The sequence below is a fragment of the Hordeum vulgare genome, chromosome 6H (genome assembly GCF_904849725.1).
Source record: "Hordeum vulgare subsp. vulgare chromosome 6H, MorexV3_pseudomolecules_assembly, whole genome shotgun sequence".
Classification (NCBI taxonomy): Eukaryota; Viridiplantae; Streptophyta; class Magnoliopsida; order Poales; family Poaceae; genus Hordeum; species Hordeum vulgare.
The window spans coordinates 410066306-410138394 of NC_058523.1; the positions used below are offsets into that span (position 1 = coordinate 410066306).

Consider the following 72089-nt stretch of genomic DNA (forward strand, 5'->3'; position numbering starts at 1 on the left):
GGAAGATCTCATACAACCCATGGAGTATGACGTCAAGATGTGATCATCATCAATGGTTGATCAAGATCTCAGACAAAGAGTAAATCAAGATGATCAACACACAAAGCGTACAAGATGTACCGAGAGGGATCAAGTGATCCCATGGTATGGTAAGCATTGTCCATTACGTGTTTGTGTACTAACCCATGGTCCTCGTGAGAGTTCTATGTGGGGGTTAGGTGTGTTTCCATGGGCTTGCGTCAAAGGGAAGATCTCATACAACCCATGGAGTATGACGTCAAGTTGTGATCGTCATCAAGATTGCGGTGTGCAAGTTCAAGTGGATCAGCATGAAGATAGCATGCTTGAAGCTTGCCGTCCATTATGGTGGCAATGGACTTGTGAAGATATGCTGAAGAGTGGCTCACCCATAGTGAGTATGGGGGAGCAATCAACTAGGCTTCATCAAGCCAACACAATCAAGAAAGGTGGTCCATCTTGAGGAAGCCAAGATCATCATCATCTAGCTCAAAATGATGAGGTGCAAGGTATAGGTTTGCCCTTGATAGGTTTTCTGGTTAGGATAGATTGTCGTTCTATCAAGGGGGGCTCTCAAGTGAGTAGCTTGATCGTATCGTTCGTTGAGAGCTCAAACCATTTGCATCCTTGCATCATACTTCTTGGTTCTTAGTTGGTGTTTCTCTTTGTGAGTTTTAGAGCTTATGGTCATCTTCATGACAAGCTCGAGTTCATCGAAAACGGAGTCCATATGCATCTACTATGATGTTTTCGATGTTGGAGTTTTTGCCGGTTCTTCATTCATAGAGATCTCACATCTCTATCTCTTTGGCATATTCATAACCGCATGGTCTTGAGATTTCCAACAAGCTTGGGTTTGCTCGATTCGGAGCTCGTATGCGAAAGTTATGGCTGTTTCAGTGGCGAGTGGTAGTACCGCTGGACCTAGCGGTAGTACCGCTAGAGTTGGCGGTAGTACCGCTGGCCCTAGCGGTAGTACCGCTGGCTCGCGGTAGTACCGCCACTAGTCAGCGGTAGTACCGCTCCAGGAGCTTAGTACCGCCTGCCTAGCGGTTGTTCGTGGACGGACCTTTTTGCGAAGACTTTCTTGGCGGTGGTAGTGCCTTTGCACTACCAGGGGCCAGCGGTAGTACCGCTGCAGCCAGCGGTAGTACCGCTAGCTGGCGGTAGTACCGCTGGAGTGCCAGCGGTAGTATCGCTGGAGTGCCAGCGGTAGTACCGCTGCAGCCAGCGGTAGTACCGCTGGAGCTCGGGCAGAGAGTGGGGGTAACGGTCTGATTCCTTCCCCCACTATATAAAGGGGGTCTTCTTCCCCCTTGGTCTAATCCATCCGTTGAGCTCTTGTTCTACCTCCATTGTTGACATTCTTAGAGCTTGATTACTCTCAATCCCTCCAATGATTCTTGCTTGTTCTTGAGGGAAAAGAGAGAGGAGATCTAGATCCACATCTCCACCAATCAATTTCTCCTCTATGTGAGGGGAACCCCTTGGATCTTGATCTTGGAGTTCTTTGTGAGCTCCTTGTTCTTCCTCTCATATTTCTCCATAGCTTTTGTTGTTGTGGAGGGATTTGAGTGTGAGGGACTTGACCACTTCGTGTGTTCTTGCCATTGCATTAGTTGCATCGGTTTGAGTTCTCCACGGTGATACGTGGAAGTGAGAAGTTGAGAAGCTTACTACCTTTGGTACTTAGTACCCTTGATATTGTTCTTCGTGGATGCTTTGGCGTCCTAGAAGCTTGGTGGTGTCTTGGAGCTCAATCAGTGTGGTGTGAAGCTCCGGGAAGCGTCGGGGTCTCCAATTAGGTTGTGGAGATTGCCCCGAGCAATTTGTACGGGTACCGGTAACCGCCCCCAAGGGTTGCCACGTGTACGGGTTCGGTGACCGCCCCCAAGGGTTGCCATTTGTACGGGTTCGGTGACCGCCCTCAAGGGTCCCTTAGTGGAATCACGGCATCTTGCATTGTGCGAGGGCATGAGGAGATTACGGTGGCCTTAGTGGCATCTTGGGGAGCATTGTGCCTCCACACCGCTCTAACGGAGATTAGCATCCGCAAGGGTGTGAACTTCGGGATACATCATCGTCTCCCCGTGCCTCGGTTATCTCTTACCCGAACCCTTTACTTATGCACTTTACTTTGTGATAGACATATTGTTTATTGTAATATATCTTGCTATCACTTAGTTGTTTATCTTGCTTAGCATAAGTTGTTGGTGCACATAGGTGAGCCTACTTGTTGTAGGTTTTGTGCTTGACATATTAAACGATTAGTTTTATTCCGCATTTGTTCAAGCCTAAACCTTAACTATTTTAAAGCGCCTATTCACCCCCCCCCCCTCTAGGCGACATCCACGTCCTTTTCACTCCCGACGCCACTAAGCCCCGACCCCGGACACCTCTTCTGCCTTCTTTTGAACGAGAAGGTGCTTTTCGGCCTTCCAGAGGCCCACGAGGTCATAGTTTTGTAAATTATGAGTTAGGCCACATATTTTCCGATTATGTTAATTATAAAAAACATCATATTTGTGTTTATCATGTGAATTTCAATGTGCAGTTGTTCGACGACCTCCACGTGCGTTGGACGAGCTCCGCCTCTGCACTTGTTGGTGAGCACAAATGACTTCTCCTCCTACCCCCTTAATTTTCTCTGTCCCGGTCTTCGTGCCGATGAAACTTGCTAGCTATAGGTTTCTTCAATCATGAGTATGCGTGACTAGTATGTGTCTCCCGTTTGAAAGGGAAACATCTATAAATATGCATTTCTTTGCATATATATAACCGCCATCCTTTCGAATTGTCCAACATTATCCATGGACAGCCCGAGTATGTGTAGATTGGGTTTGTTTTCCCGTATGTTATGCTCCGGATCCGATGCGGAATTTCGTCAGTGCCTCCCCTGTTGTTCTCCGGGTACACATCCTCTCTGCTTATTGCCGAGACGTGTATCAGGAGAACAGTGGGGAGGTGCTGCCGAAATTCTGCATCGCATCTGGAGCAGAGCATGGGAAAACGAACCCAATCTACACATACTCGGGTGGGATTAGGACCTATCTTTACCTATTAGCGTGTAGGTTGCATGGACGTAATAAAACTGACAAACTTGATTAGCGTATGAATATAGATGATGAATTATATATTTATTTCTTATGCCCCCATAGGTAGCTAGGCAACATGAGTGATCGTGCTTGGATGTACACTGGTCACCCTAGTCAGAAAGACATGACCCATGAATGGTTAACAAAAACCAGGGGGTTTGTGAGAGCCGCATTTGCAAATGGCCAGCAAAAAACATGGTGCCCCTGTCCCAACTGCGACAAGTAGAAAAAGCAGGCAGAGTTTGAAATGGGTAAACACCTGCAGAAGTGGGGTTTTACCCCTAATTATACGGTGTGGACTTTTCATGGTGAGTCTAACCAACGTGCCAGAGCTGAGGTGATTCTTCGTCGCACCGACGAGCATGGTACCGGGATTGAAGACATGGTGCAAGACTTTGATGATGCTCGGGATTCGGACGATGAGATGCAGGAATCTGCAAAGGCCTTCTATGAAATGTTGGAGTCTTCAAAACGTCCTCTCCACGAGCAGACTAAGCTTTGTCAGTTGGATGTCATCGCGCAAGTAATGGCTCTGAAGGCTCAATTCAACCTAGGCAGAGAATGCTACGACGTGATGATGACGATATTTGGACGGTTTCTACCCAAAGGCCATGTACTGCCTGCAAACCTGTACCAGTCAGACAAAATCCTCCGTGTACTTAAGATACCCTATGAGAAGATACATGCCTGTGAGAATGGATGTGCCTTATTTAGGCTTGAGTATGCGTCCTTGAACTATTGCCCCATTTGCAATTCTTCCACGTATATTGTGGTAGTCAACGGCATGGGTGAGAAGAATCAGACCAAAATCCCCATTAGTGTTCTTCGGTATCTGCCAATCGTACTAAGACTTCAACGTCTTTTCATGGTCTAAGAGACGGCCAGGCAGATGACATGGCACAAATTGGGCAAAAGAACCTAACTAGATGCGGATGGGAACAAGATGCTGGTACACACTTCAGATGGTTTTGCGTGGAGGCACTTTGATGCATTACATAAGGATAAATCGGAAGATCCAAGGCAACCTAGAGTTGCCATTAGCATGGATGGGTTCAATGTGTATGGTATGACGGCAGCACAATACAGTTGTTGGCCTGTATTTGTCATTCCACTAAATTTACCACCCAGAGAGATTATGAAAAGAAAGAACATTTTCCTCACGTTGATAATTCCAGGGCCGAACTATCCGGGGAAGAATATGAATGTGTACATGCAGCCGCTTAAGGATGAGTTGCAAGAAGCCTAGGATAATGGGATCAAGACCTACGACGCGGCTACCTAAACAAATATCAAAATGCATGTGTGGTACATGTACTCGACGCATGATTATCCGGCGTTTGCGCTATTCGCTGGCTAGTGTGTGCATGGAAGGTTCCCGTGCACCACATGCAAGGCAGCTCTTCAGTTCCGTTGGCTGCAGGCTGGTCGCAAGTATTCTTGCTTCGACATGCATAGACAATTCCTGGATCCTGACCATAAGTTCAGAAAAGACAAGAAGAATTTCATCAAAGGTAGAGTTGTCAAAACACTGCACCAGCTGCATTGAAAGGCCAACAGACCCTTGATCAGTTAAACGCTCTCGAGCCTAATCCTTTGCATCCAGGATACTTCAAAGGGTATAATACGGAAAACGCCTGGACTCACAAGTCATGCTTATGGGATCTGCCTTACTTCAAAGACCTCCTTTGCCCACACAACATTGACGTGATGCACACTGAAAAGAATATTGCGGAGGCCATTTTTGGTACATTGTTCAGCATAGAGGGGAAGTCAAAAGATAATCCTAAGGCTAGAATCGACCTGGAGGCTCTATGTGATAGACCGTTGCAAAACTTGCGACAACGGAAAGGAAAGCAAAGCATAGCGAAGCCAAAGGCATGATTCAATCTTGAAAGGCCAGCTATGAGGGAAATGCTATTGTGGGTGAAAATGTGGTTGATGTTCCCCGATGGGTATGCTGCGAATCTAAAGAGGGGAGCGAGTCTTGAGAAATTGAAAATATTTGGGCTCAAGAGTCATGATTGGCACATATGGATTGAGCGGGTAATGCCGGTGATGTTGCGTGGCTTTATCCCTGAGGATGACTGGCTAGTACTGGCAAAGCTGAGCTATTTCTTCCGTTCTCTTTGTGCGAAAGAACTATCGCCTGGCGTGCTAGATGAAATGGAAGAGTTGGCGCCGGAGTTGATCTGCAAATTAGAAAAGATCTTTCCATCGGGCTTCTTTAATCCAATGCAACATTTGATTTTGCATCTCCCGACCGAGGCAAGAATGGGGGGGGCATTCAAAATTGATGGTGCTACTCAACTGAGAGGATGCAGAAGACGCTTCGAGCTAAGTGTAAAAATAAACGTAGAATTGAAGCATCGATGGCCGAGGCATTCATTACTGAGGAGGCGGCAAACTTCGTGACAGCACACTACGAAGCCAAAAATCATCATTTGCATAACCTGAAGCCTCGGTACAATGATGGCGATCGAAAAAAAGTTCGATCCAACCTTAGCCTATTCAAAGGTAAGCTCGCACCATCCGATGCTTCGAAAGGGAAATCGTTGGATGTCGAAGAATGGCGGACCATTTCATTGTATATCTTCACCAACCTAACAGAAGTGCGGCCATACATCGAGTAAGTTCTCGGTAATTTATTGTTCCGCAACTTCTAATTGCTTTGAACTACTCTTATTCCCGGATATTTGATATAGTCGATACATCGCCGAATACTCGGATGGAGCGGTCATCGAAAAGGATTCCGTTGAAGAGTATGAGCTTCTCGCAAAGCATGGAGGCGACTGTCCCGGTTTCATCTCTTGGTTCAAACAAAGGGTAATTAATTACCATTAAGGGCCCATTTGATTTCTTGGTCTAATTTGCGGCTAATGCATCCATTCTTTCGTATTAAAATTTTAGGCTGATGCAGAGTCTATGGACGCCGAGTTGAGACAAGTCACTAATGGTTTTGACTATAAGGTTCGTTCATTTGACAAATACAACATCAACGGGTATCACTTTCATACCTTTGGCAAAGAGCTATCTATGCCCGACCTAAAGTCTAGAAATTGTTCTGTCTCTGCTATCGGCGAAGGAGACACCGAGTATTATGGAAGAGTTGAACCAATTTATGAACTTCTATTCTATGGTGAAAACCCACCGACCGTCGTGGTCTTCCTATGTTATTGGTTTGAGCCGAGGGAGACTAGAAGGACTCATGAACATATAGGACTAGTCGAAATCAACCAAAACACCCACTTAGATGTTCCCGATGTCTATATTACGGCTCAATAGGCGACACAAGTTTTCTATCTACCGTGGGCCTGCCAAACTGATCCAAATCTCAAAGGTTGGGATGTCGTTTATGAAGTGCCACCACATTTTAGACCACCTACCCTCAATGAAAAGGATTACGAACCTCACATTAACCTAGACACATATGAAGGAGAATTCTTCCAAGAAACACGTATGTCCAAGAAACATTTCAAGAACCGCTTTACTTCACCCCAGAACATTGAAGTAGACAGCGATAGTGAATCCGTCTTAACCCGTGAGCCCGAACAGGAAGAGCTGGAAGAAGAAGAGGTTACTGCTGCGGATGACCTGTCACTTCTTGACCGATTACATAATGGTGGCCTTCCACATGTTCTTCATGATAGTGATGATGATGATGCATTTATTGATGATAGTGATGATCATGATGCATTTATTGACCCCGAAGCATATATAGACGAGCACGATTGTTATTAGTTCATGTCAGGTATTCAACTATTATACTATATATAAATTTTGAGTTCATGTTAGTTATTCAATTTTTATTAGTCATGTTGGTATTTATGACGATGATACACTTAAATTATATACATTTTATTATTCATGTTGGTATTTATGTTGTACTAATTTCATTTACTCTTTGTCATGACAGGTGTTGAAAGATGGTGGGAAAGGGTCGAAAGCACTCCGCGGCTCCTTCTTCGTCGGCGGGTGATGGGATGGGTACTTCCATTCCTGTCTCGCCTCTTCGGAGAGTGTTGCTCTCTACTATGCAAGGAGCGCCCCCCCCCCCCCCCCCCGTGAGAGGAGGTCGACCCCCCGCGAAGCCAAGAGGCACTAAAGGTACACGTTGTATTCATGTTGGTATTTATGTTGTACTCATGTTGTATGCATATTGGTATTTATATAAATTTTATTACTCATGTTGGTATTTATGTTGTACTAAAGGTACACGTGGCCGCGGGAGAGGTAGGGCGGTGGCTGCCACGCCTTCTGAGGTGGCGGCTACACGGTCTCCACCACCACTCCAAGCTGATTCACCTGAGCACAGGACTTCTAGGGTGGATTCGTCTGAGGTGGAGGCTACACAGTCTCCGGTTCACGAGCCTCGGGTCGACGAGCCTCAGGTCGAGGAGCCTTCGACCCACGAGACCCGTGTCCCAGAGGCTTCCTTCCAGACGACTCCGGGGCAAAGCAGGGATGAATGTTCGTCCCAAGAGACCCAGTGGGATACCTGGGCTGAGCCAAGTGGCCATGCTGGTAGCGACGAGGAGCTGGGTGAGGGGGCTACCGTCTACCAGCGTGGTAGTTCGGGGCTCCCGCTCGTGCCAGCGACCCCCGAGCAGAGGTGGTCGATTAGGCCAAATGGGGACAAGTAAGTTAATTTACTCTTATTTAACCTTTTTCCTTCACGTTTTCTCAAATATCTAATGTTTTGGCTTTAATTTGTCATACTGTAGGGGTTGGATTGTTGCCAAGGGTGTCCGCAAGCCCAATAGCGTCCTTGGTGTTCTTTGCCGTAAAAACTTCCCAGGGTTTGTTACGTTGCCCGGTCGAGAGCGAGAGGTAGGAATGACCTGGGAGCACTACTTGGGTGCCCCGGCCCGGCCAGAGGTGGAGATCGACGGTGTTTTGTGCGACACGAGGGAGGACATGGTGATCGGAAAGTTCTGGGTAATTTCTCCTTCACACAATTATAAATCAACCATAGCTATTTATTGTACTAATCGGTGTTGTCTCGTTTGCAGACCTACTACAGGTGTGAGGAGGGATACGAGGAGGACGCGGCAAAGGTTATCGAAACCGAATGTCACCGCCTACTTCAAAACTTTCGGCACGAGGCTCGGGTGCAGGCTGTTCGAGACTACTATGCCACGCGGCGTATTAGGCTTGACAAGGCTAAGTGTTGTGATGCTAAGATGGAGAAGGAGCATTACGTGAAGGTAATTACATATTATTAAGGCTTTGTAGTTAGTTTCCTTGATTTGGTTCTTACCCGCTCAAATTTCTCTTTATTAACTTAGGTGCCCCCGAGATGGTGTGTGGATAAGATGGATTGTTGGGAGGCCTTGGTGGATCAGTGGTGCTCCGAAACGTGGGAGGCCAGCCACAACAACGCCAAGGAGAGGCGTGGCAAAATGGTTGGCGTGCCACACCATCAAGGGAGCGTCAACTTAATCCAATTTGGCGAGAACTGGGTATGTGGTTTGCTTCATGCCTCATGCAATTCATTCTTAATGCTATCTTGAGACCTTTACTAATACAATTTTCCTCTCTCTCTCTCTTTTAGGCGCGTCACAATAAGACGGAGGTGCCACAGATGTACGGCCTGTATGCGATGGCCCATACTGCCTTGTACAAGAAGGTCAAGGCATTCTCTGAGTCTGACCTCGAGCATCCAGAAAACTTCACCAACATCTCCTCCCACCACAAGCTCGTGAAGTACAGAGATCACGGGAAGGCGAGGAAAGGGGAGGACTTTAACCCGAGCGAGGGGCCTATTGATCCAGAGCTGGTGATGATAGCTGGCAATGGGAGGCCCCATGGCTCGATCGCCATTGGAGACGGCCTTATACGTTGTCCTAGCACTCTCCGGCAGATAAAGGCAGGCCAAACGAGCTCTTGTCCGGAGATAACACGTCGTCCACGGCCAGTCAAGCTCGCCATAGAGGTTAGTTTAATGGACTCAACTATCTTTCCGCATTATGTTGTGCGTTGGAACCAATATGATTACATTGCTAACAATGAGTTGTGTTGCAGGCTGCTATTTAGAATGAGAGAGAGGCAATGCAGGCGGCTATGGCGGAGAAGGATAAGGAAACTAGGGAGCTGGAGGAGAGGACGACTGCATTGGTGGAGGCGGAGAGGGCACGGAATGATGCGTCTAACAGGGCCATATACGAGCTCTTCGTGGTAAGTTTCTTCTTCATGTTATTTCAAATCTTGCATTTGAATGTCCGTTTCATTAATAAATAAAAAGTTTGACTTGTCGAAACCAAATGTACAGTCTATGTGCGAGAACGGCCAAGTCCCTCCGCCGATGCCAGTCATTAACGTGGCGGGGATGGTGAGTTTCATTTCAGTGCAGTGATCTTAAGAGTGTCCTCATGCTAACTACACATTGCAAACGATGTTTGGTGCAGAATATCTCCCGAAACGCATCGCACGACCCTTCTACAGTCGAGCCTTCTCCAGGGCAGCCTTCTCCAAGTGAAACAAGCCAGAGCCACCGTGCTACACCGCTGTGATGACGATAATGGTATGTTATCTCTAGTGTTTTAATAAAAAATAGCTAGACTCTAAATGACATAATTAGCTTAGTTAGCTCCAAGAAAGGCTAAATTGGCTAATTATCCTACAAAATGACATAATTAGCTTAGTTAGCTCCAAAATGACCTATTTAATAAAAAAATGACCTAGCTAAGTTCTCTCCTAAATGACATAATAAGGCTTACGTAGCTCCAAGATGACCTATTCCCCCTAACTTAGGCATTAAATGGCCTATAATTAGCCTAGCTAGATCCAAAATGGCTTAATAAGCATAGTTTGCTCCGGAATGACCTATTTTACCCAAGTTAGCTCCGAAACGACCTATAGTTAGCTAGGGTTCCACCTATATGACATAATTAGCTTAGTTAGCTCCTAAATTGTCTATTTAATAAAACATGACCTATACTTAGCTAATTATCCTCGAAATGACATAATTAGCTCCAAAAAGGCATTCTACGCCAATTTAGCCCGAAGAAGGGGACAAGAGGAGAAGAAAGAGGAAAAATGAAAGGAAGGAAGAAGAAGAAGAGGAAAAGAAGAAGAAGGAGAGGGTGGAGGATAAGAAGAAGGAGAAGAAGGAGGAGAAGAAGGAGAAGGAGCTCCTCCTTCTCCTTCTTCTTCCTCCTTCTTCCTCCTTCTCCTTCTCCTTCTTCTTTTCTTCTTCTTCTCCTCTTCCTTCTCCTTCTCCTCCTCCTCCTCCTCCTTCTTTTACTTCTTATTCTCTTTCTCTTCTTCTACGTAGCTTAGACTCATCCAAGAAAGGCTAAATTGGCTAATTATCCTACGAAATGACATAATTAGCTTAGTTAGCTCCAAAATGACCTATTTAATAAAAAATGACCTACAGTTAGCTAAGTTCTCTCCTAAATGACATAATAAGGCTTACGTAGCTGCAAGATGACCTATTCCCCCTAACTTAGGTATTAAATGGCCTATAATTAGCCTAGCTAGATCCAAAATGGCTTAATAAGCATAGTTTGCTCCGGAATGACCTATTTCACCCAAGTTAGCTCCGAAACGACGTATAGTTAGCTAGGGTTCCACCTAGATGACATAATTAGCTTAGTTAGCTCCTAAATGGTCTATTTAATAAAACATGACCTATACTTAGCTAATTATCCTCGAAATGACATAATTAGCTCCAAAAAGGCATTCTAAGCCAATTTAACCCGAAGAAGGGGACAAGAGGAGAAGAAAGAGGAAAAATAAAAGGAAGGAAGAAGAAGAAGAGGAGAAGAAGAAGGAGAGGGAGGAGGATAAGAAGAAGGACAAGAAGGATGAGAAGAAGGAGAAGGAGCTCCTCCTTCTCCTTCTTCTTCCTCCTTCTTCCTCCTTCTCCTTCTCCTTCTTCTTCTCCTCTTCCTTCTCCTTCTCCTCCTCCTCCTCCTTCTTTTACTTCTTCTTCTCTTTCTCTTCTTCTACGTAGCTTAGACTCATCCAAGAAAGGCTAAATTGGCTAATTATCCTGAGAAATGACATAATTAGCTTAGTTAGCTCCAAAATGGCCTATTTAATAAAAAATGACCTACGGTTAGCTAAGTTCTCTCCTAAATGACATAATAAGGCTTACGTAGCTGCAAGATGACCTATTCTCCCTAACTTAGGTATTAAATGGCCTATAATTAGCCTAGCTAGATCCAAAATGGCTTAATAAGCATAGTTTGCTCCAGAATGATCTATTTTACCCAAGTTAGCTCCGAAACGACGTATAGTTAGCTAGGGTTCCACCTAGATGACATAATTAGCTTAGTTAGCTCCTAAATGGTCTATTTAATAAAACATGACCTATACTTAGCTAATTATCCTCGAAATGACATAATTAGCTCCAAAAAGGCATTTTAAGCCAATTTAGCCCGAAGAAGGGGACAAGAGGAGAAGAAAGAGGAAAAATGAAAGGAAGGAAGAAGAACAAGAGGAGAAGAAGAAGAAGGAGAGGGAGGAGGATAAGAAGAAGGAGAAGAAGGAGGAGAAGAAGGAGAAGGAGCTCCTCCTTCTCCTTCTTCTTCCTCCTTCTTCCTCCTTCTCCTTCTCCTTCTTCTTTTCTTCTTCTTCTCCTCTTCCTTCTCCTTCTCCTCGTCCTCGTCCTTCTTATACTTCTTCTTCTCTTTCTCTTCTTCTACGTAGCTTAGACTCATCCAAGAAAGGCTAAATTGGCTAATTATCCTGAGAAATGACATAATTAGCTTAGTTAGCTCCAAAATGGCCTATTTAATAAAAAAAATGACCTACGGTTAGCTAAGTTCTCTCCTAAATGACATAATAAGGCTTACGTAGCTGCAAGATGACCTATTCTCCCTAACTTAGGTATTAAATGGCCTATAATTAGCCTAGCTAGATCCAAAATGGCTTAATAAGCATAGTTTGCTCCAGAATGATCTATTTTACCCAAGTTAGCTCCGAAACGACGTATAGTTAGCTAGGGTTCCACCTAGATGAGATAATTAGCTTAGTTAGCTCCTAAATGGTCTATTTAATAAAACATGACCTATACTTAGCTAAGTATCCTCGAAATGACATAATTAGCTCCAAAAAGGCATTCTTAGCCAATTTAGCCCGAAGAAGGGGGCAAGAGGAGAAGAAAGTGGAAAAATGAAAGGAAGGAAGAAGAATAAGAAGAGAAGAAGAATAAGGAGAAGGAGGAGGATAAGGAGAAGGAGAAGAAGGAGGAGAAGAAGGAGAAGGAGCTCCTCCTTCTTCTTCCTCCTTCTTCCTCCTTCTCCTTCTCCTTCTTCTTTTCTTCTTCTTCTCCTCTTCCTTCTCCTTCTCCTCCTCCTCCTCCTTCTTTTACTTCTTCTTCTCTTTCTCTTCTTCTACGTAGCTTAGACTCATCCAAGAAAGGCTAAATTGGCTAATTATCCTACGAAATGACATAATTAGCTTAGTTAGCTCCAAAATGACCTATTTAATAAAAAAATGACCTACAATTAGCTAAGTTCTCTCCTAAATGACATAATATGGCTTACGTAGCTGGAAGATGACCTATTCCCCCTAACTTAGGTATTAAATGGCCTATAATTAGCCTAGCTAGATCCAAAATGGCTTAATAAGCATAGTTTGCTCCGGAATGACCTATTTTACCCAAGTTAGCTCCGAAATGACCTATATTTAGCTAGGGTTCCACCTAGATGACATAATTAGCTTAGTTAGCTCCTAAATGGTCTATTTAATAAAACATGACCTATACTTAGCTAACTATCCTCGAAATGACATAATTAGCTCCAAAAAGGCATTCTTAGCCAATTTAGCCCGTAGAAGGGGACAAGAGGAGAAGAAAGAGGAAAAATGAAAGGAAGGAAGAAGAAGAAGAAGAGAAGAAGAAGAAGGAGAAGGAGGAGGAGAAGGAGAAGGAGAAGAAGGAGGAGAAGAAGGAGAAGGAGCTTCTCATTCTCCTTCTTCTTCCTCCTTCTTCCTCCTTCTCCTTCTCCTTCTTCTTTTCTTCTTCTTCTCCTCTTCCTTCTCCTTCTCCTCCTCCTCCTCCTTCTTTTACTTCTTCTTCTCTTTCTCTTCTTCTACGTAGCTTAGACTCATCCAAGAAAGACTAAATTGGCTAATTATCGTACGAAATGACATAATTAGCTTAGTTAGCTCCAAAATGACCTATTTAATAAAAAATGACCTACAGTTAGCTAAGTTCTCTCCTAAATGACATAATAAGGCTTACGTAGCTGCAAGATGACCTATTCCCCCTAACTTAGGTATTAAATGGCCTATAATTAGCCTAGCTAGATCCAAAATGGCTTAATAAGCATAGTTTGCTCCGGAATGACCTATTTTACCCAAGTTAGCTCCGAAACAACGTATAGTTAGCTAGGGTTCCACCTAGATGACATAATTAGCTTAGTTAGCTCCTAAATGGTCTATTTAATAAAACATGACCTATACTTAGCTAATTATCCTCGAAATGACATAATTAGCTCCAAAAAGGCATTCTTAGCCAATTTAGCCCGAAGAAGGGGACAAGAGGAGAAGAAAGAGGAAAAATGAAAGGAAGGAAGTGTTGGAAATATGCCCTAGAGGCAATAATAAATTAGTTATTATTATATTTCTTAGTTCATGATAATCGTTTATTATCCATGCTATAATTGTATTGATTGGAAACACAATACTTGTGTGGATACATAGACAAAACATTGTCCCTAGTAAGCCTCTAGTTGACTAGCTCGTTGATCAAAGATGGTCAAGGTTTCCTGGCCATAGGCAAGTGTTGTTACTTGATAACGGGATCACATCATTAGGAGAATCATGTGATGGACTAGACCCAAACTAATAGACGTAGCATGTTGATCGTGTCATTTTGTTGCTACTGTTTTCTGCATGTCAAGTATTTGTTCCTATGACCATGAGATCATATAACTCACTGACACCGGAGGAATGCTTTGTGTGTATCAAACGTCACAACGTAACTGGGTGACTATAAAGATGCTCTACAGGTATCTCCGAAGGTGTTAGTTGAGTTAGTATGGATCGAGACTGGGATTTGTCACTCCGTGTGACGGAGAGGTATCTCGGGGCGCACTCGGTAATACAACATCACACACAAGCCTTGCAAGCAATGTAACTTAATGTAAGTTGCGGGATCTTGTATTACGGAACGAGTAAAGAGACTTGCCGGTAAACGAGATTGAAATAGGTATGCGGATACTAACGATCGAATCTCGGGCAAGTAACATACCGAAGGACAAAGGGAATGACATACGGGATTATATGAATCCTTGGCACTGAGGTTCAAACGATAAGATCTTCGTAGAATATGTAGGATCCAATATGGGCATCCAGGTCCCGCTATTGGATATTGACCGAGGAGTCTCTCGGGTCATGTCTACATAGTTCTCGAACCCGCAGGGTCTGCACACTTAAGGTTCGACGTTGTTTTATGCGTATTTGAGTTATATGGTTGGTTACCGAATGTTGTTCGGAGTCCCGGATGAGATCACGGACGTCACGAGGATTTCCGGAATGGTCCGGAAACGAAGATTGATATATATGATGACCTCATTTGATTACCGGAAGGTTTTCGGAGTTACCGGGAATGTACCGGGAATGACGAATGGGTTCCGGGAGTTCACCGGGGGGGCAACCCACCCCGGGGAAGCCCATAGGCTTTGGGGAGACACACCAGCCCTTAGTGGGCTGGTGGGACAGCCCCAAGGGGGCCTATGCGCCAAGAAAAAGAAATCAAAGGAAAAGGAAAAAAAGAGGGAGGAAGTGGGAAGGGAGGGGGACTCCTCCCACCAAACCAAGTCCAACTCGGTTTGGGGGGGAGTCCTCCCCCCCTTGGCTCGGCCGACCCCTTGAGGGTCCCTTGGACCCCAAGGCAAGGTCCCCCTCCCTCCTCCTATATATATGGAGCAATTAGGGCTGATTTGAGACGACTTTCTCACGGCTGCCCGACCACATATCTCCATAGTTTTTCCTCTAGATCGCGTTTTCTGCGGAGCTCAGGCGGAGCCCTGCTGAGACAAGATCATCACCAACCTCCGGAGCGCCGTCACGCTGCCGGAGAACTCTTCTACCTCTCCATCTCTCTTGTTGGATCAAGAAGGCCGAGATCATCGTCGAGCTGTACGTGTGCTGAACGCGGAGGTGTCGTCCGTTCGGTACTAGATCGTGGGACTGATCGCGGGATTGTTCGCGGGGCGGATCGAGGGACGTGAGGACGTTCCACTACATCAACCGCGTTCTCTAACGCTTCTGCTGTACGATCTACAAGGGTACGTAGATCACTCATCCCCTCTCGTAGATGGACATCACCATGATAGGTCTTCGTGCGCGTAGGAAATTTTTTGTTTCCCATGCGACGTTCTCCAACAGTGGCATCATGAGCTAGGTTCATGCGTAGATGTCTTCTCGAGTAGAACACAAAAGGTTTTGTGGGCGGTGATGTGCGTTTTGCTGCCCTCCTTAGTCTTTTCTTGATTCCGCAGTATTGTTGGATTGAAGCGGCTTGGACCGACATTACTCGTACGCTTACGAGAGACTGGTTTCATCGTTACGAGTAACCCCCTTTGCTCAAAGATGACTGGCAAGTGACGGTTTCTCCAACTTTAGTTGAATCGGATTTGACCGAGGAGGTCCTTGGATGAGGTTAAATAGCAACTCATATATCTCCGTTGTGGTGTTTGCGTAAGTAAGATGCGATCCTACTAGATACCGATGGTCACCACGTAAAACATGCAACAACAAAATTAGAGGACGTCTAACTTGTTTTTGCAGGGTATGCTTGTGATGTCATATGGCCAACGATGTGATGTGATATATTGGATGTATGAGATGATCATGTTGTAATAGATAATATCGACTTGCACGTCGATGGTACGGCAACCGGCAGGAGCCATAGGGTTGTCTTTATAACTAATGTTTGTGCTTGCAGATGCGTTTACTATTTTGCTAGGACGTAGCTTTAGTAGTAATAGCATGAGTAGCACGACAACCCCGATGGCGACACGTTGATGGAGATCATGGTGTGACGCCGGTGACAAGAAGATCGTGCCGGTGCTTTGGTGATGGAGATCAAGAAGCACGTGATGATGGCCATATCATGTCACTTATAAATTGCATGTGATGTTAATCCTTTTATGCACCTTATTTTGCTTAGAACGACGGTAGCATTATGAGGTGATCTCTCACTAAAATTTCAAGACGAAATTGTGTTCTCCCCGACTGTGCACCGTTGCTACAGTTCGTCGTTTCGAGACACCACGTGATGATCGGGTGTGATAGACTCAACGTTCACATACAACGGGTGCAAAACAGTTGCGCATGTGGAACACTCGGGTTAAGCTTGACGAGCCTAGCATGTGCAGACATGGCCTCGGAACACATGAGACCGAAAGGTCGAGCATGAATCGTATAGTTGATATGATTAGCATAGAGATGCTTACCACTAAAACTATTCTCGACTCACGTGATGATCGGACTTGAGATAGTGGATTTGGATCATGTACCACTCAAATGACTAGAGAGATGTACTTTTTGAGTGGGAGTTCTTAAGTAATATGATTAATTGAACTAATTGTCATGAACATAGTCTAATGGTCTTTGCGAATTACGATGTAGCTTGCGCTATAGCTCTACTGTTTTATATGTTCCTAGAGAAAATTTAGTTGAAAGTTGATAGTAGCAAACTTTGCAGACTGAGTCTGTAAAACCGAGGATTGTCCTCATTGCTGCACAGAAGGCTTATGTCCTTAATGCACCACTCGGTGTGCTGCACCTCGAGCGTCGTCTGTGGATGTTGTGAACATCCGACATACACGTTTCTGATGACTACACGATAGTTCAGTACAAAAATACTTAATGGCTTAGAAGCAAGGCGCCGAAAACGTTGTAAAACGTCACGGAACATAAGTGATGTTCTAAAGAGATGAAATTGTGATTTCATGCTTGTGCCCTTGTTAAGAGGTACGAGACCTCCGACAAGATTCTTTGTCCACAAAGCACAGGAGAAAAGGCTCAATCGTTGAGCATGTGCTCAGATTGTCTGAGTACGACAATCGCTTGAATCAAGTGGGAGTTAAGCTTCCAGATGAGATAGTGATAGTTCTCCAAAGTCACTGCCACCAAGCTGTGAGAGCTTCGTGATGAACTATAACATATCAAGGATACATACAATGATCCTTGAGCGATTCGCGATGTTTGACACTACGAAAGTAGAAATCAAGAAGGAGCATCAATAGTTGATGGTTTGTAAAACCACTAGGTTTCAAGAAAGGCAAGGGCTAGAAGGGATACTTCGTGAAACGGCAAAACAGTTGTTGCACTAATGAAGAGACCCAAGATTAAACCCAAACCCGAGACTAAGTGCTTCTGTAATGAGGGGAACAATCACTGAGGCGGAGCAACTCAAGATACTTGGTAGATAAGAAGGCTGGCAAAAGTCGAAAGAAGTGTATTTGATATACATGATGTTGATGTGTACTTTACTAGTACTCCTAGTAGCACGAGGGTATTGGATACCGGTTCGGTTGCTAAGTGATTAGTGACGCGAAATGAAAGCTACGGCATAAACGGAGACTAGCTAAAGGCGAGGTGATGATACGTGTTGGAAGTGTTTCCAAGATTGATATGATCAAACGTCGCACGCTCCCTCTACCATCGGGATTGGTGTTAAACCTAAATAATTGTTATTTGGTGCTTGCGTTAAGCATGAACATGATTGGATCGTGTTTATTGCAATACGATTATTCATTTAAAGAGAATAATGGTTACTCTATTTTTCTTGAATAATCACCTTCAATGGTTTATTGAATCTCGATCGTAGTGTTACACATGTTCATGGTATTGGTGCCAAAAGATACGAGTTGATGATGATAGTACCACTTACTTGTGGCACTCCCGCTTGAGTCATGTTAGTATAAATTGCATGAAGAGGCTCCATGCTGACGGATCTTTGTACTCACCTGATTTCGAATCACTAGTGACATGCGAATCATACCACATGAGCAAGGCCTTGTTTTCATTGAGATGAAATAAGATAGTAACTTGTTGGAAGTGATACATTTTGATGTATGCAGTCCAATGGGTGCTGAGGCACGCAGTGGATATCATTATGTTCTTACTTCACTGACGATTTGAGTAGATACAGGAGTATTTACTTAATGAATCACAAGTCTAAAATGTTGAAAAGTTCAATTCCGTTTCAGAGTGAAGTTCGTCGTAACAAGAGGATAAACTGTCTACGATATGATCATGGAAATGAATATCTGAGTTACGAGTTTTGGTACACAGTTAAGACAATGTGGAAATTGTTTCGCAGTTCATGCCACCTGGAACATCATAGTGTGATGATGTGTCTGAACGTCATAGCCACGCACTATCTGGTATGGTGCATACTATGATGTCTCTTATCGAATTACCACTATCGTTTATGGGTTATGCATTAGAGACAACCGCACTCACTTTAAATAGGGCACCGCGTATTTCCGTTGAGATGACACAGTATAGACTGAGGTTTAGAGAAATCTAAACTGTCGTTTCTTGAAAGTTTGGGGTTTCGACACTTATGTGAAAAAGTTTCAGTCTGATAAGCTCGAACCCAAAGCGGATAAATGCATCTTCATAGGATATCCAAAACAGTTGGGTACATCTCCTATCTCAGATCCGAAAGCAAAGTGTTTGTTTCTAGAAACGGATCCTTTCTCGAGGAAAGGTTTCTCTCGAAAGAATTGAGTGGGAGGGTAGTAGAACTTCATGAGGTTATTGAACCATCACTTCAACCAGTGTGTAGCAGGGCGCAGGAAGTTGTTCATGTGGCGCCTACACCAATTGAAGTGGAAGTTGATGATGATGATCATTGAGCTTCGAATCAAGTTACTACAAACCTCGTAGGTCGACAAGGTCGCGTACTGCTGCAGAGTAGTACGGTTACCCTGTCTTGGAGGTCATGTTGTTGAGCAACAGTGAACCTACGAGTTATGGAGAAAGCGATGGTGGGCCCAGATTCCGACAAATGGCTGGAAGCCATGAAATCCGAGAGAGGATCCATGTGTGAAAACAAAGTGTAGACTTTGGTAGAACTACTTGATGGTCATAGGACTATTGAGTAAAAATTGATCTTTAAAAGAAGACAGACGATGATGGTGATAAGTCACTATTAAGAAAAGCTCGACTTGTCGCAAAGATGCTTTCGATAAGATCAAACAGTTGACTATGATGAGACTTTCTCACTCGTATCGATGCTAAAAGTCTGTTAGAATTATGTTAGTTGTTGATGCATTATTTATGAAATATTGCACGAAGGATGTCAAAACATTGTTTTCTCGACGGTTTTCTTGAGCAAACATTGTATGTGATACAACCAGAAGGTTTAGTCGATCCTAAAGATACTAGCAAGTATGCAAGCTCCAGTGATCCTTCAATGGACTGGTGCAAGCATCTCGGAGTTGGAATATACACTTTGATGAGATGATCAAAGATTTTGGGTTTGTACAAGGTTTATGAGAAACTTGTATTTCCAAAGAAGTGAGTGGGAGCACTATAGAATTTCTGATAGGTATATGTGGTTGACATATTGTGGATCAGAAGTAATGTAGAATTTCTGTAAAGCATACAAGGTTGTTTGAAAGAAGTTTTCAAAGGAGTACCTGGATTACGCTACTTGAACGTTGAGCATCAAAGATCTATGGAGATAGATCGAAAGCGCTTAATAGAAGTTTCAACAAGATGCATGCCTTGACAAGTTTTTGAAAGAGTTCAAAATAGACCAGCAAAGAAGGAGTTCTTGGTTGCGTTGTGAGGTGTGAATTTGAGTAAGACTCAAAACCCGACCACGGCAGAATAAAGAGAATAGACGAAGGTCGTCTTCTATGCCTTAACCGTAGAATCTAAAGTATGCCATGCTGTGTACCGCACCTGAAGTGTGCCTTGACTCAAAGTATGTTGAGAGGTACAGAGAGTGATCCATGATTGAATCACTAGCAGCGGTCGAAATTTATCCTTAGTAACTAATGGACTAAGGAATTTTTCTCGATTATGGAGGTGGTTAAAGAGTTTGTCGTAAAGGGTTACGTCAATGCAAGCTTTGACACTAATCCGGATAACTATGAGTAGTGAAACGGATTCGTATAGTAGAGTAGATATTTGGAGCATTTCCGAATAGCACGTAGTAGCAGCATCTATAAGATGACATAAAGATTTGTAAAGAACGCACGAATCTGAAAGTTTCAGAACCGTTGACTAAAACCTCTCTCACGAGCAAGACGTGATCAGACCCCATAACTATATGGGTGTTGGATTCGTTGGAATCACATGGTGATGTGAACTAGATTATTGACTCTAGTGCAAGTGGGAGACTGTTGGAAATATGCCCTAGAGGCAATAACAAATTAGTTATTATTATATTTCTTAGTTCATGATAATCGTTTATTATCCATGCTATAATTGTATTGATTGGAAACACAATACTTGTGTGGATACATAGACAAAACATTGTCCCTAGTAAGCCTCTAGTTGACTAGCTCGTTGATCAAAGATGGTCAAGGTTTCCTGGCCATAGGCAAGTGTTGTTACTTGATAACGGGATCACATCATTAGGAGAATCATGTGATGGACTAGACCCAAACTAATAGACGTAGCATGTTGATCGTGTCATTTTGTTGCTACTGTTTTCTGCATGTCAAGTATTTGTTCCTATGACCATGAGATCATATAACTCACTGACACCGGAGGAATGCTTTGTGTGTATCAAACGTCACAACGTAACTGGGTGACTATAAAGATGCTCTACAGGTATCTCCGAAGGTGTTAGTTGAGTTAGTATGGATCGAGACTGGGATTTGTCACTCCGTGTGACGGAGAGGTATCTCGGGGCCCACTCGGTAATACAACATCACACACAAGCCTTGCAAGCAATGTAACTTAATGTAAGTTGCGGGATCTTGTATTACGGAACGAGTAAAGAGACTTGCCGGTAAACGAGATTGAAATAGGTATGCGGATACTAACGATCGAATCTCGGGCAAGTAACATACCGAAGGACAAAGGGAATGACATACGGGATTATATGAATCCTTGGCACTGAGGTTCAAACGAGAAGATCTTCGTAGAATATGTAGGATCCAATATGGGCATCCAGGTCCCGCTATTGGATATTGACCGAGGAGTCTCTCGGGTCATGTCTACATAGTTCTCGAACCCGCAGGGTCTGCACACTTAAGGTTCGACGTTGTTTTATGCGTATTTGAGTTATATGGTTGGTTACCGAATGTTGTTCGGAGTCCCGGATGAGATCACGGACGTCACGAGGGTTTCCGGAATGGTCCGGAAATGAAGATTGATATATAGGATGACCTCATTTGATTACCGGAAGGTTTTCGGAGTTACCGGGAATGTACCGGGAATGACGAATGGGTTCCGGGAGTTCACCGGGGGGGCAACCCACCCCGGGGAAGCCCATAGGCTTTGGGGAGACACACCAGCCCTTAGTGGGCTGGTGGGACAGCCCCAAGGGGGCCTATGCGCCAAGAAAAAGAAATCAAAGGAAAAGGAAAAAAAAAGAGGGAGGAAGTGGGAAGGGAGGGGGACTCCTCCCACCAAACCAAGTCCAACTCGGTTTGGGGGGAGTCCTCCCCCCCTTGGCTCGGCCGACCCCTTGAGGGTCCCTTGGACCCCAAGGCAAGGTCCCCCTCCCTCCTCCTATATATATGGAGCAATTAGGGCTGATTTGAGACGACTTTCTCACGGCTGCCTGACCACATATCTCCATAGTTTTTCCTCTAGATCGCGTTTTCTGCGGAGCTCGGGCGGAGCCCTGCTGAGACAAGATCATCACCAACCTCTGGAGCGCCGTCACGCTGCCGGAGAACTCTTCTACCTCTCCGTCTCTCTTGCTGGATCAAGAAGGCCGAGATCATCGTCGAGCTGTACGTGTGCTGAACGCGGAGGTGCCGTCAGTTCGGTACTAGATCGTGGGACTGATCGCGGGATTGTTCGTGGGGCGGATCGAGGGACGTGAGGACGTTCCACTACATCAACCGCGTTCTCTAACGCTTTTGCTGTACGATCTACAAGGGTACGTAGATCACTCATCCCCTCTCGTAGATGGACATCACCATGATAGGTCTTCGTGCGCGTAGGAAAAATTTTGTTTCCCATGCGACGTCCTCCAACAGGAAGAAGAAGAAGAAGAGAAGAAGAAGAAGGAGAAGGAGGAGGATAAGGAGAAGGAGAAGAAGGAGGAGAAGAAGGAGAAGGAGCTCCTCCTTCTCCTTCTTCTTCCTCCTTCTTCCTCCTTCTCCTTCTCCTTCTTCTTTTCTTCTTCTTCTCCTCTTCCTTCTCTTCTCCTCCTCCTCCTTCTTTTACTTCTTCTTCTCTTTCTCTTCTTCTATGTATCTTAGACTCATCCAAGAAAGGCTAAATTGGCTAATTATCCTACGAAATAACATAATTAGCTTAGTTAGCTCCAAAATGACCTATTTAATAAAAAATGACCTACAGTTAGCTAAGTTCTCTCCTAAATGACATAATAAGGCTTACGTAGCTGCAAGATGACCTATTCACCCTAACTTAGGTATTAAATGGCCTATAATTAGCCTAGCTAGATCCAAAATGGCTTAATAAGCATAGTTTGCTCTGGAATGACCTATTTTACCCAAGTTAGCTCCGAAACGACCTATAGTTAGCTAGGGTTCCACCTAAATGACATAATTAGCTTAGTTAGCTCCTAAATGGTCTATACTTAGCTAATTTTTCTCCGAAATAACCTATATATACACTTCTTAATCTAGTATTATTCTTCTAACTTTCTTATTTGTCATTTTGCAGATTACCTTCACTTCACGGGAAGCTTGGATTATATTGATGGAATGCTTGAAGATGATTTCTTGTACCATGGCTTGTATTGAAACTATTGTAGTATATGGATATATATGAAACTTTGTATGCATGTGGATGAAACTGGTGTAATATATGTTTGGTACGGATGCAACTTGCATAATATGTATGCACTATGGATGAGAGTTATTTTAATATGGTTATGAGTACGGAAAGAAATTTATTTATGTCAAATATATATATATATATATATATATATATATATATCCTAATTATTGTTAAAAATGCTGGATATAATAAAAAATAAATTAAAATGGGGCAGGTTCCCCTCTTTGCCGTCTGCCCCCACATGGCAAAGGGGGGTGGGCAGACGACAAAGGGGGGAATCTGCCCCCTCTGTTTCCCCTCTTTGCCGTCTGCCCCCACATGGCAAAGGGGGGTGGGCAGACGGCAAAGGGGGGAATCTGCCCCCTCTGTTTCCCCTCTTTGTCGTCTGCCCCCACATGGCAAAGGGGGGTGGGCAGACGGCAAAGGGGTGAATCAGCCCCCCTCTCTCCCCTCTTTGTCGTCTGCCCCCACATGGCAAAGGGGGGGGGCGGCAGATGGCAAAGAGAAGACGCCTGCCGTTAACACTTAATGGGGACGTTGCAGTATATGCTGTCCTAGTTAATTTGCCGTCTGCCCTCTCATGGCAAAGATTCTTTGCCGTCCGCTTTACAAAAGCAAACTGCAAAGAACCTCTTCACCGGATTTTTTTTTACCGTCTAGTTTGCCGTCTGCTGACCGACGGCAAAGCCTTTGCCGTCCGTGGTTGCCCCCTTTACCGTCTGCCATGGCAGACGGAAAATTTCTGAATTTCAGTAGTGCAATGTGGAAACTTTGTTTAACATCCGGTTCTAAATAACTTGAAGTAAACTTAATTAAAAAACTTGCCAACTGAGTGCGTAACCGTGACTGTCTCTTTCGTGAGCTCCTTCTCCGATCGAGGACACGGTGGGGTTATGTCTGACGGAAGTAGGTGTTCAGGATCATTCATTTGATCATCAGTAGTTCATGTCCACTATACGTAGATCATCTCCCTCTTATTCTTGTACTCGTAAGTTAGCCACCTCAAATAAATGCTTAGTCACTTGCTGCAGCCTCACCACTTAACCATACCTCACCCGTTAGGCTTTGCTAGTCTTGATACCTTTGGAAATGAGATTGCTGAGTCCCCTGTGGCTCATAGATTACTACAACACCAGTTGTAGGTACACGTAAGGTGATATTATGACGTGAGCGCGATGATTGTGCTTTTGGACTTTCTTCTTATTATTCGTCGATCTAGGATGGGTTTTAGGATGACATCCTGGGATAGCAAGGATGGACGTCATTCTTTTATCGTTTGCTTTTGTCCATAGTCAGACCCTGCTCTTCATCATGATCATTGTATGCATTGTACTGATGTGACTCTGATGTAGCTTGTGGCGAGTGTAAGCCAACTCTTTATACTCTTCTTTTCAGTACATGTACTTGTAGCGATATCCACTCTTGCGAAACGACGAGATGCGTTTCTACCCCTGTTGAGGCCCTCGCGCCAAAATAAGGATAGGAATGTATCTTGGGTGTTACAGGTCCTCCCACATATCAAATTATCAAAGTAGCAAACGCGAATCAACTCAACATGATGAACATGACTAGACATGAATTCCCTTGTGTCCCCGGGAGCACTTGCTTAACATAAGAGTACTTTCAGGCCCGTCCTTTGTTACAAAAAGTATTGGGCTACCTTGCTACACCTTCGCTACTATTGTTACTTGTCACTTGTTACGAATCATCTTGCTACAAAACTATCTATCACTGTTACTTACATCACTTGCAGAGAATACCTTGCTCAAAACCGCTTGTCATTTCCTTTTGCTCCTCGTTGGCTTCGACACTCTTACTTATTGAAAGGACTACGATTGATCCCCTATACTTATGGGTCATCAAATACATGTTTTCTTGTGGTTCCTTTTTACAGCAAACCGATGACTAGAGAAAACCCGAGGAAAAGGCATGTTATTAAACCTTTAGATTGTGTTTTCTGTTTAGAGGAGGAATCTATCTTTCATGTGTTCTTTGATTGTAAAGTAGATAAAATTTGGTGGTCCTAGTCCTACATTGGGACTCAATTCAACATCTCAATTGGGACTCACTATGAGTAAGTGTCCAGATTCTGGATATCTGCTAAGAAGCATGATGTGCTTAACATAGTTAGTTCGGCAGTCGTGTGATGTCCATGGAGATATAGGAACTCTATGATCTTTAATAACACCAACTGGATCTATGTTTCACAAATGTGGAGGATCATCCTCAAAACTCTCAAGATTTGGGAGGTCCTAACACCAGAACACGGGAAACCAAGAATGAGGCAATTCCTGGATGCTTTTATGGTCCACTCCTAAACACCACTCAGAATTTTAAGCAGCTGATGTCAAAGCAGGTTTGTGATGTGGGGATTGCAAATCTCAAGATCTCTGATGAGCTTGACAACTTCAAATCTCCAATCAAGAATAAAGCTCCTTGGGATAAAAGCATATGGAATAAAGCTGCTTGATGAACAACCTTGTCTCGATCCTTACAGCGTGCTGGTCTCCACAAGCGGTGGAGACACCCCCCTGTAGTTCATGCGATTCGAAGATGACATGGTGATTTGATGCTTTTCCTTCGAGAATGATTTTGTTTTGAATAATGCTCAGGCCTGCGTGCCTTTTTATCTCCTCGTGAGAGAGCAACTTTGTTTCTCTTTTTCTTTCATGTGCGTCATTTAAGAGCTACTCATCCCACAAAGCTTTTGTATGACATCTTGATTTCATTATGATAATGGAACGGGGGAGAAAACTCCATCTTCATCTCCCCTAATAATAAAGCGCGCATCGCTTCTGTCGTCCGTTATGGATTTTTTGCAAAAAGCCCCTCAGGCTTATCGAAATCAACCCGCAATCCTATAGTAAGTGCAAGAAAACGTTTTGTTTTTTAGTAAAAAAGCCCTCCGCCGCCGCCACAAGCCAGCCCTGAGCTCCTTCTCCTTCCTCCCAAAGCCGCACACCCGATACCGCCTCCGATGGGCGTTCACCGGAGCTCTGCCGCCGCCGGAGCACCGACAGCTCCTCCGCCCGGATCCCGACCATGGCAGCCCGCGCCACGCCTTCCTTCTCCTTTCTTCTGTTCCCTCTCTCTCATCAGAGGTCTCTCTCTTCCCCTGTTCCGAAGGACCGCCATGGCCATGGAGCTCCGCCGCTCATCATTGTTCTTCGCTAGATCCGGCCACAAGAGCAGTCGTCGTCCCGCGCTGGACCCTGCATCGCGTCACCGCCTCGCCGACCCGATCTGGATTGGGGATCCATATCGCCAGCGTCGCCTCACCCCGTTGACCTCGCCGGCCTCGCCAGCGCTCCTGGACCTAACGGAGGAGGGGCAGAGCAGAGGGATGGCCGGGAGCATGCAGGCGGCGGATGCGGCGGGCAGGATCAGCGCGCTGCTGTCGCTGCTCGCGCTGCGCCGGATCCTCACCGTGCTCCAGCCGATGCTCCTGTTCCTGCTCCTGCTCCTGCCCTTCCGATGGCATGCGCGCCAGGTGGACTCGGCCGCCATCGCGGACGCCGTCTCGGGCTCTTCCTCCGGGAAGAAGGCCAAGGCCGCCGTCGTGCTAAGAATTTGGTCCCCTTCTTCTCTGTTTCTTACTCAAAAATTATAGTAAATCGTGTCGCCGGTAGCTGATGGTTTGGTGTATCGATTTGGCAGTGGGAGGTATGATCATCTAGCGAAGCGGTTGAACGCCATGGATGTCAAGGTTTACAGCATGGACTCGACTGGTGAGTTTCTCTTTCCTTCTCATTTGTTCTCCATTTGATTCTGGTTGCATGATGCTTATACTACTACGTTATTACTGCTTAATATTGCTTGACGCAAAATACTGAAGGCAATTAATCTACTGAATTGTGTGTACGTAAAAAGACAAATGATGTTGAATTATCTTGTAAGTTTTCCCTGGACTGAACTAAGGCGATTTACTTATGAATCTGAACACTTAAGGGATTAGATGAGTACTCCATACTCTGTTTTCCTGTCCCTCCAATGATTTTGTAGTACTGTTCAAAGCATAATTTTAAAGAAAAAGGTCGGCTAACTTTTGCCGTCGACAGTGCGGTACGGTTCTTTGTTTTGTGTTGGGCAATCAAGCTGTCAACTTAAATTTGAGACTAACCATGCGGATTTTATTGACTCTGAAGACTAATTTTTGGTGACGTGCAAGGTGCAACCAATGGTTACCTTTTTTTACAATAGTGTCCACAAACAACCCGTTTCTATTAAAATTGATTGTACGAAAGTAGAACGATGGCTTAGGCCAGAGGGGAGCTCAGGGAATTCAGAGTGCTAGAGTTGCAGCTGCTACTCAAACTCGCTCTCGACCAGCTTTTCCACCATCCGTGCAAGAGTTGCAGCTCTTATTCAAACATGCTCTCGGTTAGCTTTTCCATCACAATCCACCATGCTTCAAATCAGTGTGCGTGGGAGAGAAATAGGTCATGCGTGCAAAAAAATCATGTGCTCTGCTCTAGCTTGCCTGCCCAACCATGGCCCATAGCTCCTCCGTTGGTTACCTTACTTGTCATCAACATGCTGACGACAACAAAGGCTTAGGCGACATCTAGCCCCACCCAACACCACCGCCCCTTGTAGCGATGCCGGAGGGAGCACGCCTTTGGCTACCAGGTACTCGGCAGCAAGGCGGCTGACCTTCATGAGTACCTCGTACCTTATATAAATGTCATCCGTGATGGAGTGCCTGCGCTTCCTCGGCCTCTACCGCTTCCGCTCCGACGACTTTCCTCCCGAGTACAACTACAGCCACCCCGTCGCCAGCGACCGTCGGCACCAAGCAGCAGTACAACAGGAGCCGGTCCGAGCCGGTCGCGAGGAAGCCGACGAGAAAGACGGGCAACGAGGCGGAGAAGGTGGCCAGGGCGAAGGTGGCGACCAAGAAGGGGGTCACAGCCGAGGTGAGGACATGTCATATTTTTGTTCTTGCGCCGTGGTTCCAGTTTCCACAAAGTAAAGTTAAAGCTTTCACGGGTTGTTGCGTCGATAGATTGGCCTGAAGTGTCTAAGTACACATGCTTGGTGTCTTCACAAGGTCATAGGGAAGAGATCATAGCTGACCTTTTCACAGAAGTGAAAGATCCACAGAAGGGGTTTATATATGCTGGTGTCTGTTACTGTTATTATTTTCCTAATGTAATATTTATTCTGTATAAATGCGTCTCTTGCAGAGAATTGCTTTTGTCCTTCTATAAAGCAAACAAGTCTTGCAAACCTGGAAGGATAATATTTTATCGGTTAGTCAAGGGAATTACTTGTGCTCTGATTTCTGAATCAACTCCTTTCTTGTCTGTACCGAGAGCTTATTTCCTTTCCTTGCAGAGATGGTGTTAGCGAAGGCCAATTTAGCCAGGTCTTGCTTTATGAAATGGATGCAATATACAGGGTATTCTTTTTGCCTCCTTTATTTCTCTCTGTTTATGCATCATATTTGATTTTATTTTGTCTGTGGTAGAGAATAATAACGGAGACCTCTGCATTGCATTTATTTATCCTTCCTATGTTCATGTGCTAACTACGATTTTAATCATTATCTTGTTGCTTGCTTTCTCCTAGGCTTGTTCTAGCTTAGAGAACGGATACCTTCCTCAAGTTACATTTGTTGTGGTACAAAAGAGACATCACACACGGCTTTTTCCTGAAGATCATCGTTCAGGGATCTATAAACTTTTGGTAACTAGCCTATCGCTATTGCCCTGTAGTGGCCTGACGCTGAACATTCTAACCATTGAAGTGATTGCCAAGTTTTTATAACTAGGGAAAAGGTTATGTTTACTGGCTTCCTTTTGAGCATCAAATATCTGCATTTCTCCGAAGCTAATTTTGCAATATAGGGAACTGGATATACAGTAGTGTGTTAGATATTGGCCCTGAACTCTATTCAAATAATGTCCAGTCAAAACATATTTTCTGCTGTGCTATCTGTTTGCTGCAAATGACATCGAATCGCACATCTAATATGCATCATGGTTACAGGTACACAAGATCTCAGTCATGCCCTTTCTGCCACGGAAGCCTGAAGAGAGTCCAGTCCAGGGACCTGTGGGTGCTCACGGGCGACGACGACGTGATCGACCCCGTGACCCTGGAGAAGGAGAACGTGAGGCACTTCCACAGCTTCATCGACAGCCTGCACCTCATCGTCCCCGACAACCTTCTGCTGGTCTACTATGACTACCTGCATCTGATGGAAATTTGCATTTTTAACTTTAACATAGATGTTTAGTAAAATCGGATATAAAAACTGGTGCACAATGACATATGAATCGGTTATGCTTTTTTTACCCGATGCAACGCACGGACATTTGTGCTAGTTTAAACTAATAATTCCACAACACAAAGGGCATCGCCTACTCCCTGTGTTCCATTAATAGGACGGAGGAAGTAAATTTTCTTAAGCTAAAACAATTTGGAAAACGTCCTTATATTATGGGACAGAGAAGATGGGTTTTGTGTTTCCCTATACGGTCCGAATTACAATTAGTCTGTAGTTGAATGTTTAGAGGGACTGTGGTATCCCAACCAATTAGAGTTTAAATTCTGATGCTCGCATTTATTTCTGTATTAATTTCAGGATTTTCGGTGATGCACATTCAATGGGAGGAGACGTTTCCGTCGACGATGATACGCTTACAATGACTTCGTAAATCTCAAGATGATATGCCGGCCGAGTCTGTCGAAGATGTTTATAGGGATAAGGTGTACGTGTGTGCGTTTATAGGATGAATGTATACGGGTGTATATCAACGTTTGCGTGTGCATTGTATGTTAAAAAAAGAATTACTGCTCGAAAAGAGAAAATGGAATTACTGAACTGTACCGGCACCGGCGGTGTCTCACATGGGCACCAAAACAGCTGGGCGTGAAGATAGCGTCACATGGTCAAAAGAAGCGGCCGTTCATTATCCCCTAATAAATTAATCAGAAAATCAAAATCAACTCTAGGGAAAACAGAAAAAGAAAAAGAAAAACTCCATTGCCACCGTCTCGGCGTCGTCGTCGCTCGGCTCGCGCGCTCCGACCTAGCCCTAGCCCTAGCCCTCCCTGCCAGCTGATGGTGGGCGGGCTGCGAGATCTGTAGGGCTCGTTAGCTTCCGCCGGCGGGAGGAGATGGACGCCGGGAACGACGGCACGACGACGCCGGTGTTGCTCAACGTGTACGACCTGACGCCCGTCAACGATTACCTCTACTGGCTCGGCTTCGGCGTCTTCCACTCCGGAATCGAAGGTATTGGTCCTTTCATTCCCTTTCCCTTTGTTCTTCATGTGGATTCTTCCATTCCCGTGATTCTTCCCCTGCTAGCATGATTACGCTGGTGGATTTAACTGAGATGCCAGCTGTTTCAGTTTTCCTAAAAACAATTTGGTTGCGGTGACTTTTGAACGATTTTGTTATTACCGTTGCTGTTCTAGGATCAATTTCAATTGGATGTTTTGGCTACCCCAATCTTAATAGTGAATTTTGTTGGAGGATTGTCAAAAATATATTGACAGGTCTGATCAATGCGCGAGAAATAATAGGGGGAAAAGGGGAAACAAATATAAAATGAACAATGTATTGGTATATAAAAGGAGAAATGTGCATGGCATTTGTCTTGGTATATCATATTTTGCATGAAGAAAATACTTCCATAAGTGTGGTTTTGGTGTACACTAAAATTCAAGAACTAAAACTGACTGTAGGTTTATTTGATTGTATGCATCGTGGAAATCAGACTGGTTATGTTATGTGTGGAACTGTGGAACATCTCACTTATGTTTGCTACATATACGTTCCTTTTCTCCATGTGAATGTCATACTTAGATGATCTACAGAAGCGTGAACTCATGTTTTTGTACCCATTTTTCCCATATGAGTAGTTCATGGCATGGAATATGGATTTGGAGCACATGATTTCTCATCCAGCGGTGTATTTGAGGTGCAATCGAAATGTTGCCCTGGATTTGTCTATAGAAAGACGGTGTGGCTAGGCACAACTGACATGTCTCGGGAAGATTTCCGCTCGTTCATTGAAAGACTTGCAGGGAAGTATCATGGCAATACATATAATTTGATTTCAAAGAACTGCAATCATTTCACAGATGATGTCTGTAAGAACTTGACTGGAAAACCCATCCCTGGCTGGGTGAATAGGTTGGCCAGAGTAGGTTGGTATCATTATCATATATGTTTCCATACTTCCTGAGATTGGTGAAAATCATAGCTAACTGGTTGCATTTTCTCTCTCTCAAAACTCTAGGCTCGGTTTTTGACTGTCTACTACCAGAAAGTGTCCAAGTTTCTCCTGTTGGACATGTCCCAACTCTTCGTCCAGTTATTGGTCAGTATCTTCTTAACTTTTCTTCCATTTCCTTTTAAAAGAAACCTACATGTTGACTTTTCTTCCATTTCCTTTCAAAAGAAACCTATATCTTGACATGTTGTTTCTGACTGTTAGTGTGACATTCTTGTGAAATATCATGAGGCTAAGAATGAAATGTTGTTGTATACTTTGCTTCCATTTGCAAAATATAAGCTCCACCATGTTGATTAAGATCTGGTCCTTTTCCTTGTTGTTCCTTGGAGGTTAGAAATTTCACTTTGTCTTGCACGGTAGTCAGAATTCTTCATAACTCTATTTATATATGCTCCTTTCAGTTTGAACAGTTAGTGCCATCAACTTTAAAGTGTTATGTGCGCTGGTAACTTGCACATGATTAAGCAATTGGTAGTAAATATTAATTAATTATGTTATAGAAGAATCAGAATGTGTTATCGCTCAAGACATCATCCTGAATAACGCCTAAAAATGGAATGGGGTACTTTAAATTATGCAATATGTTCACCAGTCTCGGATCTTTAGAAAAAGGAACAAATCCTATTTCGGCACTCTTTAGAGGCTATCACTCGTTTATTGCAGTTCTCCATTTATTATATCTAAAATGGATAATCTTATGACAATCCTTCGCAACACATGGAAACATATATGGCGTTTCACATTTCATATAACTCATGCAGCTTTAAGATCTTCCAAGTCTTGTGTAGTTATAGTTGAATGTATTAAGTTTCCTTGAAATGAGACTAGTTTTCTTGGTTCCATAATGAATGAGCAAAACAAAGGTATTCCAGTAGTTTTCATCATACCAATCATCCATTCCCGACATGGAATAGTTTGCATGGGGCTGCCCAGAACGGTGGTTATATGCTTGGATCAGGAAAACCTAGTGGTGGAGGAAGCGTCCAAAGTTATAGGTTGTCATTTGTATAACATTATCTAGACAAAAGTTGATATTTAAAAACTACAGTATGATTTTACATGAATTAAGAGTTCTTTTACTGGCTACTCTTCTATCTTCTGGTATAATCAGTTCAAGTTGAATAATCTTCTATCTTCCTTCTTCCACCGCCAATGCACGTACCGGAGGCAGAAGAACAGGATTCACAGCCTCGCCGTGGCCGATGGCACGGTCACCAGCCCGAGCGACATGGCAGCATTGGCCTTTGCGCACTTCGACGACTTGCTTGGCTCCACGGTACACCGAGAGTGCACCCTCGACCTGTCAGACCTCATCACGCCGGCCGACCTGGCCGACCTTGATGCGCCATTTTGCGCAAAGGAGATTTGGCAGGCGGTCAAGCGCTTGCCGGCGCGCAAGGCGCCAGGCCCGGATGGCTACACCGCCGAGTTCCCGCACACCTGCTGGCCCACTGTTCGTCAGGACTTCCTCGACGTATTCCAGCAGCTATACGCGCTAAGGGGACGTGGTTTCAGCTCCATGAACCAGGCTCTCCTCACACTGATTCCCAAGCGCGCGGATGCAGCCGGCCTTGCCGATTACAGGCCCATAAGCCTGATCCACCTTGTGGCCAAGGTCTTTGCTAAGGCCCTGTCACTACGCCTCACCCCCAAGCTCAATGACCTCGTGACCTCGTCAGCACGAACCAGAACGCATTCATCCCTGGGCGCAGCCTGCACGACAACTTCGTCCTCGTCCGGCAGTCTGCGCGCCTGCTACACCAACTCGGAGCCCCGCGCGTGCTCCTGAAACTGGACCTGGCACGCGCCTTCGACTCGATCAGCTGGGCGTTCCTCTTCGGGGTCTTGCGCCAATACGGCTTCGGCAATCGCTTCCTGGACTGGTTGGCGATCCTCCTCTCAACAGCCAGCACCAAGGTGCTCTTGAATGGCGCGCCTGGCCCCGGAATCTGGTACCGCCGCGGCCTGAGACAAGGCGACCCCCTGTCGCCCCAGCTCTTCGTCCTCGCGGTCGACACCCTGGGGCGCCTGCTACACCGCGCCACCGAGCTCGGCATCCTACGACAACTTCACCCCCGCCGCTCACTCCCCGTCGTCTCGCTCTACGCCAACGACGTGATCCTCTTCTGCCACCCCTCGCACAGCGACATCGAGGCGATAAAGAGCATCCTGCAACTCTTCGGGCGCGCCTCTGGACTCCAGATTAACTTCCTGAAGAGCACAGCCACGCTGATCCGCTGCAACCCCGCCACAGCCACGCCTGTTGTCGACCTGCTGGGATGCCCCATCGTGGACCTTCCCATCACCTACTTGGGCATCCCACTGACACTACGGCGCCCAACTGCTACCCAGCTACAGCCCGTCGTCGACAGGACCGCCGGTATGCTCCCGTGCTGGAAGGCACACCTCATGAACAAGGCGGGTCGCCTCGCATTCGTCAAAGCCGTCCTGAGCGCGATCCCTATCCACCAGCTCCTCGTGCTAGCTCCACCGAAGAAGACAATCAAAGCGCTGGTGAAAATCCAGCGAGGGTTCCTGTGGGCGGGGCGCGCCAATGCCCAGGGCGGTAACTGGCATGTCAATTGGCAACGCGTCGCGCGGCCAATTTCCCTGGGTGGCCTCGGCGTCCGGGACCTGGAGCGCTCTGGCCTGGCACTGCGCTTGCGCTGGCTTTGGTTTAGTCGCACTGACAGCACCAGAGCCTGTAGCGGCCTCGACCTGCAATTCTCGGCGGAGGAGCGCGACTTCTTCTTCGCCTCCACCACCATGCAGCTCGGCAACGGCCAACAGGCCCTTTTCTGGGAGGACAGATGGCTGGAGGGGCATGCCATCCGAGAAATCGCGCCCCAGCTATATGCATGCATCCCCAAACACCGACGCAAGCTGCGAACTGTGGCCAATGGGCTGCAGGCTCATAAGTGGGCACGTGATATCCATGGCGTGCTTGGGATCCAAGAGGTTGGGCAATACCTTCAGCTCTGGCACAAGATCGAACCCGTGATAGCCAGGAGAGGGCTGGAGCACCACCCACGATGCCTCCTCTGCGACCAGGAACCGGAAACTATGCACCACCTCCTCCTCGCCTGCCCATTCTCCCGACAAGTATGGCATGAGACCCTGGCCTGGCTAAGGATCCCCTGTCGCCCACCTGATGGCGAGGAATCGCTCAATGCTTGGTGGTCCACTGCGAGACGAGCCACGCCGACGCTTATGCGCAAGGGCCTCGCATCCATGACACTGCTCGTACCTTGGATGACATGGAAACACAGAAATGGCTGCGTGTTTGACAACGAACGACCCTCGACCACGAGCTTTATTGCGAAGATCAAGGAGGAAGCGACGCTTTGGGCCAGGGCCGGCGCGCTAGGCCTCAAAGCCGCGATCCCGCAGACTTGGGATGTTCACTGATTTTCTTTTCCTGGCCCTGTAACCACCTCCTAGGAGGATTGTAACCTAAAACCCTATCTTTTCAATACAATGAAACGCAAAAGTCTTTTGCGTTTTCTCGAAAAAAAGTAGAATAATTACCCATCCAAACAACCACATTTTATAAGACCCATATACAATGGAGGGTTGTGTAAATACTTTGTGATGTTATCCTGTAGTATATGATAATTTTGTGCGATCTTATTGACCATCTTGATTGTTTCCTTCTTAAACACTATACACAGATGATGATTTTGATTCGATATCTTCTTCGGACAGCGATGAGGGTGATGAGGACAAGCACCTGTTGGAAGCACCATCCACTGAGTTGCTTCCTGTAGACGTGCCATTAAAGCTAGCCAAAGATCTTCTTTGACATGTTCCATGCTTTTTTCTGCAAAATTGACGTATTACAACTGCAACCACTGGAGTCCAGGGCGATGATGCGATGTTTCTGGGTGGTTTGAGTGACAGGACAGAACCGTGGAGCTTGCCACTGGTACAACCTATTCCTTTTTCACAGAGTTTTGCCTTTCTAGCAGGTGTACAGATAGGAATTGGCCATCTTGTCCAAAAGATAAGTCTAGTTACTTGCTGTTTATCAGTTCGTGCAGTGACCGCTGTATCGTACTCAGAAAATGTTGAGCCTGGTACTGATGTTAGTCTGTATATTTTGTTAAACGAGCTGGAATAGGCATCGTCGAGAATGTTTGCCTTGGCAATGCTCGCCTGAGCCTGGTAATGAAATTCCATGTCCTTGCTATCATAGACCCGTCATCTCCATGTGCTCCTATATGGTTATTGACAATGGTCTGTTCAATTCCTGATTAATCAGGTAACTAAGATGCGTCCGGGAGAATGTGCTAACTGATGCAAAATATTGTATCAATATTCAAAGCAATTAGGCATGTAAAATATATGACTCCTATGTGATCGCAAATTTTGAGAGAAAAAAAAACATCATTTTTGTGGCCTGTGTACAAACAAAAGATTTAGCGATTAAAATGTCCTCTCTTTTTTTCTGGGAGCTGAGTTTGTTTTTAAGGATATTTTTTCTATGAAACGTGCAAGCATTCAAATTACACAAACATTCCTGTTGTGATTAGTGATGTCATGCTGCCAGTGCAGGTGATGACAGGATAGTATTTTCTGAACCATGTTTGATCCCAGCCTCCAGGCTACTTTTTCATTTACTTTTGACAAACAGCCTACAGGCTACTGAAGCGTTCAACTCATCGTTCGTTTTCTAGTCCTACGTATCAGCTGTTGCCTTCCCCTTTTCTTCATTACTTCCTCCGTTCCTAAATATAAGTCTTTTAAGCGATTTCACTAAGGGTCTACATACGGAGCAAAATGATTGAATCTATACTCTAAAACATGTCTATATACATCCATATGTAGTTTACTAATGAAATCTCTAGAAAGACTTATATTTAGTAACGGAGGGAGTAGATCCTTGAGTTAAAAGTTTCGAATTTTGTTTTGCCGGTCTAAATTAGAATGTGCATTTTTTTTTTGTGTGTGTAAAGAAAAGGCAGTCGTTTCTGCCACTCGATCAGAAAAAAAAGATAGCACATATACAAAGTGGAAAAGGAAGAAGATAAAGACCGCTTGCCATCAGGTTTGTCAAATATCAGCAGTGCCTTTGCATCTCTGACAACCACTATCCTTGCGACGTTTTCCCCTTAAAAAGTGTGCCCCAACGTATCAACATTGATAAAACAGTGGTGGAGATTTACATTTTACAAGCACAAAGCCGATACTATGCTCACACCGCACACAACATACATATTGCATAATAATTGCGAAAGATTAATGAGCGAAAGATTAAAGAACGACACGACCCTATATATATATATATATATATATTTACTTATCTACAAACACTTCCGACTTTCTGAACGCCTTCTATATGACACTTGATTCCTGGGATTGCCATAAACGTGCTCACCAGGCTCGGCGACTCCGCGGTTAGCGACTCGTGTATGATCACAACACAATCTTTGTTTCCAGAGATCGGGGCTGTCCACTATGCAACGAAATGGTCGATCATATGCTTTATGACATCGGCACCTTCGCTATGCATGACGGGATCTTTTACCTGTTTGAATTTGCAATTTATAGGAAGGCAACACCTCAGCCTCAGCACTAGCGCTGTGTGGATAACTGGATATCAGAGCATGGACGGTGTTTGAGAGCCAAAGGCGTACCTGAATTACGCTGTGTGCAGCAGATCTTGCTTTGCTATTATGGAAGCTGACGTCCACCTTTTCCCATGACACACGCTTAAGTCCTCTCAAAAGCCGTTCTGCAATATTTCACGCAAAGTTAGCCCATCAGGTCCACTTCTGCTTCAAGGACTGATATAGGAACTAAGAGCATGTGTCAAACGATGATGACACGAGTTGCAATTTCTGATTCCTTGGATGTCACATTAGACAGTTTGTGGAAACTCATGACTAAAGGAACATAGAAAAAGATTTCTCCCAACAGAAAAAAGAAACATAGAAAAAGATGACAGCCCAACCACAAGATCTAACACGGAACACCACAACCATAAGTCATGGCAGTGAACAGGGAGGTAGGAGCAATGATTTATCTGGATTAGTCTGAAAACCGTCCTTGAACATGGTCTCATTTATGACCGTATCTGCCGACATCATGTTACATCTAAGCATTCTAGAGTCATATGCGCCACAGGAAATATGGTGTGTGGTCAGGGATCCTATGCAACATGGCATGGCACGTTAAACAACCACAACATGACAATTGGTGTCATGTCCGGATGTTCCCATGCCCTGACTATTCCAAACTGAGAAGCAATAGTTTGCTTTGTTTTCTGGATCAAGCGAAGAAGTGCAAAACTGAAGGCAGCCCTCAGCCCTCCCTTGGAGACGAGTGTAAAACAAGGGTTCAGTTAGAGCACTAAATCAACATGTTTTTTTTTACATATAGCTCATGCAATGTCATAGCATCCTTTAAGTTCCAACTTTAAACTCAAATTATGCTAGAAGAAACAAAAATGATAAGTATGCTGTCTGACGAAAAATGATAAGTATGCTGTCTGACAAAAATGATAAGTATGCTGTCAATAGTAATGTTTGTTATTTTCCACTTAGTTAGGTCATGTTTGAAACCAGCAGAAGTTGGGATGCTTATTCTCAATATGGCGTATCAACGCGCATAAAATGCAGCATCGTCAACTCCCATTTAGTACACATAAACAAAATAATGATTCAAATAACACAGCTAGTAAAATCTAACTGAGAACTAAGCTTTCCATCTTAGTGGTATTTAATAACATTTCTCTAAGAACCCTTTTGTTTATAAGAAACTAGTCATTCCATAGTGAAATACAACATAATCGTAGTTTAGTCAAAATAATAATGCAAACCTTCTAGAGTGCAGTTATCCTTGTCCATGTCAGCAACATCAGCACATTGATCAAGAGATTCTGCTTTGGATAGTTCCTCATATACAATATGTGGATAAATCTTGCTTGTCGAATCAACCCACTACAAAACGCAATCAAATCAAGTTACAAATGCCAAACTAACTGAAAGTGTTATGATATAGATTCACGGTTACATATCAAAATAAAAAATTACACAGAAGTTCATAAATTGTACCTTGGGTAGTTCGGAGGCCCCTCTAATTGATGATGTCCTCCATCCAACAATATCTTAATCAATATCAGTTATGGAAAAACCTCAAGAAAGTGTTTATTTTACAACCTTATTTAAGGATTAAAGTAAGGATACGATCGTAACCAACATTGGAATATGCAACTCTCCGCTGAAATGCTTGCAAAGCAGATCTACAATAGAAAAATCCGTAAGCATGAAAACATACAAGTATTCACAATCCAAGCACATAGAGGCAGTTGGCAGACAAGCATACATGAACCGCAGGTCCCCAGAATCATCCACCATACATTGCAACAATGGAGGCTTTCCATCATCATTATCAGTAAGAAATAGGTGCTTGCCAGTTCTTCTAAATATTAAGTGAATGATGCAGCACGCAAACTTTTCTATCGCAGTAACTCCAAAAAGGAAAGGAACCTGTATATTGGTTTAAAAAAAACATTGGCGTAAGATGGAAATATTATATGTTTTCTCCAGTTCTGAACACAGTAACATAAGATAGAATGAAACCACTACCTGCTTGTTTCCTCTAGAACCAAGATGTGGTGATGCAACAGTTATGAAGTTGACCGCCTCAAGCCCATGTATGTTGCCTCTGTTGCTGTCTCTCAAACTCTGAGGACAATTTGCAAGTGCTTGTCTAGGTGGTCTATAGAGTCTACCGATGGCATATCTTGCAACCAATCCTCCAACGGAATGCGCAACAAAAGATATCTTTGTTATCTGTGGTCTTTTGTTGATTTCTTCAATAACCTGGCTTGCTAAATTTTTGTCATTAAATTGGGGGAACGAAGACATAAAGCGCAGAAAGGAAGATGAAAAATGCAAGATGCATAATGAAAAACTAACCTCTTGTGCCAACCGTTCACCCATCACATCAATGCCATCTAAAGTTAGCTTGTGCATGTTGCTGCTACTACCTAGAGAATTAACATATCATTGGACTATCCACAAGGAAATGTTCATAACCCAGAAAGAGCTTCCATACTGTAGAAGAAATAGGCTCTGTACGACTTCAATTGGAATAATGGAAGTAGAGGGAGAGAGGAAATCTATTGTTATCTGCCACAACAGTTTTTTCTTATTTCATTGCAATAATAGCTCACTAAACTTAATAGTTAACACCAATAAGATAGGCGATGAACATGCGGGAATGAGTAGACCTTACAATGAACTATGACTCTGCCTTCTAGCAACTTATGGAATTGCTCAGCTCCAAATTTCCAATCCGCTGTGCTGTACAAATAACGAGAGAAATATCAATACCATGGGCAAATGCCAAAGTAGGAATCTCTCGATTATTCATAGTTGCAATATACATGTGCGGATGCATTGGGTGTTAAATTCAGCTAGTTAGGCACTCTGAATTCAGTGATACGGGGGCCTAATTTTGCCTGCTCTGCTGGAAATGCCAAACCAGCCGAATCCGTGTGAACTAGTACATGGTATGAAGCGATAACCCATCTCAATTTAGTCTGCTACCATGACATTCTAAGTGATCAAATTATTCCATTTTATTATCAAAAAGTAGATAGAAATGTAGAGGTCGTCCATGTTCATCTCCTACTATACCAACCAGAATTCCAAAATAGAAGTAAAAACATTATAAGAGAACTATCGCGTCAATCCTAAATCCGCAAAGCTTTGGAGACAACCGACGGGTCCCATATAGAAGGGAGAAAAAACGTATGTACGTGTCGCTAGGAGAATCGAGCAATTTAGGAAGCCAAATTACTTTTCTTTCCTGAAAAATGAGGCCAAATCACTGGACAAACACAGAGAACAAGATCGATGCCGGGTCGCCGCAGGAGGCCCGCAAGCTTAGCAAGTAGGCCCGTACCTCCCAACGATCCCGTGGACCATGATCACCAGGTGGTCGGCCCCGCCTACGGCCGGCTCCGGCTCCGGCGCTGCCGCCTCCTCCTCGGGCGCCGCCGCAGCCTCCCGGCAGTCTCCGTCTTCGAGGTCGCCCATTTAACTGACCCGCCCGCCCAACACGAACGCACGCACACGGCGCGCGCGGAGGGGGCCGGAAGTGGGGGGAAGGAAACGGATAGGCGGCAGAGGGGCTGCTCGGGGAAAGGGGCAGAGTGTCTTATAGGGCGGGCGAATCGCGACGCCGCGTGTACGCCAACACGAAACGGGTGAGAAAGGAGAAGGCATGTGATTGGAGGCGGAGGGTGACAGGTGGGGAAGACGTTGCTGACGGGGACCACCTGTCTGGGACGAGCAGAGCACGGTTGGGAGGTAGGCGTGGCGGCCCAATCCGAATGGCAGAACACACCGGCGGAGAACCAAGGAAGCAAGTCCAACCACCGGCAGACGGCGGAGGAAGATCAAGAGAATCAGCATTTTTTTTTTTTTTGCGGCTGGAATCGCCAACTTCTACACATGTGGTGCTTGGCTTATCTTCTGATTTTTTTAAAGGACTTGTTTTATGAGCTGTTACCCGTATAAATAAACAAATTGTTTAGTCGTCCAATAAAAAAGATAAAAAAAATGTTCTAAATAAGATAAACAAAATTGAACAAACAATTATCATGATCTAGAAACATAGTATTGTTTTTTTTTAAATGTCCCAAGGCAATGTATTAAATAAAACGAGGCATTCCGGCAAAAAAAAATCTTCCTTACAAGAATATAAAATTGCAGGCAAGCCCTTGAAGAAATCAGTGTTGTGTTCCTTTTGCATTCACTCGTGGTACGTGGTGTGTAGACTTTAGGATTCGGGTACTGAAACAACCTTGTTGAAACCCAAAAGATTGTAAAAGCAAAGGTCAAGTTGTTGTCGATGTAGACTAGAAAATACCGGCAACCGCGACTTGGGAAGATCATAGTCCCGGAGAAGCTGGCATCCAGGAGGGCCAGCCGATAATCTCAACTGCGAAGGGGACACAAAACTCACAAGTTCAGTGACCGAGTCATGAGCTACTAAGGACGCGTTTGGTAGGCTGCATTAGGTCGGGCTAGGCCTGCTCGGGCAGAATTTGGCACATTTGGTTGTGCTCGCATGCGATTTGTGGCCCGCATGAACCTCAAAGCAAGTATGGGCTTGACTCTGGAGGAACGGTCGAATCAGTCGTTTTTTGCGAGCCAGGCTTGCTCGAATCACGCATGGCGAGCGCCTTCACGCTTGGGGAAGCGCGGGAGACGACGCAACGGCTGATAACCCCCCACACCCCATCCCGACACATTCCTCGCCAGTTCACATCCACTCCCTCTTTCGCACCTTACCGCCTGTTTGGTTTCTCTGATGGCAACACCGCCATCTTGCCATGCCCCACACACTCCGGTCATCGCCGACAACAATCTCATCCAAGAGAGGTGGGGTGCGAGCCTCTCCTCTATCGGACTATATCTAGCGGCGTCACTCCGAGCTCCCTCCCCTTTCGCACCATGCCGCCGCCCCGGGCCAATGTAGCGCATACGGCGGTCACTTCGGCTCCGACACCGGAGCCGGTGGTCTACTCCTTTGGTTCAAACATTGTGGGGATCCAATACATGTATGCGTCGTCCTTTGCCGACCCCTCTTATGGGGGTATTTTTGCCCCCCCCATACAAGGGTTTTCTCCACTGTGTCTGATGCAAGGAAAGGGGAGCTCCAGGACGCTGGCGTCATCTTCGAGCTGGCGCAGGAAGAGGTCCACGTCCGCGACCCTCGGAATGGTCATGTCCTCTTCACCGACGACGGCGACACCCCTCTTGCCCCCTCGAGTTTTTCTTCACAGTCGGCATACGCTACACCGTCAATCCTCACTCTAAGCTCTCAAATATATCTTTGATTCGTACTTAGGGTTATTAGGGTAGTTCTTATTGTGCTAGATTAGACTGTGGATAATAGATTCAACCCGATTCGATCCGATTCGATCGGATTCGATGAGAATCCACTCTTTGGGGATGAACCAGAGTACATGCGTACTTTATTCACCCCACATGGCTAGATTATTCATAATGTAGTGTTAGTTTGCATCGTTTTAGTGCCACATTGTTACTTTGTTCTGCCACGTTGTAAGTTTGTAGTGCCACGTTATTACTTTGTATTGCCACATTGTTAGTTCTTAGTGTTGTTACTAGTGGTCATTCTCGTGTTCTTGCTACTGTTGTTAGTTCTTAGTGCTCATCTTTCTCTTGTTGTGTGACAGCCCTGAAAGGATCGATATGGTTGACTAGAGGGGGGGGGGGTGAATAGGAAAATACCAATTTTTAGCTTGTCTTAACAAATTAGCGTTAGCAACAAAATGTTCTCTATGTGAACAACTAGGTGAGCAGCCTATATGATGCTAACCACAAGGATAACAAGTGCACGGAATACACCACAACCAAAATAAGTACAAAGTAAAGGTAAGAGATAACCGCAAGTGGAACCGGTGGAGACGAGGATGTGTTACCGAAGTTCCTTCCCTTTGACAGGAAGTATGTCTCCGTTGGAGCGGTGTGGAGGCACAATGCTCCCCAAGAAGCCACTAGGAACATCGTATTCTCCTCACGCCCCCACATAATGCGAGATGTCGTGATTCCACTATTGGTGCCCTTGAAGGCGGCGACCGAACCTTTACAAACAAGGTTGGGGCTATCTCCACACAAAGCTTGGAGGCTCCCAACAAGACCACGAAGCTTCACCATAATGGAATGTGGCTCCGAGGTGACCTCAACCGTCTAGGGTGCTCAAACACCCAAGAGTAACAAGATCCGCAAGGGATTGGTGGGGGAATCAAATATCTCTTGGTGGAACTGTAGATCAAGGCCCTCTCAAGCAATCCCTAGGAAATCAACAAGTTTGATTGGCTAGGGAGAGAGATCGGGCAAGAATAAGCTTTTGGAGCAATAATGGAGCTTGGGGAGGTGAGAGGTAGGCTTCTCGGGGAAGAAGACACCTATATATAGTGGGGGTACAATCCAACCGTTACTCACCCACCAACTGCACTAGCCAAGCGGTACTACCGCTCTGGGAGCGCAGCTCACCAACCACGGTAGTAAGAAAATACTACCGTGCCTACCACTGTGGGGGAAAAGGATGCACAAAAAGTCCGACGTAGCGGTAGTAAAAAACTACTACCGCCCCGTGGGCGGTAGTACCGCTCATGGAGCGGTAGTAAAAAATTACTACCGCCCTTAGAGCGGTGATAACCCACAAGTATAGGGGATCGCAAGAGTTTTCGAGGGTAGAATATTCAACCCAAATTTATTGATTCGACTCAAGGGGAAGCCAAAGAATATTCTCAAGTATTAGCAGCTGAGTTATCAATTCAACCACACCTGAAAGATTTAGTATCTGCAGCAAAGTATCAGTAGCAAAGTAGGGTGATAGAAGCAGTAGTAATAGTAACCAGTAGCAGCAGAGTAACAACAGTGGGCAACAGAGTAACAGTAGCAGCAGTGACAACATTAGCAGCAAAGTAACGTAGCAAGGACCAGTAGTAAAAGACTCGTAGGCATTGGATCGGTGCTGGATGATTATGCCGGATGTTATTCATCATGCAACAGTTATAATACTGAGAGATATGTAACTAGGTCCAGTTCGTCAATCTAATGTAGGCATGTATTCCGTATGTAGTCATACATGCTTAGGGAAAAGAACTTGCATGACATCTATTGTCCACCCCTCCCGTGGCAGCGGGGTCCTAATGGAAACTACGGGATATTAAGGTTCTCCTTTCAATAAAGAACCGGACCAACACATTAACACTTAGTGAATACATGAACTCCTCATACTATGGTCATCTCTGGGAGTGGTTCCGGCTATTGTCACTCCGGGGTTGTCGGGTCAATAACACATAGTAGGTGACTACAACTTGCAAGATAGGATCAAGAACACACATATATTGGCGACAACATAATAGGTTCAGATATGAAATCATGGCACTCGGGCCCTAGTGACAAGCATTAAGCATTGCAAAGTAGTAGCAACATCAATCTCAGAACATAGTGGATACTAGGGATCAATCCCCGTCAAAACTAACTTGATTACATGATAGATCTCATCCAACCCATCACCGTCCAGCAAGCCTACGATGAGATTACTCACGAATGGTGAAGAGCATCATGGAATTGGCGATGAAGGAAGGTTGATGATGACGATGGCGACGATTTTCCCTCTCCGGAGCCCAGAACGGACTCCAGATCTGCCCTCCAGAGGAAGAACAGGAGGTGGCGGCTCCTCCGTATCGTAAAACGTGATGAACTCTTCTCCTTGATTTTTTCTGGGCGAGACAAACTAAATAGAGCTGGATTTGGAGGCGGTGGAGCGTTGTGGGCCCCACAAGCCTGCGAGGCGCGACCAAGGGGGCACGCCTGGTGGGATTGTGGGCTCCACGCTCCACTTCCTCTGTTGATTTCTTGCGCTAGTATTTTTTATATATTCCACAAAAATTCTCCGTAAATTTTCAGGTCATTGCGAGAACTTTTATTTCTGCGCAAAAACAACACCATGGCAATTCTGCTGAAAACATCGTTAGTCCGGGTTAGTTCCATTCAAATCATGCAAATTAGAGTCCAAAACAAGGCAAAAGAGTTCGGAAAAGTAGATACGACGGAGACGTATCAACTCCCCCAAGCTTAAAGCCTTGCTTGTCCTCAAGCAATTCAGTTGACAAACTGAAAGAGACAAAAGAAAAACTTTTACGAACTCTGTTTGATCTTGTTGTTGCAACTATGTGTAACTCATAACCAGAATTTCAGCAAGATCACAAGCTAACCACATAAGCAAATGACATCTAGGTCTGACGGTAAACTCATATCAATGGCATAATCAACTAGCGAGCAAGTAATAATAAGTCTCAAACATCAACACTTCAATCAAAACAATCATGAAGCAGTACGAACATATGGTATCTCGCTAGCTCTTTCTGAGACCGCAAAACATAAATGCAGAGCACCTTCAAAGACCAAGGGCTGACTAAACATTGTAATTCATGGCAAAGAAGATCCAGGCACAGCCATACTCAATAACAGTTAGAAGTAAAGCATAAAAATGACAGAGGTGCTCTCTAATTGGTGCTTTTATAAGAAGAGGATGACTCAACAGGAACATAAATAGACAAGCCCTTCATAGAGGGAAGCATTGATTTGCAGAGGTGCCAGAGCTCAAGCTTTTTAAAATAGAGATAATAATTTTGGGTGGCATGCTTTCATTGTCAAAGCAATGACCAAGAGTTCTCACCATCTTCCACGCTACACATGCTATAGGCGGTTCCTAAACAGAAAAGTAAAATTTTGACTCCCCCACCACCGATCAATCACACTCCACGACTAGCCGAATCCTCGGGTGCCGTCCATACCAATATCAATCCAGGGGGAGTTTTGGTTGCAATTATCTTTTTGATTTGAGCATGGAACTGGGAATTTCAATTACCGGCCCCTTTCTCGTGAATGATAGTGAATAAACACATATCGAGGATAACGCGCCTAGCATGGAAGATACTGATAGCCCCCTGTCACCACATGAGCGGTTCGGGCATGCAAAACAGATTATTTCCTGAAGGTTTAGAGAGTGGCACATGCAAATTTACTTGGAACAACAGGTAGATACCGCATATAGGTAGGTATGGTGGACTCATATGGAACAACTTTGGGTTTATGGAAGTGGATGCACAAGCATTATTCTCGTTTAGTACAAGTGAAGGCTAGCAAAAGACTGGGAAGCGACCAACTAGAGAGCGACAACATTCATCAAAATGCATTGAGATTAACCAATAATGAGTGCAAGCATGAGTAGGACATAAATCACCATGAACATGAATATCATAGAGGCTATGTTGATTTTGTTTCAACTACATGCGTGAACATGTGCCAAGTCAAGCCACTGGAAACATTCAAAGGAGGATACTATCCTATCATACTACATCATAGTCATCTCAAAATTCATGTTGGCATCCAAGAGAAACCATTATAAGCTCCTAGCTAATTAAGCATGGCATCAAAAACTATGATCTCTAAGTTGTCATTGCAAACATGTTTCTCTCACAACAAAGCTGAATCTGGAATGATGAGCTAGTCATATTTACAAAAACAAAATAGATTGAGTTCATACCAGCTTTTCCAGGCAAAGTCACTTCATCATATATCGTCATTATTGCCTTTCACTTGCACGACCGAACGATGTGAACAATAATAAGGTGCTCGTGCATTGTACTAAGATGGAATCTACAGGCAAACACAAAGGAGAAGACAAAGTAATATGGCTCTTTGACAGATAAACAGGTATGCATGCGAGAGCCACTAAACATTGTAACCATGGTATTCTACCTTGACCCAAAGAAAAAGATAACTATTTACACGGGAAAGCTCCCAACAAGCAAAAGAAGAACAAGAAAATCTTTTTGGGTTTTTCTCAAACTAGACAAACACATGAAAAGAAAATGAGAAAAACAAATAAACTAGCATGGATGATACAGTGGCAAAGTGTGAACATCGACGAACAAAGTGAAAGCATAAGCAAGAATGTAAAGTCGATGAGAAACACGTACTCCCCCAAGCTTAGGCTTTTGCCCTAAGTTGGTCTACTCCCAAGGAGGGAAATAACCAGCTCCGGGGTACTCCGGAGTGGACTGAGGATGCCACTGCTGTGTGAGCTCCTCTGGCTCCCACTGATAAACTGGCGTCTGGTACTCGACTGGTGGCTCGGGCACGGGCACCTGTGGTTGGGCTAAGCCCCAATATGCGTAGATGTCCGAGGGCATAATAATGTACCTGCCTGCATGAAGATTGAACAAAGATGGAGCATGCAAAGTAATAGTCTCACGAGTACCGTGACTAAATACCAGGTTATAAATCATCCTTCTATTTATATCTCTATCAAGAAAGTCACGGCGAACCATGCTATCGTAATCTAGATATCTCTCGGGAAGAAGAATATCTTCTTCCTCGTCCAGTCTAATAGGTATCTCAAAATATCTAGCAAGACGGGTAGCATAGATACCTCCATAGACAACGCCTTTAGAACGGTTCGTGTTCAACCATTGAGCTACTATAGCGCCCAAGCTATAATTTTTGTCATTATAAAGGGCTTCGCGCAAGACCGCATGATCTGGGGAGCTAAGGGACCCAGCTTTCCCATGGCCAATCAAACATTTTCCCACGAATAGTGAGAAGTACAGAAGCACGGGAAAATGTATGCTAGCAGCTCTGGCGCAAGACACTCCTCTCTCCTCTCCTACAGCAATAGTATCTATGAAAGCCTCCAAGTCCCGTGGACAAGGTTCATGAGTATCCCCAACAAAAGGCAATTTGCAAACATTGCAAAAATCCTGGAGTGACATGCGCTGGGGGATATCATATAATTTGAACTCAACCATAGGAGGATTCTTCCTCGGATAGAAGTTAAAGCTTTGCACGAAGATATTAGTGTGGAGGAGGTATTGCAGACACTTATCTTCAACGAAGGCGGTAAGGCCTGCGTTCTCCACCAAGTAATAAAAGTCCTCATAGAGTCCGGCGGCGCGTAAGAACACATCGCTTGGCCACTCGCATGCTTGAACTTCTACAACTCAAGGGACTGGATACTTGGGTTTCTTCTTCTCACTCCCATCATCCTTGGGGTCACGGCTTGAAGAGCCTCTTAAGAACCTCCTCATCTTTTCCCTTTTCTATCTCTGAAAATTTCTGAATTTTTTTAGTGACTCTAAGGAAAAGTGAACAAGGCTCAACAAAACTCATAACAACTACTCCCACAAGTGCCTAGAAGCCATATTACACATCAAAACTACTTGGGACCAGCTAAAATTAGCATGCAAAGCTCAAGAATAGGGTCACCAAGGCAGCAAAAATACGCGAAGTATAAGGCACTAGAGCAAAAACTAATTGGACCAATGGAGGAGTCACTTACCAAGGAGAAATTTCCCCAAAACAGTTCGGAGAATGGTGCTTTGAGCAAGGAGATCGAAAATCCCAGCAAGAAGAGCAAGAACACGGGTTTGAGCTGTGAAACGATTTTTTCTGGAGGTAGGAGACGCAGATGGGAGCTATAATGAGTGGAGGGGGTGCACATGGGCCCCACAAGCCCGGTAGGCGCGACCAGGGGGTGCCCGCGCCTCCAGGGCTTGTGGCCCACTGGTGCAGCCCCCAGACTAGCTCTTCGTCTCAGTATTTTTCAAAAATTCCAGAAAAAATCATACTTGATTTTCACGACATTCAGAAAACTTTTATTTTCGGGGTACTTTTCTACGGGACGCTAAAAGCAGAAAATAGGGAAAAGTAAACTAAATCTATCATTTTTCTTCTAAGCAACCGAAGGTGAAAGCTTGGAACAGAGGTTTGTGACTCCTCGATTCATCCATCTCATGGTCATCAAAAGAAATCCGTCAATGAGGTTGATCAAGTCTCCTTGACAAACTTTTCAAATCACAAAAGAAGACGAAGAATTTCCGAATAGTCACTAGGTTACCTCAATGGGGATGTTTATCTCCCCAACAAGCAAATCATACTTCATCTTAACAGGAGGAATAGGGTATTCAAAGCTCCCAATAAGAATCAATGAAGTTTTTTCGATAGCATTGATGCAATGTACTCGATATTGTTTCTTCGGAAAGTGCATTGTATGCTCATTACCGTTGACATGGAAAGTGACATTGCCTTTGTTGAAATCTATAACAGCCCCTGCAGTGTTTCAAAAGGGTCTTCCAAGGATGACAGCCATGGCATCATCCTTGGGAATATCCAAAATAACAAAGTCTGTTAAGATAGTGACGTTAGCAACCACAACAGGCACATCCTCGCAAATGCAGATAGGGAAAGCAGTTGATTTGTCGGCCATTTGCAGAGAGATTTTAGTGGGTGTCAACTTATCCAGTTCAAGCCTACGATAAAGAGAGAGAGTCAAAACACTAACACCGGCTCCAAAAGTCGCATAAAGCAGTTCTAATGTAGTTTCCTTTAATGGAGCAAGGTATAGTGGGCACTCCGAGATCACCTAGTTTCTTAGGAGTACCACCCTTGAAGGTGTAATTAGCGAGCATGGTGGAAATCTCAACCTCAGGTATCCTCCTCTTATTAGTCACAATATCCTTCATGTACTTAGCATAGGGAGACATTTTGAGCATATCTGTCAAACGCATTTGCAGAAAGACAGGTCTAATCATTTCAACAAATCGCTCAAAATCCTCATCATCCTTTTTCTTGGTTGGTTTGGAGGAAAGGGCATGGGTTTCTGAACCCATGGTTCCCTTTCTTTACCATGCTTCCTAGCAGCAAAGTCATTCTTATCATATCTCTTATTCTTAGGCTGTGGGTTATCAAGATCAACAGGTTCAATATCCAAATCCTTATCATTGCTAGGTTGAGCATCATCATGAACATCACTATTGATATTATCATTAGGCTCATGTTCATCACCAGATTGTGTTTCAGCATCAGAGACAGAAACATCATTTGGACTCTCAGGTGTAGCAGCAACATGGTTGCTAGCATGCAAGTTCCTATCATCTTTCTTATTCTTTCTAGGATGACTAGGTGCATTAGTGCTAACTCCTTGAGAATCGTGTTCAATTCTCTTCGGATGACCCTCAGGATATAAAGGTTCCTGGGTCATTCTACCGCCTCTAGTGACGACTCTGACAGAATTGTCGTTCAACTCATTGAGCAAGTCATTCTGAGCCTTAAGTACTTGTTCTACCTGAGTAGTAACCATAGAGGCATGTTTACTCAGAAGCTTAAGAGCATTGACTTTTCTGTCCACACAAGCACTTAAATGACTAAGCATACGAGCATTCTGTTACAATTGTCTGCTAACATAACCATTGAAACTTTGTTGTTTGGCAACAAAGTTATCAAATTCATCCACGCATAAGCTAGCAGGTTTATCAAAAGGAATATCACTCTCATTGAACATACGCACAGAATTTACTTATACTACATGTATCGGGTTATCAAGACCATGGATCTCTTCCATAGGTGGTAGATTTTTGACATCTTCAGATTTAATTCCTTTCTCTTTCATAGATTTCTTAGCTTCTTGCATATCTTCAGGACTGAGGAATAGAATACCTCTTTTCTTCGGAGTTGGCTTAGGAGGTGGTTCGGGAATAGTCCAAGCATTCTCATTGCACAAGATATTATTCAATAGGATATCAGCTTGTTCTACAGTTCGTTCCCTAAAAACACAACCGACACAACTATCTAGGTGGTACTTAGAAGCATCGGTAAGTCCATTATAGAAGATATCAAGTATTCCATTCTTCTCAAGAGGGTGATCAGGCAAAGCATTCAGTAGCTGGACCAGCCTCCCCCAAGCTTGTGGGAGACTCTCTTCTTCGACTTGTGCAAAGTTGTATATTTCCTGCAAGGCAGTCTGCTTCTTATGGGCAGGGTAATATTTTTCAGAGAAGTAGTAGACCATATCCTGGGGGCTACGCACACAACCAGGAGCAAAAGAAGTGAACCAGGTCTTAGCATCATCCTTTAGCGAGAAAGGAAACAACTTGAGGATATAGTAGTGGCGGATCTTTTCCTCACTAGTGAATAGGGTGACTATATCGTGTAGTTTGGTAAGATGGGCTACAACCGTTTCAGACTCATAACCGTGAAAAGGATCAGATTCGACCAGAGTGATTAACTCAGGGTCGACAGAGAATTCATAATCCTTATCGGTCACAAAGATAGGCGAAGTAGCAAACTTTGGGTCGTATTTCATCCTAGCGTTCAGAGATTTTTCTTTCCACTTGAGCAGTAAGTTCTCAACATCATAGCTATCCTTACAAGCAAGAAAGTCCTCAGTTATCTCTCCCTCCATAACATAACGCTCAGGCATATCAGGCAATTCATATCTAGGAGAGCTAGTTCTAGCAGGCAAAATAGCAGGTTCTACTTCAATAGTATCAGCAGTTTCAGAAGTATCATCACATCTAGCAGCAACTCTAGCAATTTGTGCATCAAGGAATGCACCTAGTGGCAAAGTAGTATCAAGCATAGCATCATCAGGCAAAGCAGTATCAAGCATAGCATCATCATAAGCATCATGGGCAGCAGAAGTAGCATCATCAAGCACATGCAACATATCAAGATTTCTAGCAGGAGGTGGTGTTGCAAACTTACTCATAACTGAAGGTGAATCAAGTGCAGAGCTAGATGGCAGTTCCTTACCTGTCCTCGTAGTTGAGGGCAAGACTTTAGTTCTTGGATCTATTGGATTCCTCATAGTGATTAGTAGACGTAAATCCCAAGTGACTCAAAGAATATAGCTGTGCTTCCCCGGCAACGGCGCCAGAAAAAGGTCTTGATAACCCCAAGTATAAGGGATCGCAACAGTTTTCGAGGGTAGAGTATTCAACCCAAATTTATTGATTCGACTCAAGGGGAAGCCAAAGAATATTCTCAAGTATTAGCAGCTGAGTTGTGAATTCAACCACACTTGAAAGATTTAGTATCTGCAACAAAGTATCAATAGCAAAGTAGGGTGATAGCACCAGTAGCAACAGTAACCAGTAGCAGCAGAGTAACAACAATAGCAATAGAGTAACAGTAGGAGTAGTGACAGCAGTAGCACCAAAGTAACATAGCAAGGACCAGTAGTAAAAGACTCGTAGGCATTGGATCGGTGATGGATGAGTATGCTCGATGTTATTCATCATGCAACAGTTATAACACGGAGAGATATGTAACTAGCCCCAGTTCGTTAATCTAATGTAGGCATGTATTCCGTATGCAGTCATACGTGCTTAGGGAAAAGAACTTGCATGACATCTATTGTCCATCCCTCCCGTGGCAGCGGGGTTCTAATGGAAACTACGGGATATTAAGGTTCTCCTTTTAATAAAGAACCGGACCAACACATTAACACTTAGTGAATACATGAACTCCTCATACTATGGTCATCTCCGGGAGTGGTTCCGGCTATTGCCACTCCGGGGTTGCCTGGTCATAATACATAGTAGGTGACTACAACTTGCAAGATAGGATCAAGAACACTATATTGGCGACAACATAATAGGTTCAGATATGAAATCATGGCACTCGGGCCCTAGTGACAAGCATTAAGCATGACAAAGTAGTAGCAACATCAATCTTAGAACATAGTGGATACTAGGGATCAATCCCCGTCAAAACTAACTTTATTACATGATAGATCTCATCCAACCCATCACAGTCCAGAAGCCTACGATGAGATTACTCACGAATGGTGAAGAGCATCATGGAATTGGCGATGAAGGAAGGTTGATGATGACGATGGCGACGATTTCCCCTCTCCGGAGCCCAAAACGGATTCCAGATCTACCCTCAAGAGGAAGAACAGGAGGTGGCAGCGCCTCCGTATCGTAAAACGCGATGAACTCTTCTCCTTGATTTTTTTTTCGGGTGAGACGGACTAAATAGAGCTGGATTTGGAGGCGGTGGAGCGTTGTGGGCCCGACCAGCCTGCCAGGCGCGGCCAGGGGGGGCGCGCCTGGTGGGTTTGTGGGCTCCACGCTCCACTTCCTCCGCTGATTCTTGCGCCAGTATTTTTTATATATTCCACAAAAATTCTTCGTAAATTTTCAGGTCATTCCAAGAACTTTTATTTCTGCGCAAAAATAACACCATGGCAATTCTGCTGAAAACATCGTCAGTCCGGGTTAGTTCCATTCAAATCATGCAAATTAGAGTCCAAAACAAGGGCAAAAGAGTTCGGAAAAGTAGATACGACGAAGACGTATCAAGCGGTACTACCGCTAGCCCTTTTGCACATGCATAAAAATAGGTAGGCGCTCCATTGTAGCAAGGGAAAGGTGGTGCACTAGAAATGTGTACGTGATGATTCCACCCAAACCTTTTTTACGCGGACCCCCTCTTAATAGTACGGCTTTCCTACGACTCAAATCCACCAAAGAGAAACGTAAAAAAGCAACCGTATTCGAAAGACTCTGAGGGGCATTGAATCATCTTGTGCCTAGTCATGAATTATCTGAAATGCTCAATGCACACGATTAGTCTGCATAGGCATTGTCATCAATCACTAAAACCACTTAGGGAGAAATATGCCCTAACAATCCCCCCTTTTTGGTGGATTGATGACAATATAGGATTTTCACAAAAAGGATATAGAGAAAGCATATGCAAACCAAAAATCTACAAACGAGAGACAGGCTCCCCCTGGATGTGTGCAAACTTTAGAGACAAGATATGGACTGCCCAACACACAACCAAAGAGAAGCACTCCCCCTAGAGTTTATAGACGAAGCAATCCCTGCAACAACTAGAATAAACATTATGCATGGAAGCAAGGCATAACATGTGAGCATGAAGATAAGGGCATAAGATAATAAGACTCACAATCTACTAATAAACTAGATAATAATAAGACAATAAAGATAGAGAAGAGATAGCATATGTCTCACACCATATGATAAAATATTACGTCTCATAGTCTCACCCACAAAGCAAAGACAACCAGCGAAGCAACTAAAGTTCAACAAATAAAGCAACAACAAAAACGAGGAAACTCGCAAATCGTACACTCTCTCCCCCTTTGGCATCGGGATACCAAAAAGGCAGAGAGGACACCTATGGCACATGTGGTAGCTCGAACTGGAGAGAACTTAGCCATCAAACTCCTGAACATACTCCCCATGTGTCTCGTCTTCGGTGTCCTCCTCAGAGTCCTTGTCAGACGCATCCCACTGCAGATTGTTCTTTTGCATCCACTCAGCCTCAGGGTGATGTCACGCTCAGACCCACTGGAGATGTGTCCGTCGAGCTTCCACAAGATCAGCTTGTCGCGCTGACGGCTCTCCTTTTGAGCGACATGCGTCATGTACTGCTCCTTCGCCTGCATGCAGAACAAGGTCTTCATCCTGTCTGTGAGCTTCTTGGCCCACGATGGCTCGACAAAGGAAGGCACACGTGACTCTGGAATAGCCTCATCCTCAGTAGGAGCCTCATCCTCATCAGACTCCCTAGTGGCAGCAGCAGCAGGTATAGTTGAGGTGTTGTCCTTCTTTCTCATCTTGATAGGCTCATGGCGAATCCACATAGGAGCATGTAACTCAATAGCTGGAAAGGCCTTGGCCCACTTCTTCTTGATCAGGTAAAACAGATAAGGGCCATCGATTGGGACCTTACGGTTGAAGACAACTGAGTAAAGCTCGCTCCACATGACGTGAGAGACATCCAATGGCCCAGAGGAGCGAGTCCGCCCTTTCTGACACATGATAAGCATATCTACCAGGTAAGAGTGGACCTGGTCCTTGTTGCCAACTCGTGGAAACAGCGTGTTGCGAAATATACAGTGCATGACGTCAAGAAATGGGTTCATAACATGGGATACCTCACCAGATGGGGATTCCTTCACAATATAATATGGCAGCAACTTTTCCTTAGATAGAGAAGTAGGCTTAGCGTGTGGATGCAAGCCAACTGGGTGCTCAAGCCCTTCATCCTGAACATGCAGAAGGTCCATGAACTCCTTCCACGTAGCAGACGGTAGCTCCCCATTTGTCATCCAGGTCATCGTGCGGTCGTCATCGGGGTGAAAGTGGACAGTAGCAAAGAAATGGGCCACTATCTCATGATAAAAGTCATGATGAAAAGTGATGAGCTCCACCATTTGAAGCTGTTCCACCATGGCCAAAGCTTCGCCAAAGTATGTAGGGTCTTTCTTTAGATGGTTCATATCAATCCACTGCACAGGAACATACACATTCTTCTTCATTTTGATGACGTCTTCATAAATCAGAAACTGATCCTTGGTCCAGAACATGTCTCCGCCGGGAAACTGAACCCTATCGCTGACATAGGGGTTGATCTTTGAGCGAAGCTGAAACTCTACGAGTGGCATGGAATCCCAATGAACATTGTTGTTGTTCTTCTGAGCAGTCTTCTTAAAATTGCAATTTGGAGCTTGAGAACCTTCGGGGACATCCAAGGAGTGAGGTCGTTTGGAACTAGCATCCCGAGGTGGGTTAGAGCGCCTGGAGCCACCACCTATGACATGCAAATGCAAAACACAACATAAAGACACAATAAATCAAGGCAAAGATCAACACACATCAGAAAAGCCCAGATAAAAGAAAGCTGGAAGGGTAATTCTTGTGAGCTCAGGGAACAACGGTAGTACCGCTGCTTGAGCGGTAGTAAAATTTTACTACCGCTCTCACAGCGGTAGTACCGCTCTAGAGCGGTAGTACCACTCCAGGAGGAGCGGTAATACCGCACGGGGGACTAAGTGCCATATCTGACCATGGAACTGGCAGATCTGATACTACCGGAGACCCTAACTAACAAATGTCACCCTACACATGAAAGAACTACCAACCAAGAACTCCCCAATTCTCTTAGCATGAGGATATGGTGCCATGATACAAGAACGACATACATGCCCCTAACCCTAGATTCAACAAAAACGAGGCAAAAACGAAGGGAACGAGGGGCATTACTGAGGTCCATGGCACGAGGGAGAGGATCCCACCAAATGGAATCGGAGAAGGGTGATCGGAGAAGGAGATCCGGTGAGTCCCTCCGGCAACAACTTTTGAGAGGAGAGAGAGGAAAAGAAGAGAGCCACGAGATGAATGGGTAGGGGGAGAAAAGAACTGCCCCTGCCCTAAAATAACCCTATGCGGCCCTGGCGACGCTGTAGTACTGCCATCATCGCGGAAGTACCGCTTGGCCAGCGGTAGTACCGCTAGCTGAGCAGTAGTACCGCTCGTCAAGCGGCAGTAAAAATTTACTGCCGTGCTGGGAGCGGTAGTACCATGCCCCACTTGTCAAAAATGCCCGGAAACTTTGCTCCACTCTCCTCGACAATAAAAAAGACTTTGAACTTTGCCAGTAATGAAGGAAAAAGGCACAAAAACCCAAATGGAGATAAGAAAAGACACGCACGCACTGGAACACAGAATCGATTCTTCTAACGAAGAGAGGGTGGTGGCCGGAGCCACCAATGTTTGAGACAAATGGTATGACACCTCGAAGAATTATCCTTGGGTTCATGACCACAGCTCGTCTTTGAAGCACAAGTGCCATCAATAATGGCTAATGTGAAAGACTTGATCAATTTATGCATAATGGGGGGAGGGAAAGTTCATTGAGAGAGCAACACTCCCCTATGTCCATGCCTACACCTAAAGCCAAATATAATGATGAGTGAGGTGTGGCGTGCCTAGTTTCAATCTACATTACTTGAATCAATGATATTTAGCTCATGCCTTAACTCGCGAAACCTTGCTTCATCTAGAGGTTTGGTGAAAATATCAGCAAGTTGCTCTTGAGTGTTGATGAAGAGGACCTCAATATCTCCTTGTTTGATATGATCTCGAATGAAATGGTGACGTATATCAATATGCTTGGTCTTGCTATGTTGCACCAGATTAAGAGATATCTAGATGGCACTCTCATTGTGACACAGAAGAGGCACTTTGTCACAAGTGACACCGTAATCCTTTAAAGTTTGCCTCATCCATAATAGTTGAGCACAACAACTTGCGGCAGCTACATACTCAACCTCGGTGGAAGAAAGTGACACACAGTTTTTCTTCTTTGAGGACCAACTTACCAAAGAACGACCAAGGAATTGGCATCCTCCACAGGTTGACTTCCTTCCGACACAGTCTCCATCCCAATCTGAGTCAGAGTAACCTACTAAATTAAAGCTTGCTCCTTTGGGGTACCATAAGCCAAAGTTTGGGGTATGAGCCAAATATCAAAAGATTCGTTTGACTGCCGCATAGTGGCTTTCCTTTGGTGTTGATTGAAACCGTGCACAAATTCGCACACTCAGTATGATATCGGGTCTAGATGCACAAAGGTAAAGCAAGGATCCAATCATGGAGCGATATACCTTTTGATCCACGGCTTTACCATTGGGATCACGATCGAGCTTGCATTTGGTTGGCATGGGAAATTTGACCGTCTTGACGTCCTCGAGCTCAAACCTCTTGAGCATGTCTTGTGTGTACTTAGCTTGTTTGATGAAGGTTCCTTCTCTTCCTTGTTTGATTTCAAACCCGAGAAAGAACTTCAACTCTCCCATCATCGACATCTCAAACTTCTCGGTCATTATTGCAGCAAAGTATTCATTGAAAGATTCATTAGGAGAACCAAATATAATATCATCAACATATAGTTGGCATATGAACAAATCCCCTTTGACCTTCTTGGTAAAAAGAGTGGGATCAATTTTCCCAATCTCAAACCCACGATCTTCCAACAACTCAGTAAGATACTCATACCACGCACGTGGGGCTTGTTTAAGACCGTAGAGTGCCTTCTTGAGTTTGTATACATGAGTGGGGAACTTGGGATCCTCGAATCCCGGGGGTTGTTTAACATATATCAACTCATTTAATGGACCATTAAGAAAAGCACTCTTCACATCCATTTGTTGCAATTTAAAGTCTTGATGAGAAGAAAAATCAAGCAACATGCGAATAGATTCAAGACGAGCGACAGGAGCAAAGGTTTCACCGTAGTCGATAGTCGATACCCTCGACTTGGGAGTAGCCTGGCGCCACCAGTCTTGCCTTGTTTCGAATGAAAACACCATTTGCATCCTGCTTGTTCTTGAATATCCATTTGGTTCCAATGACATTATGTTCCTCCATTGGCCTTGGCACTAATTCCCAAACTTGATTCTGCTTGAAGTTGTTAAGTTCATCATGTATAGCTTCAAGCCAATCCTCATCATCGAGCGCATCATGCACCTTTTGGGGTTCAACACACGAAACAAACGCGTGATGCATACAAAAGTTTGATAATTGTTGACGAGTGTTTACCCCTCTATTGAAGCTACCAAGCACATTCTTCAAGATATGTTATCGAACTCGGAGCCTGTTGGCTATCGTGGCAGCGCGACGCTTCAAGACTTCCCTACTTGATAATTTAGGGGTTTATACTTGAACACTTTGAGCACCGTCTTGAGCTTGCTCACTAGATTTCCCTTGATCTTGTGATTGCACTTGATCTTGAGCAAGCTCGGAATCTGGAGCATGATCTTGGACATAATTTGGTGTGACACCATCTTCATGAGGTTGATCTTGTCCTTGATCAGGTTCGTTGAGTTGAGGTCCTTCTCTTTGTTATTCGGAAGCGTGTGGGTCTAGCGAGGGTGATGGATCCACTTGAGTAGAGCATTGTCCTTCTACTTAGGCCACAAGGGGTTCCTCAATGGAGAGTGATACTTCTCCGTCGTATCTACTTTTCCAAACTCTTTTGCCCTTGTTTTGGACTCTAATTTGCATGATTTGAATGGAACTAACCCGGATTAACGCTGTTTTCAGCAAAATTGCCATGTTGTTGTTTTTGCGCAGAAATAAAAGTTCTCGGAATGACGTGGAAATTTACGAGGATTTTTTGTGGAATATATAAAAAATACTGGTGCAAGAATCAACCGCAGGAGTGGAGCGAGGAGCCCACAAGCCCACCAGGCGCGCCCCCTGGCCGCGCCTAGCACGCTTGTGGGGCCCTCGGAGCTCTGCCGCCTCCAACTCTAGCTCTATTTAGTCCCTTTCGTCCGGAAAAAAAATCAAGGAGAAGAGTTCATCGCGTTTTATGATACGGAGGCGCCGCCATCACCTGTTCTTCCTCTGGAGGGCAGATCTAGAGTCCGTTCTGGGCTTCGGAGAGGGGAGATCGTCGCCATCGTCATCACCAACCTTCCTTCATCGCCAATTCCATGATGCTCTTCACCGTTCGTGAGTAATCTCATCGTAGGCTTGCTGGACGGTGATGGGTTGGATGAGATCTATCATGTAATCGAGTTGGTTTTGATGGGGATTGATCCCTAGCATCCACTATGTTCTGAGATTGATGTTGCTACTACTTTGCCATGCTTAATGCTTGTCACTAGGGCCCGAGTGCCATGATTTCAGATCTGAACCTATTATGTTCTCGTCAATATATGTGTGTTCTTGATCCTATCTTGCAAGTTGTAGTCACCTACTATGTGTTATGACCCGGCAACCCCGGAGTGACAATAGCTGGAACCACTCCCGGAGATGACCATAGTATGAGGAGTTCATGTATTCACTAAGTGCTAATGCTTTGTTCCAGTTCTCTATTAAAAGGAGAACCGTAATATCCCATAGTTTCCATTAGGACCCCGCTGCCACGGGAGGGATGGGCAATAGATGTCATGCAAGTTCTTTTCCCTAAGCACGTATGACTACATACGGAATACATGCCTACATTACATTGACGAACTGGAGCTAGTTACATATCTCCCCATGTTATAATTGTTGCATGATGAATGTCATCTGGCATAATTATCCATCACCGATCCAATGCCTACGAGTTTTTCCTACAGGTCCTTGCTATGTTACTTTGCCGCTACTGCTGTTACTACTGCTACCGTTACTTTGTCGCTACTGTTGTCACTGCTGCTACTGTTACCGCTACTGTTGTCACTGCTGCTACTATTACCGTTGCTACGGTTGCTATCACACCACTTTGCTATTGGTACTTTGCTGCAGATACTAAGTCTTTAAGGTGTGGTTGAATTGACAACTCAACTGCTAATACTCGAGAATATTCTTTGTCTTCCCCTTGTGTCGAATCAACAAATTTGGGTTGAATACTCTACCCTCGAAAACTGTTGCGATCCCCTATACTTGTGGGTTATCAAGACTATTTTCTGGCACTGTTCCCGGGGAGGCATAACACTATTCTCTGAGTCACTTGGGATTTACGTCTGCTGATCACTATGAGGAATCCGAGAGATCCAAAAACTAAAGTCTTTCCCTCAACTACGAGGACAGGTAAGGAATTGCCATCTAGCTCTGCACTTGATTCACCTTCAGTTATGAGTAAGTTTGCGACACCACCTCCTGGCAGAAATTTTGATGTGTCGCCTGTGCTTGATGATGCTACTTCTGCTATCCATGATGCTTGTGATGATGCTTTGCTTGATACTGGTTTGCCACTAGGTGCATTCCTAGATGCACAAATTGCTAGAGTTGCTCCTAGATGTGATCATACTTCTGAAACTGCTGAGATTATTGAAGTAGAACCTACTATTTCACCTGTTAGAACTAGCTCTCCTAGATATGAATTGCCTGATATGCCTGAGGGTTATGTTATGGAGGGAGAGATAGCTAAGGACTTTCTTGCTTGTAAGGATAGCTATGATCTTGAGAAATTACTGCGCAAGTGGAAAGAAAAATCTCTGAACGCAAGGATGAAATACGACCCGAAGTTTGCTACTTCTCCTATCTTTGTGACCGATAAGGATTATGAATTCTCTATCGACCCTGAGTTAATCACTCTGGTCGAATTTAATCCTTTTCATGGTTATGAGTCTGAAGCGGTTGTAGCACATCTTACTAAGCTGCACGATATAGCCACCCTATTCACGAGCGAGGAAAAGATCCGCCACTACTATATCCTTAAGATGTTTCCTTTCTCGCTAAAGGATGATGCTAAGACTTGGTTAACTTCTCTTGCTCCTGGTTGTGTGCGTAGTCCCCAGGATATGATCTACTACTTCTCTGAGAAATATTTTCCAGCCCATAAGAAGCAAGCTTCCTTGCAGGAGATATATAACTTTGTGCAAGCTGAAGAAGAGAGTCTCCCACAAGCTTGGGGGAGGCTCGTCCAGCTACTGAATGCTTTGCCCGATCACCCTCTTGAGAAGAATGAAATACTTGATATCTTCTATAATGGACTAACCGATGCTTCTAAGGACCACCTAGATAGTTGTGCTGGTTGTGTTTTCAGGGAACGAACTGTAGAACAAGCTGAGATTCTATTGAGTAGTATCGTGTGCAATGAGAATGCTTGGACTATTCCCGAATGACCTCCGAAGCCAACTCCGAAGAAAAAAGGTATTCTATTCCTCAGTCCTGAAGATATGCAAGAAGCTAAGAAATCTATGAAAGAGAAAGGTGATACGTCACCAACGTATCTATAATTTTTGATGGTTTGATGATATTATCTTGTCAAACTTTGGATGTTTTGCATGCCTTTTATATATTTTTTGGGACTAACTTATTAACTCAGTGCCAAGTGCCAGTTCCTTTTTTTTCCATGTTTTTGACCCCTTTCAGAGGAGATTTTGAAACGGAGTCCAAACGGAAGAAAATCCCCGAAAAGATTTTTTCTGGAACGGAAGAAGATTGGGAAGCTTGGGAGCAAAGGCAGGGGAGCCTCAGAGGCCCCACAAGCCCCCACCCAGCGGCCAGGGGGGAGGCCGCGCCATCCAGGCTTGTGGGCCCCCTGGACGCCTTTGCCCTAGGTCTTTCGCCTATATATTCCCATAAATTTCAGAAAAATGAGGAGATCATCGAAAGTACTTTTCCGCCGCCGCAAGCTTCTGTCTCCGCAAGATCCCATCTGGGGCACGTTCTGGTGCCCTGCCGGAGGGGGGATTCGGACACGGAGGGCTTCTCCATCAACACCATGACCTCTCCGATGATGCGTGAGTAGTTCACCACAGACCTATGGGTCCATAGTTAATAACTAGATGGCTTCTTCTCTCTCTTGGATCTTCAATACAAAGTTCTCCATGATCTTTATGGAGATCTATCCGATGCAATCTTCTTTTGCGGTGTGTTTGTCGAGATCCGATGAATTGTGGATTTATGATCAAATTATCTATGAAACTTATTTGAGTTTCTTCTGATCTCTCTTATGCATGATTTCATATCCTTGTAATTCTCTTCGAGTTGTGGGTTTTGTCTGGCCAAATAGATCTATGATTCTTGCAATGGGAGAAGTGCTTGGTTTTGGGTTCATACCGTGCAGTGACCTCACCCAGTGACACAAGGGGTAGCGAGGCACACCTCATGTTGTTGCCATCAAGGGTAAAAAGATGGGGTTTTCATCATTGGTTTGAGATTATCCCTCTACATCATGTCATCTTGCTTAAAGCGTTACTTTGTTCGTCATGAAATCAATACACTAGATGCATGCTGGATAGTTGTCGATGTGTGGAGTAATAGTAGTAGATGCAGAAAATATCGGTCTACTTGTCTCGGACGTGATGCCTATATGTATGATCATTGCCTTAGATATCGTCATGACTTTGCGCGGTTCTATTAATTGCTCGGCAGTAATTTGTTCACCCACCGTAACACTTGCTATTTTGAGAGAAGTCTCTAGTGAACACTGTGGCCCCAGGGTCTACTCCACACCATATTTTCAACCTTACACTTTTTACTTCGTTGCACTTTCCGCCTTCAGATCTCACTTTGCAAACAATCTTGAAGGGATTGAAAACCCCTTTGAAGCGTTGGGTGCAAGCTTGTTTGTGTTTGCGCAGGTACTCTGGACTTGACGAGACCCTCCTTCTGGATCGATACCTTTGTTCTCAAACTGAGGGAAATACTTACTGCTCCTGTGCTGCATCACCCTTTCCTCTTCAAGGGGAAAACCAATGCAAGCCCAACCTCTATCAACGTGTCAATTTCTGGCGCTGTTGTCTGTGGGATAGGAGAAGAATTTCTGGCGCCATTGCCGGGGAGGAAGATCAAGTCAATAACTCATCCAAGTAGGTGTTGCAAACTCATCTCTTGCATTTACTTTGTTTGCCAGTTGCCTCTCGTTTTCCTCTCCCCCACTGCACCAATTTGCCTTTTTCGTTCGCCCTTTTTCTCGCCTGCTCTTTGTTTGCTTGTGTGCTTGCTTGCTTGCTGAAGTCACCATGAACGAGAACACCAAACTTTGTGACTTCTCGAATACTAATAATAATGATTTTATTAGTACTTCGATTGCTCCCACCACTAGTGCGGAGTCATACGAAATCAATGCCGCTTTGCTGAATCTTGTTATGAAAGAGCAATTCTCTGGCCTTCCTAGTGAAGATGACGCATCCCATCTCAATACCTCCATTGAGCTTTGCGATATGCAAAAGAAAAAAGATGTGGATAATGACGCGATTAAATTGAAGCCTTTTCCTTTCTCGTTGCGAGATCGCGCAAAAACTTGGTTTTTCTTCGTTGCCCCAAAATAGTATCGATTCTTGGGATAAGTACAAAGATGCTTATATATCCAAGTATTTTCCGCCGGCTAAGATCATCTCTCTCCGTAATGATATCATGAATTTCAAGCAACTTGATCATGAACATGTTGCACAAGCTTGGGAGCGAATGAAATTAATGATTAGAAATTGTCCCGCTCATGGCTTGAGCCTTTGGATGATTATTCAAATCTTTTATGCTGGCTTGAATTTCGCTTCTAGAAATATCTTGGACTCCGCCTCAGCTGGAACATTAATGGAAATCACGTTAGGGGAAGCCACAAAGCTTTTAGACAACATCATGACAAACTACTCTCAATATCACACTGAAAGGTCACCTACTAGTAAGAAGGTACACACTATAGAAGAAATTAACTCGTTGAGTGCTAAGATGGATGAGTTAATGAATTTGGTTGCTAGTAGAAGTGCTCCTTTGGATCCTAATGATATGCCTTTGTCTTCTTTGATTGAGAGTAGCAACGCTAACTTGGACGTTAATTTTGTTGGTAGGAATAACTTTGGCAACAACAATGTCTTTAGAGGAAATTATGTTCCTAGGCCTTTTCCTAGTAACTCCTCTAATAACTTTGGCAACTCCTACAACAATACTCATGGAAATCACAATAGATTACCCTCTGATCTAGAGAGTAATATCAAAGAGTTCATCAACTCTCAAAAGATTTTCAATGCGTCCATAGAGGAAAAACTACTCAAAATTGACGATTTGGCTAAGAGCGTGGATAGAATTTCTTGTGATGTTGATGCTTTGAAAGTTAGATGTGCTCCTCCCAAAATCAACATGGATTTAACTTTGAAAGCTATGCGTGTTTCCATGATTAAGAGCCAAGAAAGAACCGCCCAAATTCGTGCTAGACATGAATGGATTAAAAAGGCGTGTTCTCGTGATGAGAATCACGAAGATCTTAAAGTGCTTTGGTGTGAGTCCCATTGAATCTTTGTTTTCTTGTGTCAAACCTAATGATTATGGGGATGGATATGAATCCACTTTGGTTGAAAAGTGCCCCAGTGATTCGGAGTCCATCTATCTTGATGCTAAAAGCATTAAAAGTGGAGTAGAAGACATTAAAACTTTGAGTAGTAATGAAATTACTACCGTGGATTTCAAGTAATTCAATTATGATAGTTTTTCCTTGATTGAATGCATTTCTTTGATGCAATCCATGTTGAACTCTCCACACGCTTATAGCCAAAACAAAGCCTTTACCGATCGTATCGTCAAAGCTATGATAAAATCTCTTGAAGAGAAACTTGAATTGGAAGTCTCTATCCCTAGAAAGCTTCATGGTGAGTGGGAACCTACCATCAAAATCAAAATAAAAAACTATGAGTGCAATGCTTTGTGTGATTTGGGTGCTAGTGTTTCTGCGATTCCAAAGTCTTTATGTGATGTTCTGGGTTTTAATGAGATTGAAGAGTATTCTCTTAATTTGCATCTTGTTGATTCTACTGTCAAGAAACCCATGGGAAGGATTAATGATGTTCTTATTATTGCAAATAGGAACTATGTACCCGTGGATTTCATTGTGCTTGACATTGATTGCAATCCTACATGCCCCATTATTCTTGGTAGACCTTTCCTAAGGACTATCGATGCTATCATTGATATGAAGGAAGGGAATATTAGATTTCAATTTCCTTTAAGGAAGGGCATGGAACACTTTCCTAGAAAGAAAATAAGATTGCCTAATGAATCCATGATGAGGGCCACTTATGATTTGAGCACCAAAGACGGCGATACGTTATTCTATCGCTTCTATGCCTAGCTAAGGGCGTTAAACAATAGTGCTTGTTGGGAGGCAACCCAATGAATTTATCTTTTTCTTTATATTTTGTTGCGTCCACACTTTCATAGTTCTGTTGTGATTGTGTTTTTTGTGTTTTTTTTGTGTTTGAGCCAAGCAAAGCCTTTATGGCTAGTCTTGGTAATGGTTGTTTGATCCTGCTGGAAAAAGACAGAAACGTTTCGCTCACGAGATGATTTTTCATTTTTATTCAGAAAGAGATTTTGAGTTGATTCTTTTTGCTGCTGATTTATATGCTTTTTTCCCATGCCTTCGTAAGTTTTCAGATTTTTGAGGTACTAGAAGTATACGAAGTATACAGATTTCTACAGACTGGTCTGTTTTTGACAGATTCTGTTTTTGTTGAGTTGGTTGCTTGTTTTGATGAAACTATGGTTAGTATCGGGGGGGGGGGGGGTACTAGCCATGGAAAAGTGAGAGTACAGTAGCCCATCATCAATATAGATGGAATTCAAGTTTGCTACAGTACCAAAAGAAGTGGTAGTTTGTTCTCTTGTACTAATGTTATCACAAGTTTCTGTTTAAGTTTTGTGTTGTGAAGTTTTCAAGTTTTGGGTGATGTTCTCATGGACAAAGATATAAGGAGTGGAAATAGCTCAAGCTTGGGAATTCCCAAGGCACCCCAAGCCAAATTCAAGTACACCAAAAATCCTAAGCTTGGGGATGCCCCGGGAAGGCATCCCCTCTTTCGTCTTCAATCCATCGGTAACATTACTTGGAGCTATATTTTTATTCACCACATGATATGTGTTTTGCTTGGAGCGTCTTGTATCATAGGAGTGTTTTATTTTTGTTTGTGTCACAATCATCCTTGCCGCACACCTTTTTGAGAGAGAGAGACATGCACTCATCGTGATTTTGCTAGAATGCTCATAGTGCTTCACTTATATCTTTTGAGCTAGATACTTTTGCTCTTGTGCTTCACTTATATCTTTAGAGCACGGCGGTGCGTGATTTGGTAGTTGGCTTATGCTATGAAAGTAGTCCCAAATGTGCTAGGTACCCAAAGAGGATGCAAAAACCTCCATCTTCAGGTGCATTGAGTAGAAAGAGAAGTTTCGATTCCTCCCACTTAGTTTTGAGACGTCGATTCGGTAATATTGAGAGTTATGTTAGTAGGGTGTTGTGAATCTAGAGATACCTGTGTTGGAGTTAGTGATTCCCGTAGCATGCACGTATGGTGAACCGCTTGTTAGGAAGTCGGAGCATAATTGATCTATTGATTGTCATCCTTTGTGTTGAGGTTGGGATCGCACGATGGTTTACACCTACCAACCCTTCCCCTCGGAGTATGCGTTTAGAACTTTGTTTTGATTACTAATAAAAACTTTCGCAATAAGTATGTGAGTTCTTCATGACTAATGTGAGCCCATGGTATAGATGCACTTTCACCTTCCACCATTGCTAGACTCTCTAGTGCCGCGCAGTTCTCGCCGGTGCACAAACCCACCAAATTCCTTCCTCAAAACAGCCACCATATCTACCTACTATGGCATTTTCATAGCCATTCCGAGATATATTGCCATGCAACTCCCACTGTTCCGTCTCATGACTTGTGCCGTCACTCTCATATTTCCATTGCATGATCGTAAGATAGCTAGCGAGATGTTTCAACGTCATACGCCATGCTAGATCGTTGCACATCCCAGTACACTGCCGGAGGTATTTCCTATGGAGTCATCATCATTGTGATCTTCGAGCTGTGAGTAAATAAAAGTGTGATGATCATAATTATTAGAGCATTGTCCCATGTGAGGAAATAAAAAAAGAGGCCAAAGAGCCCAAAAAGAAAAAAAAAGAGAAAAGAAAAGAAAAAAGAGAGGCCTAAGAGCCCAAATGAAAAAAAGAGAAAAGAGAGAAAAAGAGAGAAGGGAAAATGCTACTATCTTTTTCCACACTTGTGCTTCATGTTAGCACCATGTTCTTCATGATTGAGAGCTTCTTGCTTCGTCACTACCATAGGCTAGTGGGAATCTTCATTTTATAACTTGGCTTGTATATTCCAATGATGGGCTTCCTCAAAATTGCCCTAGGTCTTCGTGAGCAAGCAAGTTGGATGCACACCCACTAGTTTTCCTTTTGAGCTTTCACATACTTATAGCTCTAGTGCATCCTTTGTATGGCAATCCCTACTCATTCACATTGATATCTATTAATGTGCATCTCCATAGCCTATTGATACGCCGATTTAGTTTGACCATCTCCTCCTTTTTGTCTCACAACCACCACCACACTCTATTCCACCTATAGTGCTATATCCATGGCTAGCGCTCATGTATTGCGTGATAGTTATAAAAAGTTTGAGAAAGTAAGAGTGTGAAAACAATTACTTGGCCAATTCCGGGGTTGTTCATGATTTACATTAGTTGTGTGAGGATGATGGAGCATAGCCAGACTATATGATTTTGTAGGGATAACTTTCTTTGGCCTTGTTATTTTGAAAGTTCATGATTACTTTGCTAGTTTGCTTGAAGTATTACCGTTTTCATGTCAATAGCAAAGTATTGTTTTGAATCTTATGGATCTGAACATTCATGTCACGTGAAAGAATTTACAAAGGACAACTATGCTAGGTAGCATTCCACATCAAAAATTCATTCTTTATCACTTCCCTACTCGAGGACGAGCAGGAGTTAAGCTTGGGGATGCTTGATACGTCTCCAACGTATCTATAATTTTTGATGGTTTCATGCTATTATCTTGTCAAACTTTGGATGTTTTGCATGCCTTTCATATATTTTTTGGGACTAACTTATTAACTCAGTGCCAAGTGCCAGTTCCTGTTGTTTTCCATGTTTTTGACCCGTTTCAGATGAGATTTTGAAACGGAGTCCAAACGGAAGAAAATCCCCGAAAAGATTCTTTCTTGAACGGAAGAAGATCGGGAAGCTTGGGAGCCAAGGCAGGGGAGCCTCGGGGGCCCCACAAGCCCCCACCCCGCGGCCAGGTGGAGGCCGCGCCATCCAGGCTTGTGGGCCCCCTGGACGCCCTTTGCCCTAGGTCTTTCGCCTATATATTCCCATAAATTCCAGAAAAAATGAGGAGACCATCGAAAGTACTTTTCCACCGCCACAAGCTTCTGTCTCCGCAAGATCCCATCTGGGGCACGTTCTGGTGCCCTGCCGGAGGGAGGATTCGGACACGGAGGGCTTCTCCATCAACACCATGACCTCTCCGATGATGCGTGAGTAGTTCACCATAGACCTACGGGTCCATAGTTAGTAACTAGATTGCTTCTTCTCTCTCTTGGATCTTCAATACAAAGTTCTCCATGATCTTCATGGAGATCTATCCGATGTAATCTTATTTTGCGGCGTGTTTGTCGAGATCCGATGAATTGTGGATTTATGATCAGATTATCTATGAATCTTATTTGAGTTTCTTCTGATCTCTCTTATGCATGATTTCATATCCTTGTAATTCTCTTCGAGTTGTGGGTTTTGTCTGGCCAACTAGATCTATGATTCTTGCAATGGGAGAAGTGCTTGGTTTTGGGTTCATACCGTGTGGTGACCGCACCCAGTGACAGAAGGGGTAGCGAGGCACGCATCATGTTGTTGCCATCAAGGGTAAAAAGATGGGATTTTCATCATTGGTTTGAGATTATCCCTCTACATCATGTCATCTTGCTTAAAGCGTTACTCTGTTCATCATGAACTCAATACACTAGATGCATGTTGAATAGCTGTCAATGTGTGGAGTAATAGTAGTAGATGCATAAAGTACCGGTCTACTTGTCTCGGACGTGATGCCTATATGTATGATCATTGCCTTAGATATCGTCATGACTTTGCGTGGTTCTATCAATTGCTCGGCAGTAATTTGTTCACCCACCGTAACACTTGCTATTTTGAGAGAAGCCTCTAGTGAACACTATGGCCCCCAGGGTCTACTCCACACCATATTTTCAGCCTTACACTTTTTACTTCGTTGCACTCTTCGTCTTCAGATCTCACTTTGCAAACAATCTTGAAGGGATTGACAACCCCTTTGAAGCGTTCGGTGCAAGCATGTTTGTGTTTGCGCAGGTACTCTGGACTTGACGAGACCCTCCTTCTGGATCGATACCTTTGTTCTCAAACTGAGGGAAATACTTACTTCTCCTGTGCTGCATCACCCTTTCCTCTTCAAGGGAAAAACCAACGCAAGCCCAACCTCTGTCAACGTGTCAATTTCTAGCGCTGTTGTCTGTGGGATAGCAAAAGGCATTAAATCTAAAGATGTCAAAAATCTACCGCCTATCAAAGAGATCCATGGTCTTGATAACCCGACATAGGTAGTAGAGGTAAATTCTCTTCGTAGGTTCAATGAGAGTGATATTCCTTTTGATAAACCTTCTAGCTTATGCCTGGATGAATTTGATAACTTTGTTGCCAAAGAACAAAGTTTCAATGATTATGTTGACACACAATTGGAACAGAATGCTCGCATGCTTAGTCATTTAAGTGCTTGTGTGGATAGAAATGTAAATGATCTTAAGCTTGTGAGTAAACATGCCTGTATGGTTACTACTCAAGTAGAACAAGTACTTAAGGCTCAAAATGACTTGCTCAATGACTTGAATGACAATTCTGTCAGAGTTATCACTAGAGGCGGTAGAATGACCCAGGAACCTTTGTATCCCGAGGGTCATCCTAAGAGAATTGAACAAGATTCTCAAGGAGTTAGCACTGATGCACCTAGTCATCCTAGGAGGAAAAAGAAAGATGATAGGAATTTGCACGCTAGCAACCCTTTTGCTATTACAACCGAGAATCCAAATGATGTTTCTGTTTCTGATGCTGAAACGCAATCTGGTGATGAACATGAGCCTAATGATAATATCGATAGTGATGTTCATGTTGATGCTCAACCTAGCAATGATGAGGATGTGGAGATTGAACGAGTTGATCTTGATAACCCACAACCTAAGAATAGGAGATACGATAAGAACGACTTCACTGCTAGGAAGCATGGTAAAGAAAGGGAACCATGGGTTCAGAAACCCATGCCCTTTCCTCCCAAACCATCCAAAAAAAGGATGATGAGGATTTTGAGCGATTTGTTGAAATGATTAGACCTATCTTTCTGCAAATGCGTTTGACAGATATGCTCAAAATGTCTCCCTATGCTAAGTACATGAAGGATATTGTGACTAATAAGAGGAGGATACCTGAGGTTGAGATTTCCACCATGCTCGCTAATTACACCTTCAAGGGTGGTACTCCTAAGAAACTAGGTGATCCCGGAGTGCCCACTATACGTTGCTCCATTAAAGGAAACTACATTAGAACTGCTTTATGCGACTTTTGGATCCGGTGTTAGTGTTATGACTCTCTCTCTTTATCGTAGGCTTGAACTGGATAAGTTGACACCCACTGAAATCTCTCTGCAAATGGCCGACAAATCAACTCGTTTCCCTATCGGCATTTGCGAGGATGTGCCTGTTGTGGTTGCTAACGTCACTATCTTAACAGACTTTGTTATTCTGGATATTCCCAAGGATGATGCCATGGCTATCATCCTTGGAAGACCCTTTTGAAACATTGCAGGGGCTGTTATTGATTGCAACAAAGGCAATGTCACTTTCCATGTCAATGGTAATGAGCACACGGTGCACTTTCCGAAGAAACAATATTGAGTACATTGCATCAATGCTTTTGAAAAAACTTCATCGATTCTTATTGGGAGCTTTGAATGCCCTATACCTACTGCTAAGATGAAGTATGATTTGCTTGTTGGGGATATGTACATCCCCATTGAGGTAACTTAGTGACTATTCAAAAATTCTCCGTTTATACGCGATTCGAAAAAAGTTTGTCAAGGAGACTTGATCAACCTCATTGACGGATTTCTTTTGATGACCGTAATGGATGAATCTAAGAGTCAATGCCGTGTGTTCCAAACCTTTACCTTTGGTTGCTTAGAAGAAAAATGATAGATTTAGCTTTAGTTTCTCCTGTTTTCTGTTTTTTGCGTCCCGTAGAAAAGTGTCCCGAAAATAAAAGTTCTCCGAATGCCGTGAAAATCAAGTAAGATTTTTTCTGGAATTTTTGAAAAATTCTAAGACGGAGAGCTAGTCAGGGGGATGCACCAGTGGGCCACAAGCCCAGGTGGCGCGGGCACCCCCCTGGCCGCGCCTACCAGGCTTGTGGGGCCCACGTGTCCCCCTCCACTTATTCCAGCTCCCATCTCCTTCTCCTACCTCCAGAAAAATTCATTCTACAGCTCAAACCCGTGTTCTTGCTCTTCTTGCTGCGATTTTCGATCTCCTTGTGCAAAGCCCCATTCACCAAACTGTTTTGGGGAAATTGTTCCTTGGTATGTGACTCCTCCATTGGTCCAATTAGTTTTGCTCTAGTGCCTTATTCGTTGCGTATTTTTGCTGCCTAGGTGACCCTGTTCTTGAGCTTTGCATGCTAATTTTAGCTGGTCCCAAGTAGTTTTGATGCGTGATATGGCCTCTAGGCACTTGTAGGAGTAGTTGCTACGAGTTTCGTTGGGCCTTGTTCACTTTTCCTTAGAGGCACTAAAAATTTCAGAAAAATTTCAGAGAAAGAAAAAGGAAAAGATGAGGAGGTTCTTAAGAGGCTCTTCAAGCCGTGACCCCAAGGATGATGAACATGAGAAGAAGAAACCCAAGTATATGGTCCCCCGAGTTGCAGAAGTTCGAGCGTGCGAGTGGCCAAGCGATGTGTTCTTACGCGCCGCTGAACTTTATGAGGACTTTTACTACTTGGTGGAGAACACATGCCTTACCGCCTTCGTTGAAGATAAGTGTCCGCAATAGCTCCTCCTCACTAATATTTTCGTGCAAAGCTTTAATTTCTATCCAAGGAAGAGTCCTCCTATGGTTGAGTTCAAGTTATATGACATCCCCCAGCGCATGTCACTTCAGGATTTTTGCAATGTTTACAAATTACCTTATGTTGGGGATATTCATGAACCTCGTCCATGGGACTTGGAGGCTTTCATAGATACTTTGCTGTAGGAGAGGAGAGAGGAGTGTCTTGCGCTAGAGCTACTAGCATACATTTTCCCGTGCTTCGGTACTTCTCATTATTCGTGGGAAAATGTTTGACTGG

General features: G+C 44.2%; 2 protein-coding genes and 1 long non-coding RNA gene across 3 annotated transcripts; 2 read left to right on the forward strand and 1 right to left on the reverse strand.

Annotated features, from left to right (window-relative positions):
- Positions 1–28224: 28224 nt before the first annotated feature.
- On the forward strand, positions 28225–28650 carry LOC123401247. The gene is made up of 3 exons (XR_006611056.1): positions 28225–28273; positions 28359–28422; positions 28593–28650. It is a non-coding gene; the product is annotated as an uncharacterized LOC123401247 (long non-coding RNA).
- Positions 28651–29911: 1261 nt separating this feature from the next.
- Positions 29912–35465, forward strand: LOC123401249 (deSI-like protein At4g17486). Its single transcript, XM_045094997.1, has 4 exons — positions 29912–30264; positions 30897–31184; positions 31277–31357; positions 34945–35465. Exons 1-4 carry the CDS (start codon positions 30147–30149, stop codon positions 35073–35075), a joined length of 618 nt encoding a protein of 205 aa, XP_044950932.1. The 5' UTR covers positions 29912–30146; the 3' UTR covers positions 35076–35465.
- A 911-nt stretch (positions 35466–36376) lies between these two features.
- LOC123401248 (putative lipase ROG1) lies at positions 36377–40456 on the reverse strand. The gene is made up of 10 exons (XM_045094996.1): positions 40187–40456; positions 39515–39582; positions 39196–39266; positions 38863–39099; positions 38600–38763; positions 38461–38516; positions 38329–38381; positions 38094–38214; positions 36910–37007; positions 36377–36800 (listed from the first exon to the last, which is right to left on the reverse strand). The coding sequence occupies exons 1-10, from the start codon at positions 40318–40320 to the stop codon at positions 36729–36731; spliced, it is 1074 nt and encodes a 357-aa protein (XP_044950931.1). The 5' UTR covers positions 40321–40456; the 3' UTR covers positions 36377–36728.
- Positions 40457–72089: the final 31633 nt, after the last annotated feature.

Coding starts and splice junctions, on each gene's coding strand:
- LOC123401248 (XM_045094996.1), bottom strand. CDS start 40,320: ATGGGCGACCTCGAAGACGGAGACTGCCGGGAGGCTGCGGCGGCGCCC. Junction 39,583..40,186: donor GTCCACGGGATCGTTGGGAG/GTACGGGCCTAC, acceptor TTATTTGTACAG/CACAGCGGATTGGAAATTTG. Junction 37,008..38,093: donor GGATAACTGCACTCTAGAAG/GTTTGCATTATT, acceptor GAAATATTGCAG/AACGGCTTTTGAGAGGACTT.
- LOC123401249 (XM_045094997.1), top strand. CDS start 30,147: ATGGACGCCGGGAACGACGGCACGACGACGCCGGTGTTGCTCAACGTG. Junction 30,265..30,896: donor CTTCCACTCCGGAATCGAAG/GTATTGGTCCTT, acceptor CCATATGAGTAG/TTCATGGCATGGAATATGGA. Junction 31,358..34,944: donor AACTCTTCGTCCAGTTATTG/GTCAGTATCTTC, acceptor CACTATACACAG/ATGATGATTTTGATTCGATA.